The 72,089-nt window shown below is 44.0% G+C and overlaps 1 protein-coding gene across 4 annotated transcripts; it reads right to left on the bottom strand.

The window, feature by feature from the left end:
• Positions 1-298: 298 nt before the first annotated feature.
• Positions 299-19,823, bottom strand: NDP (norrin cystine knot growth factor NDP). 4 transcript variants are annotated; one of them, XM_059840006.1, is made up of 4 exons: positions 19,623-19,823; positions 9,505-9,561; positions 8,553-8,907; positions 299-1,096 (listed from the first exon to the last, which is right to left on the bottom strand). In XM_059840006.1, the coding sequence occupies exons 3-4, from the start codon at positions 8,769-8,771 to the stop codon at positions 869-871; spliced, it is 447 nt and encodes a 148-aa protein (XP_059695989.1). In that variant the 5' UTR covers positions 8,772-8,907; positions 9,505-9,561; positions 19,623-19,823; the 3' UTR covers positions 299-868. The 4 variants fall into 4 exon arrangements, with proteins under 4 accessions (XP_059695989.1, XP_059695990.1, XP_059695991.1 ...); XM_059840007.1 differs by lacking the exon at positions 19,623-19,823 and adding an exon at positions 18,612-19,600; XM_059840008.1 differs by lacking the exon at positions 9,505-9,561.
• Between the last annotated feature and the right edge of the window lie 52,266 nt (positions 19,824-72,089).

The following is a 72,089-nucleotide window of genomic DNA, read 5'->3' on the forward strand; positions in this document are numbered from 1 at the left end:
TCCTAGGTTTAATCATCATTTTGGTAGCTCCAGTTCTGTACATCAACAGGTCTATTTAAATTAAGAAATTACTCCATCTAGTATGTGGCATTTTAATATTTGGTTAGTTTTTAGCTTTTGAATAATGGCTTTTTCCACACATGTGATGTGTCACATTTCCTGGCTTTTAGAAGGGAATAGTGAGTCTCATGACCTTTCCCTTCCCAAGAGTTGCTCAGCCACTGAACTCTGATGACACTTGGTGCAAATAATTGTTTCAGCTAGGCTGGGTATTCCAAGCATGGCATTTCATATCCAGTTCATTTTTCAATGGTTTATTTGTAATTTCTGCTAAACCACAGTTAAAGTTATCCAGCATTTGGCCACTAGGTCAGTAAAAGATGACCCTTGCCAACAGCACAGACTGCTTTGAAGGCCAGTATAACTAGGAAACTGAGAATAAATTGCTAGGTTAAGAGGTTGTCTGTGGGAACTGATGCCCATCCTCTGTCAAAATGTCACTTTCCAGACTGCAGTGCTGTCATCTGGCTGACCTTCTTCTCTGTTCCTCCGCTGCCCATGGCCTAAAGTAAAAGCACCTCTCTGTAGTCAGAGCCGAGTCTGAAAAAGAAGAAACTCTCAAAAATATCCTTTCAGAAAAAAAGGAAGGCTTCTTAAAAACAAGTCCTCGTGCTTTTGCCTTTGTCACAGCCCACAGTGCGGCACCAGCACCATCCAGCAGCCCAGGATATTTTGTACTTCTGCTCTCAGATTCAATCCGGCCTGGTTAGTCCTGCCCTCGCTGCAATCCTGTGCCTTGGGTTGTTTCTTGGGGCTCTTTCCCCACAGCAGCACCCCCTCGTCCCCCGTCTGCCGTGCCCCCTGGTCCCTAGGAGTTGCACTCCTCGCAGTGGCAGGAGAGGATGTAGCGGTAGGTGGCCGTGAGCCGCATGCCCCCCGAGCAGCGCAGCCTCATGGCCTTCAGCTTGGAGGTCTGGGGCCGGCAGCAGTGGCAGCTGGAGCGGAAGGGCTGCTTCAGGACCGTGCTGAAGGACACCATGGGCTCCGAGCGCGACGTCTGGCTGCAGCGGCCTTCGCAGCGAGCCAGCAGCACCATCTGCCAAGGAAAGCACAGGGGTTAGGAAAGGTGTCCCCAGCACACAGCTGGCACCAGCAGTGGGAGCCTCCTTCCAGCCTGGCTGGGGTTTTGTCACCGCATCCCAGCCCCATGGAGCGCTTTGCCCCTGGGCTGCGTCTGGGAGGGTGGAGGAGATAAGGGGGTAGGAGGAAAAGCAAGGCTCCTCCTGCCTTGCTCCTCCATCCCTGGCACTGAAACCAACAAGGACTGCAGGACCTGGACTGACCTTAGGGCTCCAAACGATCACAGCCAGCCCTGCCTTCCAGACACCACGACTGCACCTGTGACTTGCTGACTCCAGATCCGTGGCAGTCAAGACCTTTAATCATCAACCAGGCTGATTGTTTAGTTGGGTATTTAGCAGTGCTCTGAGTATACGCCAACTGGTTCTCATGTCTTGAGTTTAAATATATGAACATGTAAAGTAGAAATCTAAAGGTGCTCCATTTATTTCTGTAAATAAGCATGTTTCCAGCTCTTTCCTTTGATAAAGATCACCTTGAACATGTATTTGCAATTATATGTGTATCTATTTATCATTGCATCCATTTTTCTATATATCATTGCATCAGTTATATCTGTATAAAATGCACAGCACAGCATTTTATATAGATGCAATGATGTATAGATATTTCACTGCATAAAGCAGGGAAAATGTAAAAGAAGTTGAACTGGTTGCCATGAAGATTCCCTAGTGAGATTTTCAAAAAACAGTGCAGCTCTAGGTTTCTTCTTCTCAGCTCAAATGTGAGCTGTGACCAGAGCAAGGTAACTTGTACAGCAGGAGGGACTAAGGAAGAGAGTCCCTGAGCAGTCACCAACTCCCCAACAACCCCTAGAGCAGAGGAGATACAGCATTAAGCACTACATAAATCTTGGAAAGAACTCTCTAAAGCTCAGCAAATGGTGTGTTAGAAACAGCTGTTACCACCTTGATAAGGGGTGTTGTACAAGTTTGAACAGACTCCTGTACTTTCATGGGGAAGGAAATATTAAATCCATTTCAGCTAATTTTGCTTAACCAACATAAACTTCAATATCAGCTTATTATGTCATCTAAAGTAGGCAATAAAAATGTTGAAAGTCTTGTAACCAAGGGAGAACGTTACATTTTAATCATCCTACACGTATCTCATGGTTTTTTTCCATAAAATATGAAAGAACAACTACAAATGTGACAGTGTTAAACCTTTATGGGCTTCTTGCACTACACAAGTTCAACTGGCTGCAAATCTCTAAGTTATGCAAGCAGGTACATCAAATGTTTAATTTTCTATTTAGTCAGAGTTGTAAGGAAAGATGAGATAAGAGAGAGAGAATATTCTTGAAATCAAGTAGGAAATGCCAGCACTGTCTCTGTCCATGGGAAAGGTTCTTATCATCCATTGTAAAGAGCTTAAAAATTACTCTTGCAAGAGTACTTGCATGCTAAATGTTTTGCTTGAAAATGTATTAATGTATTAATATACTAACAACTACATTTCCAGTCAACACAGGTCACAAAGAAGACGTCTTCATGAGATGGTGATCTGTGCTTGGTACCATTTTGCTTCTTAGTTAGAGATGGGCTTTTGCTGCTTTCTGAGAAATCTGTCATCCTTTAAGATTTGTAGCATAAATTTATGGTCTCCTTCCTGTGGTAATGCATATTCATACATAAATTAACTTCAGCTGTTTGTACTAATATGGTGGGAGGGAAATTTCAGTTGAGTGACACCTGAGGTTTAGACCCATTAGCTACATCAAGCTCCTTAATAGCAGAGTCCTTAGTGAACAGAGAACATGAAAGGGACAATCACTGCAGTGTTGTCACCCCATTCCTCATGGATAAAGATCCACTTTTTTCCCTTGCTGAACAAACCTCACTTCCCAGGCAGGCAGCTGGGGCAGGTATCCAATTAGACACCAGCTATGCAGGTATCTAATCCTGCCTGTATTGCAAAGGAAAGGAGCAGACTGGGACATTTGACCCAGTAATTTCCTTCCCAGCATCTTGACAGCTCTTGTTGGGTGCCCTGCTTTGACCAGTTGACCAGGCTGTGCACTCTCTGTCACAGGCTGTTCCCAGATGTTTGGCTGAACCACAGAATCACAGAATTAACCAGGTTGGAACAGACCTTGGAGATCATCAATAAATTTTGGGGTTGAAAAGCAATCCAACAGCAGCTGACAACTATTTGAAGGCTTCAGAGACAGCAGAGTTGAAATCTCCTCCGGAGTGGTGCAGGGGGACGTACAACAGCCAGAAATTGCTTTTGGGAAGTTCAGAGTGTCCCTAGAGTCCCTCCCAAGCAATCATTTCTATGGTTTCAGCCCAAATGTGACAGCACACACTGCTGTGTGCTGGGGCTGACTTCTGGTGGTTGATGCTTTGGGAGCTGGAAAAATCAGTCAGGTCCTGGTACTGTTACCCTAAGAATTTTTATCATGCACGTCTGTTCCTGTATCTGCAGGTACTTTCAAAAATGCCAATAAAAATAAAACATGCCATCAAGAAACTGGCAGGACCAGAGAAGAGTTGTCCAGGGTAATTATAGAGTAGAATTATCTGATGTGCCAATATCTCTGTCTCAATATAAACAGCTGGCTTCCTAATGCAAACCCAGCCAATATTTAGTCAATGTGCTACCGTGTTTATAATTTATAATTTACAATTTATAACTTCTAAGCCTTGTCTTTAAAAACTTGTTTTAATCTGTGGAGGCTCTAATTTTAATCTGCAATTTTGCTGGCTACTTAGTTTTCCATAAGATTAAGGTCAGTATTTATATAATGTAGAATCACACAGTGTTGGTTTTATTCCTTGTTTTTGAAAGGTAAACTCTTACCAATGGCACAAACCCAAGGTTATCAAGTTGAACTTTCAGGCTAAAAAAATATCAAATTTCCCATTTTCATATCTTTCTAACCTTCTGGGCTACCTAAAGTCCTAACCAAAATTTACCTTCCTCTTCATAAATCCAGAACAGCACCAGTGAATTTTGGCAGGTGTGCAAATGAGCTGGAAGTAGCATGTACTTTGAAATCTTTGCCTTTTAATCAATTGCACTGCCTGCTTATTGCTTCATGTACTATAGTGCAATAGAGATTATCACCTAAATAATTAGTAATGCTGTGATGCATTGCACAATGATAGAGTGGGTGTGTAAATATAGTAAAAACATGTGGGTATTTTATAACCTGACACCTCTTGGCTCCCCCTGGCCCCTGCACATGTGAATTTGTGCATGTCACCATGCAAGGCTGGATCCAGAAGGCTGCGTCCTACAACAAGGGAACCACGTGGGTCTATGAGCAGCTAGGGAGGAATATTATTATCATTATCATCATCATTATCATCATCATCATTATCATTATTGCTATCATTATCATTATTATTTAAAGTCAATGGTGTCATAGGTACAAAAGAGAGCCACCTGAATCTGAGGCAGTATTTGACTCTGATCATTTGAGCTGTATTCTGGAAATCCAGAAGCTGTGAACTGGTGTGTTATTAATGGTGCTTGTAGTCCTCTTTTCTGCACCTTCAGCAACAAGCTGAAGCCCAAAAGCTGATGGGCTGAGATGCCTGAGAACAGATTTTCACACAGTTCCCGTGGCCTGGCTGCAAGCAGGCATTACTGAAAATCTCCTGAGCTACTTCAGGAGTAAATGTCTTCAAACATCTGCTAAATCTTTCTTCATCTGCTCTGTGTCTCCCTGGGCTGGATTCTTTAGTCTGAAACTGTCAGTGGTAGCACACTTCTGGCACATCTGGACAAAGCGCTTGTGACAGCCAAAACTGGGATTTGGGAGGCTCTGGGAGCAGTGAGGGAATCCAGCACATTGGTGGAGACCACTGGGTCCCCATGACAGAGGTCAGGGTAAATCCAGTGTAGTCAGGAAAGGGAATACCTCATGAGCTGATACAAACATTTCTTTGAAGACAAAGGAAAACAGCTTTTCTGAAACAAATGGCCTTCTTCCATCTCCTTTTTGTGTCTCTTTTGTACTTTTTGTTACTAAAATAGACAATGTTTCCAAAGGATTTGGACAACTGTTTTCATCGCCTGCCTGAGGCCACGGGCAAAAGGGATTTTAATGATTAAATTATATTGGCTGGATGTTTAACAAATCTACTTCCCATGTGGGTGCAATTGGCAGCCTCCACAGAGAACCACAGAGGACATAATACTTTTTCAACCAGGACAGACAGCAAACATAATATGTCTTACAATTTCAGAAGCCACTTTTGACTTCTGTAACTATGCTGCACCAAAAGGGAAAACATACGGAGTGAGAAAGGATATCCCAGTGAAACCATCACCCCAAAAAAGGGCAAAGTCTCTGCTTGACACTGCCATTCCAAGCTTCCACAATGGAAACTTGGTGGAAACGAGAGGAACCACAATTCCCACAGCTACTCCCACAGAACTTTCCTTTTTTTGTCATGGTTGCATTTTATCACTATATATATATTTATATATATATATATATACAGACATTGGATCTAGTTTTAATTAACATGTCTAATATTCCTCTGTGTTTATGTGCTACTAAATCCAGAACAGAAGCCATATGTCTACCAGAATGATTCAGATACATAAGACCTTAAACCAAACCAAACCAAACCAACAACAATAAAAAAACAAACAAAAAACCCCAAACAACGTTTAAAAAAGCTTGAATTTCCTGGGAAATCATTTCACTTTGTATGCAAACTGTTTTCATTTTCCAGTTCATGAGAAAGTCCATACAATTCACAGTATTGTTATAGAAGTGTTCTTGAAATTGTTGTGGACTTTGAGAAGACAGATAATGTGATAATATCTTCAGTCATGATTTCCATTAAAGGCTTGATTTGAAAAGAATCACTGAGTTTTGCAGCCAGAATTGCTAATGTTTATGTCAACAACATTTTTCCTCAAAGCTTTTGAAATTTTATGGTTCTCATTACAATGCTATCTGTGTTCTCACTTCCATCAGCCCCAGTCCTAAAGGCCTGATTACTTTTCTGCTTTTCTCTGTCATTGGGAAAGGCAAAAAAAGTGCATTGTCAATGGGTTCTTTTATTTACTTCCTTCCTTCCTTCCTTCCTTCCTTCCTTCCTTCCTTCCTTCCTTCCTTCCTTCCTTCCTTCCTTCCTTCCGCCACTTCTTTCCGCCACTTCCTTCCGCCCCTTCCTTCCTTCCTTCCTTCCTTCCTTCCTTCCTTCCTTCCTTCCTTCCTTCCTTCCTTCCTTCCTTCCTTCCTTCCTTCCTTCTTCCTTCCTTCCTTCCTTCCTTCCTTCCTTCCTTCCTCCACTTCCTTCCTCCCTCCTCCTTCTTAGGTCTGACAGGTGATCTGACAGAAAGGTCCAGAGAGGGGAAGACTGGTGGCACACAGATCCCTGTACATGGAAGCCACCCACACACCTACACTTTGTCACTTTTGTCTCTTGCTGAAGGGAACTGCAATAAAATCAATATTGCACAAGGGGATGCACATCTGCAGTTCTCTGTGTTAAGGCCATGTGTCTCCCAGATGGTAGGGAGTTCTAGTGTAGCCTAAAAGCAAATCAAAAGACCTCTCCTGAATCTCAAGTAATGGATGATTTTGCTGTTTGGATCCAGAAGAAGTAGGGCAAAAGTCTCTGGGCTCCCACTGCTGTGAATCAGATGTGGTTATGCAAAACCAGCAGACAGCACTGCTGAGAGAACAATGTAAGGCAGCCCAGAGCAGAGCAGGCTCCCTGTGCCCAATTTTGAGGCTGTCAGCCACTCTCTGCTGAGCAGGCACAGGATGAGCCTGGCTGCAGGGTTCTGGCCAGAGCAGCAGCTGTGCTGGTGCACAGAGCACCCAGCAGGTCTTATTTTCTGTGGGCACTTCTCTTTATGCTTTATTTCATACTTCCATGATCTGCAGCTACCTGTGGCATTCCCTCACCCCTGCACTGATTGTGAGAAGCGAAGGAACTCCTGCACACAAAGGCATCTGCAGCCAGCACTGCATCCATCCCAGCTCTGGATCCTCTCTCCTTGTAAATTCTCCCAGGATCCCTGCTGCTGGGGTTTGCCACCAGGCAGGCACCCCTCTTGTGGTGAGCCCTGTCACACAGCACCCTCCCATCCCTCTCTTACCCTTCACAGGGCTGGCAAAAGCATTGGAGCTGGCAGTCATTTCCCTTCCTTAATCCTGGGATGTGAGTGCCTGAGGCAAAGCCCCTTCCCATGGGACAGAGGAACGGCCCAGTCATCTGAATGTACAGACTGTGTTAACTCAAACAGAACAAATTAGGACAAGACAAAAGGGACTAGCAAGGATTTTCCCATTGTTTCTCCCAATTCTTTTTCTCCACATAATGAAATAAATGGCTGTAGGCTACATGCACAGGCTGCTAAGCCACTTTGATGCAAAACTTTTCAGGCTTGAAATCCCAAATGAAAGTCAATCTTGTATTTCTGTCTGCTCCTAAGCCCTACAGTTACCATCCAAGTGTCATTCTGCATGTAAACAAAGGCTTTTAAAAGGGGGAGGGCAGGGAGAAAATAAGCAATATTCTTCATAACCTTTTTTTAAATTACCATTTTAATTACCAGTCTGGTTTTTTATCTCAGTACTTTTCCTATAGTAGCTATGAGCTTGCTCCAGATTAAACATTCATTTGAAGGATGGGGTGACTGGGGTGATCTAAATTTCCGAACTAGCTCATCTCCTTGGGGCCATCAGCTGTGATCCCAAATGTGCTCCTTTCCATCTTGCCATTTACTGCATGCAAGCTTTACCATCATCGTGAATTTCTCCTTTTGAAAAGGTGAAATGTGAGTCAAGAGCCTTTGCTTCCAGTCCCAGTTCTTCTGTACACTCAGGATATTTTCACATCTGCCTGTCTCTGCTGCTAGATTCTGGTAGATAGGAATTCACCCAGAGAAAATCACCCAGAATGGCTCATTTTAACAACTCTTCCCTCGAAGCTATGAGGGGGTGAGGGGAGCCTTGTTAAAAACGAGAGCAGGCTCCCGGTACTGAAGTGATTCCAGCATTTGTTATAAGAAAAAGACAGGCCTAAAGCGTGGGGCCCGCGGGCCGAGCAGGAGCGTTCCTGCCGAGGATGCTGCAGCGCCGGCGCTGGGTTTTCTTCTCAGCTGCAATGTCCCAGATGGAGCAGCACAGCTTCCCTGGGTCGGATGCCCCTTTTTATCCTGTTTTTTGTCCCTTTGGATTGGTTTCTTTTTGGATCCTTCATTTACATGAAGGTTTAAGGTGCCTGATTGGCCATTACAGTTCTGTCCAGGCAGGCTGGTTTCGCTTGGGGGGTGCTGCACTTCACTGAGGTGTGCTGTGGTACGTGGAGTACCACATTTCTTATAACTACCCTTTTAACCCCTTTTACAATGTAATAACCAAACTAACAGTACATGCTTGACAACTATCCAGCATTTTACAACAGTTTCTCACCTATTTTTAGCAGCCTTACCTTGGAGCTGCACTTGTAGAGAGGGTGACTGATGGAGTCGACGTAGTGGTGCCTCATGCAGCGGCTGGGGTCGGAGTCGATGAGGAAGGAGCTCTCTGTTTTACTGTCCGTGTCTCCCATCATCACCAGCAGCGAGAGCATGGAAATCGAAGCTGCGAGTACATGATTTCCCATTGTCGAGGAACTTCTCGCTGGCAACAGCAGAGGGAGGTAGAGCATCAAAAACCCTCCGAATTCTGGAAGCCAGTTCCTTTCCAGGATGGTGGAAAGTCTGGTTTAAGTGTCTGAGCTGTCATTCTTCTTCTCAAGTTGGAGTCTGACGAGATTGTAATCCATCAAAGAATCTCCTGCACAGCTGGAATAGAAGCAAAATAAATTACAATCTTGAGCAAAAAGACCTCTAGAGGAAATAGACATAAATAATATTAAGGTACTCAGGACCTTTGCTAGCCAAAATACCTGCTCAGAGTGAGCATCATCCCCACAGTAGGTAGGGAATATGGCCTTAAGGAAGGAGATGTCAAGGCCTTGTTGTTTTTAGCATTGTTCTATCATTTCAGGGAGATGAAATTACTTTTGACTTTCAACATCACAAGTGGTGCAATGCCACTCTTTTCCACTTGGTGATGAAATTCATCAGAAACTCCTGCAAGTCGAAAGGACCGTGTACCCACTCAGGCTGCCTTCCACACAGCAGATGGGAATGTCAGGCCCAGGCAGCACATGGAGAGGCTGGAGGCAGGTTGAGCTGTGGCTGCCTGGCTGTGCCCTGCAACTGCAGGGACAAGGGACATGCCCAGGGTGGAGGGATGCTGAAGGTCTCAGCCAAGCATGAGCAAAGTGGTCTCCCAGTGACCTGCTCTGCATGAGGAACCACCCAGGCCTCTGGCTGAACTGTCCTGCCCTCTGAGTACCAAATTCCCATGCACACACATCCAGGCTGTTTTCTTACTTGTCAGGCAGCACTTTCTGGGTGTCAGTCTCTTCCCAGCTAATTAAAGAGCAGCATCTGAAAAATATGTTTATTATTCCATAATTTACAAGTACTATCCCAGCTATCAATTGGGAATAAATGTGTTCAGGTGGAGACATATGGCTATCTACCCAGGCATCTGGATTTCTGTTTCATGTTGGAGATCAGGAGATTCTCCAGGAAACAGGTACAGGACAGCCCCTGAAATGCTGCCCAGAGCTTTGTGCCTGCAGGGGAAGGAGAGTATCTCCATTAGCTGCTTCTTCACAGCCCCTTGATCCTTCTCATAAAGCCCTAGTCCCAACTGGGTGATTAATTTCACTTTTACTACAAACAGATATAACTTGAAAGAGCTGTGAATTATCCATCTAAACACAGCCCGATGAAGGATAGTCAAAGGATACTCATCAGTACAGTTAAAAGTGCAAAGACTTTCTGAAGAAACTTAAGATAAAACAGTTCCCTACTCACAAGGAAATGCTCTGGCAGAGCCTGTTGAGTATTTAAAAAGCTGATATTTTGCTGCCTTATACAAGCCTCTTTCAAAATTGTTTTCTGGTTTGCTGGCAGCCCTCTAAACTGACTGATACTCATCTCCCAAACAGCCTCCCCACCAGAGTGCTTGATGATTTGTATATTGCTTTATAGCCTCCTCCAGCACTTCTGTGAGAGGAGTGCCTAGCAGTGACAAATATTCCCAGAGTTCATCCAAGTTGGGATGGGGCTGATGTGACAGCCAAAGTCTCATGCTGAGAAGAAATGTTATTAGGGATGCTGTGTGTGTTAGAGAGACAAAGATGCTCTGTGTATTAGACATTTTTGTTGTTGTTGTTTCGGGCTATTATCCATGTGCTTAAGTAGGAAAGGAAAAATTATGTGACTGTGGATTTAAATGACAATACATTTTTTTTCCCCAGAGTCTGATACATGAGCTGTTATATTTTCCTCAGCAAATGGGACATTAAAAACATAACATGGCTTTGCAGTGTAAAAAACTTAAATAAACAACAGTAAACACTTAGGATCACAGATAGCATTATGCACAGGCTCATTCATGTCAATAAATATCCCTCCAAACTTTTTAGCAGCATAGGAGAGAAATCTCTGGGTCATGGGAGCTGGGACAGACTCCCTCCTCAAAGTGAACTGTGTTACTCCAGTTCATGCAGATGATGCCCAAGGATTAGCTAACAGGAGGAGGGATGCACTATTTTTTTTCTCCATGTTTAACCTTTTACCTACATTCCTATTCTTTTTTATAAAGAGGCTGACCAAAACATGCTGCTTGGCAAGGTCTCCCTCCAACATAGTTAATCATTATTACACACCCAGTAATTCCCTCTCTGTCCAAATAAATTTACTTGATATTAGACGGTCTCATTTCATGTGATACTGCACCCAGGGATCCCCATTTCCCATTCTCTCTGTCCCACTGTTAATTCTGGGCTTCTATATCTTTCCATGGTTTTGATCAGTATGATTTAATACAGTGAGAGAAATCTGAAGTCCTGGCTCAGTTTTCAAAGGCTTATCTCCCTAGTTTTCTTCAGGAAATAATTGGATGACACAGAGTCTGCCTCATGAAAACTCTCTGGGAAAGCTGGAAAGGCACAGGGAAAAGTGTGAGAAAAGGAACATGGCTGTACCTTCCTCAGGATAAGCACAGAACAAAAAGTATTAACACTTCCACAACCTTTTAAAATTGCCCTGACACTTCACTAAGAAAGAAATGTAGCAGGTTTTGGTAATAATACTTTGAAATAAGTAAAAAATATCACATTTTTGTAAGAAAAAAGTGAGAAAACAATTGTAAATATGATCCATCTCTTGTGAAATAAGTGGTTAAATTGTCTATAGACATACTGGTAAAATGTGTAGGTATATCTCCTGACATACCTATGGGAAGCTGGCACATACATTTTTCAAGCACATAGGCTATGTGTAACATATAGAACATATGTGGAAGAAAAGGTCTTAGAGGGACATTAAAACACATGGAAGATAGATGTAGATTTTTGATTCTGTAAAAAAAAAAATCAAAATATTTTCACTTAGGTACATCACCACAATGAGGTATGTTGGCTTGATATTTTCCATTTCCAGCTGATATTGTGCAATGGCGTTTTCACTTAACTTAGCATTATTGTTATTGTTATTTTCAAGTTAAAAATTGCCTTCCTTTTGAAATGCTGTCTGAAATTATAAAATCCTAGATAGCACATGCTATCAGGATTGGCATAAGCAATTTCCAGTCTATACTTCTGTCCAAAGAACAGAAGCAAGTACACTTGTGCTCATAAATCATCATTACAATGACATTTTGTTTAATTTGGAAATACACTTTTTTATTAAAATCAACAAATTCACAGAGCAAATTTTCCTTTTAGTTCAGCTGTTTTTTCCTCACTTTCTTTCCATGCAAAACCTGTGGTAGATAGCCCATCTGCCAAGCTAACCAAAAGGAAACCTAAACCCTCTCACTTTACACCATCCTGTAAAGAAAAAGATGAAAAAGATGAAAATGTAACTTTATATCCTCAGGCTGAAAATGTGCTACAAAAATGTATGGCCTAACAGTGGATGAAAATCACTACTTCACATTTTCCTCAGAATTCACTGAGATGTGGGAAGTACATTTTGTTAGCAATGGCTTTGTTGCCTTTCCATATACCTAATTGTCAGTATTTCACAGAGAAATAACATACTAAAGCTCGTTACAGCTGTTACCTAAAACTGCTACAGCTGTTAGCCTAAAAACTTCATGGAAAAATAGATTACATCCCAAAGAAAAACTATATTAACACACAGTCTAAGACTGTATTGCATGTGGACATAGGTGCAAAGTCAGGGTTATTTTTCCAAATCCACGCTCATATTAGCTGCTTTCTGAATAATAAAGATGTCTTATCTTAGTTTTAATATCATTTGGAGAGTGGTGAAGGCTAAGGTTTTGTTTTGCTTTAAGGACAGAAGAACATTCCATCATCTGGAATTATTTAGCCAGTCACTTTGTGAGAACGTAAACAGAAATTCCCTTTTTTCTATGTATCTTGGAAAAAATAAAGAGCTGAGCAATTCTCCCAAGGTCTATTGGATCTGCACAGCTTTTACTCTGGGAGGTGGGAAGGGAGCAGAGGAAAAGCTCATTTATGGTGTACTTCTAGTTAATGAGTCCCCCATATTAGGCATGCATATATGTTCAGCTTGGCCTTCATTTGCTGGGCATTTTCTGTGTTTGAGAATCCTGCTTGAGGATGAGGGGGCCTTTTAAGTCACTCAATGCTTTTTGGGTTTTGGAGGCTGCCAAAATCCCATTGTAGCAGCAGTGTGTGTGTATATAACTTAAGCTTGGCCTTGCATGCTGTGCATATTTAGTAAACACAATTACTTGGATCCTACCATGTGGTTCCCTCAATCTGAATTTATTATATAAACAGAAGAGTTGCAAGACTACTCAGTTTCTCCAAACTCCAGACCTAAAAAAGTGTCACTTACCACATATGTGTATGTATGTGTGTGTGTGAATTCACTGCTGCTGTTCTGACAAAAAAAGCTCCACAAAGTTCTTCATAAGACACAAATGGATTTCTCAAGAACTTTATCAAATTTAGAGAAGTTTTGATTTTCCAGGAAGATAAGGGTTTGGAAGCTTCACTCTCCAAGGTCTTGAATGAAGTGGAAACAACTGTGATGGGGAAATTTCTCATTCAGGCTCCACAAGGGTTTGTTCTGCAGGGTTAGATTCTCCCCTGCCATGACAAAGGCAGCATGGTCTGTTCCCAAAGATCCTTCAGCGCCCACAGCACTCAGGTGGCTCCCAGCCCTCACAGCCATCCACACCACGCCTGGGAACAGCTTGGGAAGTACTGTGGGACTGGATCTCACCAGTGACAATCTGAGCCATTCCAGAGGACAATCTGAGCCATTCCAGGGAGTAGGAGAAGCAACCCCACGTGAGAGGCTGACCCTGCTTCCTGCAGAACCACCTCAGAGCCTTTGTCACTTCCAGCATATCTTTTAGCTCTGTAAGTAAATGCAATCATCTTCTTATCTAGGTATTTAACTGTGGTCATTTCTGTGCCAGCAGTGAAGGAGCTGGTCTCCTCTGCATGCTATCAAAAATCCTCACTTCACCCTGCAGCTGCCTGTCAAAACACCTGGCAGAGCCACTGAGTGGCCACGTGGCACCAAGGCAGCAGCAGGTATGTTGTGTGGAGGCATTTCTCAGACAACAGGCATCCCCAGTTGTCTGAGAAATGCCTCCACACAACATTTGAACAGGTTTCTTCCCATCCTGAGGCAAAGCAAATACCAAACCAAATATTTTAAGTGAGGTCCTTACAGCTCTAAATAAGTGAATGCTCCCCAAGGTCTTGTTGTGCTTAAGAGGTTTTGCTCTCCTGGCATCCAGCTGTGCTGGAGCTTGTCCCCTTCCATGCCAAGGGGAATGTCTTCATCCATGGTCCAGGAGCTCCATCCATCCATCACACAGCAGGGCAGGGTGTGCCTGCACGGAGGGCACACAAACAGCACACACTCCTGGCCAGAGCTGGCACCAGCTGGTGGGCCAGAGGAGAGGGGAAGGAAAAAGGCAGCAAGAAGGAAAATAGGCTCAAAAGAGAGAGATTTAAGCCCCTTTATCTGGTTGCCCCGGGTAGAGAAGTCCATCTTCTGGTCCTACTGAAGCTGTGATGAAAGAAACTCCTGGAAACCATTTTTTACTATGAGACTTCCTTAAGTCTTTTAATGTTTCAGGAGATGAATGCCTGTGACTGAAAGCAGACTGAAAAAAGAAAAAAAACAGGAAGACCATGGCATGTGAAGCATAAGAAGCAACATGGCAATTGCAGCAAACATCATGGAAGCACCCTGGGAGCCTCAGCACACGTGGGATCGGCATACATGGGACTGGTTCCCTGGGCTCATTTAAGGCACCAAAAGTGTTCCTGCCATGGGACCCGGTGCATGAGGTGGAACAAATCCAGCTGAATGGCACTTGAGCTGTCTGAACTTCCCCCTGCTATTGAAGTTCCCAAGAATATTTCCAGCCCTTCAGGTACTGGGAGAGGGGGAGCAGGAGGTGCCTTCCTGCTCAGCACTTGAAATAACAAACTCCAGTGGGTACTGCGGGCTGGCGCCCAGCCAGCAGACAGGCACAGGCCAACACGGAGAAAAGGGTTTAATGCACTCCCAAAGAATAACTACTGGGGGACAAAAGAGTGCTTGTATTTTTATTCTTTCCTTTTCCTGCTTCCAGGAAGCTTTAAATAGATTGATTAGGGGCATGCATGGGATATCTCTCTAATGAGGGAGTAGAGCCTTTTAATGGTGAGGTGATGCCAGCCTCAGATTCTTTCTTTATTCTTGTGTCTCGCTGAATAGCAGAGCAGTCATGGTCTTGAGTCTCAGACAGCAGAGGAATACAATTTTCCACTTGGTCATCCATCCAGAGGGTGCTGGATGGGATTACTCCTTGGTGAAGCACCAGGTGCAGAGCTGAGCAGTCTGGGGCTGCCCATCCCTCTCAGGAGGCAAACCAGCAAGGGTGGCTGCTGGCTACAGTGTGAGTGTTCCCAGCCAAGCATTAGCTATAGGATTTGCTTCAGTAATTACCTCTGCTTCAGTCTTATGACCCAACAGGAGGCAAAATTACTCTTGGCCAACTTACAAGTTGCTGAGAGGTCTAGGGCATTCAGGCATGTGTCCTCTACCTGTTGGAGTGTGTTACAAGCAGGTGGGCAGTTTTTGTTCTCTGTCTTTGCATATTTTCCAGCGAACTCAAAGACCTGTAGTTATCAATAGATGCAGGAGTAGGAATGGGCCTCTTTATTCTTTAACATTAAGCAAACACATCCCTGCCACTGGGACCAGCAGAGAGTGTTATGCATGCCGGAGACAGCACATGATTGAAGGGGATGTTCCCTCTCTTCTGACCCCAGGGGCAAAATCCTTTCCTCTTTTATACACAGGCAACATTCAGACCACCATCCATATACCTCATCCTCTGATAATTAGGGAACCTAAATATTTGGCTCATGGTAACAATTCTGTGTCTTCTAACAAGGGGAGCAGCGTTCCCCTAGGTCCCACTCCCTCTGAGCCGTGCTGCTATGACAGCAATGTGATTGTCACTGCCATGGTATGCTTAACCTTTGCCAAACCAGAGCTGAGGCATTAACTCAGATCCTCAACCCACATGTCTTAAAGGGCAACGTAACCTGTGCTGCCTGGGCCCGACACAGTCTGCAGCTCAGTAATAACAAGCACGAAAATGTGACAAGCGTGAGCCGTAAAAATGATTGATGCAGCTAGAAAAATAACAAAGAGAAGCTGAAAAATAGCAATGAGGAGGAGGAATTCCTGGGACCAGTGTCTCCATGGCACCAGCAGCCCCCTACTCTCACACCAGAAGAGAGACTACGCTCTGCTAGAAAGGATCTCCAGACCACACAATGAAATTCCAGCAAACAGGACAAGGACTGATGGTGTCTGGAAGTGGTAGTGCCACTGCTACCAGGATAACAGTTTGAATTAGATTATGTGAGAAAAGGAGGAATATATAGACGACCAGCTGCTCAAAGGCTTACTACAACCTTGCTTTTATTGTTCTGCTAAGTTAGAGGTGGGGCATCAGAGGGATTCCTAACATACCACTACTGAGAAATTTTAATATGCTCCACACTGACACATATAAAAAGGAAATAACAGCTGATCAGAGCCAGCAGAGACTGCACCATCTCTTTATATGCATGCACAGAAGGGTGGTCAAAGTGGGGTGCTCTTGGCTCAGGCACCTGAGCTAACCTGACCCAACTAATCCATTCTCCTGCCACTGAGTCGAGTTTCAGCAAATGGACTGTCAAGTGTGAAGTCAGGCAGCAGAAAAAAGGTGATCTGGACATGGCTATTCACCCCATCCTGAGATACCAGGACATGGAGAAGGGCAGGGGAGCTGAGAGGCAGAACACTTAACACTGATGAAAAGAAACACGTGTTTACACAAGCGACAATGATCCGGGGGAACAAGATATCACAGAGGGCAAAAGTTTAGCTGGGCTCAGCCAAAGGACCTGTTGTGTATGGGGGGGTTACAGTCACAGGGGTTTCATTTCTAAAGAGTTTTTGGAAGGGTTATAAACTTTCAGGACTCTGAGAGCTCACTGGATGGGGTTAGGGAAAAATCCTTTGCTCCAGGAAGTTATCCCATAGCTGCTGCCACAGAGACTTTGTGTCTTTCTTTGATGTGGCCACTTCCAGAGGTGGATTGCTCAAATAACAGGGGGCTACAGTCTCATGTAGCAAAACCTTCCTAAAACCCATAGGGACAAGTCTCTCCAGGAGTATGAGACAGAGAAATTTGTAATACTTAAAATACAACTATCAAATATTTATAATTGTGATTAAAATAGCGATTGGGAAGTGGGGAGGGGGAAAGAGAGGATTTTGTTTTCTTTCAGTTAAACAAACAATCCACAAGACAAGTTGCAAAAATTAATGTCTCAGTGGTTTCATGCAAGCTTTCACCATAGATAGTCAATTCTCTCCAAGTTCCAAGGACAACCCTGAGCACTTCCCAGTGCATCTGAGAGCTGACAAGCCAGGCAGGGAGCAGAGTCAGCCCCAGCAGAACTGGGAAATGAAGCCAACTACGGGAGAATTCCCTGTCAAATGAGTCACAGCAGGCATCAGTGTGAGCTCCCAAGGAGGTGGCTTATTTCCCTCCCACCTGCCAGGAGAGACTGCAGTCCTGGCCAGGCAAGAGGGCAAAAATATGCAGATGCTGCCACAAGCCTCAAAGGTGAGTGAGGGATGGTTCCAGTGGGGAAGATGGCTTTTGTGGAAATCAGCCATCATGCCTAAGGAGCTACCTGGGGTACTGCTGCTGCAAACTGTACCCAAGACTGTCCATAACAAATATCCCACTCTGCAAAGGCCAGTCATCAGCACACATTAATCTGATCCAAACCAGGCACTGCACAAACCCAGGAAATGTACATGGGACACCTTCAGGTAGAGAAATGAGCCTGTAACTAATCATCAGCAGCCCCTAATTATACCCTGTCCCTAAACCAAATTGCATTTTACTTTGTAAGCTTGAAATACCTATTCCTTCCACATTTGTTTTTAACTGGGGAATCTTAAAGCATTGTTTTATAATACAAAACAATATTTCATTAGCAGCAAGAGCATATCAGTGTATATACAAGTCACATTGGGAATCCCCAATCCAAGCTGATAAGTAGTTACTCTCCAAATAGTTCTATTTAGGTCCAGGAAATTATTCATGTGTATAACTACTCACAAATACGAGTTAGGACCCACAGCAAGAGCAAAAGTGAGCATTATTAGTAATTCAAAAGAAAGGGGGGAAAAATAATAGGTACAGGTCCTAAAATGTAGATATATTCTTTAGAGGATGGACAAATAACAGCACTGTGATTATTACAGCCACACTTATTGCCACACCAGGCAGCTGGATGGCTTCTATTAGAAAATAACTTTGCAATAAAGTACTGATTTCAAGTGAGTTTGTCCCCACTGTTGGTTTTAAATAATCATTTGCCTTCAAGTGAGTTTGTCCCATTACTAGTTTTAAAAAACTTTCTGGCAATCTTTTTTCAGCAGGCAGAGTTCCTTCCTCTCAGCCACAGTTACAAAGCTTTAGGAACTGTAAGTACCATGTTAGGAAATAGATGTATTTCCTATTCCATGCATATAGGAAATATAAATTTCATCTCTAAAGAGTTGCAGAAACCTTAAGGAGTTACTTGCCATGCTGTCTCTCCCCGGCAGAAACAAGTAAGATGCACTATAGGGAGGCTGTGAGAGAAATTTCAATGAACTTGCAGGGTAGGATAAGAAATCTGCCTGGCAGTCCCACAAGAGTCAGTGCACACACACAGGCACACACACACCCCCCATCTTGCAAATCCAGATTTGTCACAAGAAAATCTCCCCCCCCCTCCCCAGCACACTCGGAGTGTGACACTGCAGCAGCAGCTAACCCGGTCCTGAGACTGGGCTTCTTTGTCACTCTGTTCTTTGCTGCTGGACCCACTGAACTTTTATAGGATGAGTTCACTCACCTGAGTCCCAGCAGGAGCCGGGGCTCTTCCTGCGGGCAGTGTCGGCTCCCGAGCCCCGCAGTTCCCCTACACTGACACTTGCTCACCGGGCTCACGGCAGCGAAGTCCTTCCTTCGTCCCGGAGAAACGGAGAACAGTCATGCTGGTGCCTCTGGCGCTGACACACAGGGAAATGATCTGCCGGGAGCGGAGGAGAGCCTCCCTCTCTCCTTCAGCGGGCGGTCTGGGGTCGCGCAGCATCCTCCCGGGCCGGCTCCGGGCAGCACAGCCACCCGCGCTCCGTGTCACCGGCCACCTCCCAATATACCCCGGGCACCCCAGCAAAGCCAAGCACCGGGGCTTTCCTCGCAGCTCTCAGCCAATAAAGGGTGCTGGCTAAATCTGTCCTAATCCACAACCAGCGCTGTCCGGTCCATTGGAAAGCCTTGCGGAAGTTTGGATAAATAATAACGTGCGAATTATGAGCGCTCCCGCGAAGCGTGAGGCACAAAGCTAGAAATAAATATCGCCTGTTGTTTCAGATTATTCTGAGCGCTCCAGCAGATGACTGGCAAGAGAACAGCAGGCGTAAGTAGTGGTAGAAGTAAACAGTCCAACTTTAAAGCAGCAGGCTCTCCCGTGTTCGTAGAGTCCCATTGTAGCGGGACAAAGGGGGTGCCGGCCAAACCAGCGCTCTCCGGTGATTCCAGGGCACAGCCCAGCACGTCCACTCACTCCAGAGCCACAGGCTACGGCCAGCACTGAGCTGCAGACTGGAGCTCAGCGTGCTCACAAGAATAGGTGTTTAACCAAGTAGCTCAGAAGCACCCTGGGCCACCTATTTGACCACATACAGGCAACCTTCAGTCAGGAGATAAGGACACAAGAATAAGGAGACACAGGGACTAGAGCTGTGTTGATTCCATTTAAACACGGTTTAATTTTAAAAATGGTACAAGGAGAACATGTCTTTGTCAGATAAAGAGATTAAAACCCTCAAAATCTGTAGGAATCTCTTATTTGCATGCTTACCTTTGGAAAATGCACCACTCCTTCTTTCCCTCAAACCCTTTGGAGAGCTGAAAGAGGTCCTGTTACTTCCAAATGCTTTTGTTCTTCTGTCCCTCCGTCACATGGCTTGCCTTTTATATTTGCAACACACAAAAGTTAGGGCTGTTGTTTAAGAGAGAGAGGGAGAGAGAGGGAGAGAGGGGGAATGTCAAATGGAAAAGTGCCATTGCAGTCATATATCAATCAGGGCAGCAGCAGCAGCAGTTCACTGGCAAATGGGAATTCCACAGAAATGTGAAGCTCTTGTTATCTGAGAAATCACAAAACACCACCAGCCAAGCTCCCCTCTGCAGGGACTTCTTATAATAGGCAAGCCAGGAAATAGAAGGAAATGTAGGTGCTTTTTTAATTGCTGTTATTGTTTCAGATCTGGAGATAAGGACGCTGTGGCATGTGTAAACCAGTGGAATATAAATCCTGAATCAAATTCCTTCCTAAACAAATGGACCATGTGCAAGATAAAGCAAACCACTGAGAAACAAGGTAATGTAGCTTAGTGTAGAATCTGATAGTAATGATTTAAAGAATTTGATAGCTATTTGCACTTGGAAAATATCCATAGAAAAACTACCTGCTCACTGGATTACTCATTAATCTCCTTTTTTGTTTTTCTGACCAGTTTTTCTTAGGCTTTTTTTAACTATGATTGATCTCAGATATCCTTGATTCAAGATATGCTGCTTCACTGCAATTGGTCAACTGAATCATCTGACATTCCCTGGCTCTCCAGTTGGGCAAGCAGGCAAGCATTTTCTGTATAAATACTTCTCTGCAAACCTGCAATTCCCTTGCTTCCAACAACCTGCCCTGAAATTCTGAAGTTTCTGTCAAATAATCGCAGAATTTTGCTCAGAGAAGAAAACATTATATTTATACTTTACACGCCTTTCTCTGAAAAAGGCCAAGTTTGAAAGAAATTATCCTTAAAGTATTTTATGAAATATTATGGGTGTATGCAAAAAAAAAAAAAAAAAAAAAAAAAAAGCCCTGAGAGGATGAAGGCAGGCTCCATCCACTGGAAAACCCCTCTTACAACAAACACATCACTGCTCTGGATATACCAGAGCCTCTTCTCTGCAGAGGAGGGTGTTTCACTTCCCTGTGGAGTGCCCCCTAGTCGTCCTGCAGGATTGTGTGAAACACAGATCTAAGCTGGTTAATTAAAAAATAGGCAACATAGCTGGCCATTCACAAGCTGGATCTGTTCTGGCCAGCAGATGGACAGGGCTCTGTGTCGATTGTGTTTGAACTCTAAAGGCAAGTTGGTATTTGATGGATGATGTTATTAGCTAAATGTCTTCTGTGGTATAAGATCAAAGAACAGATGGGAATTATGCCTTAAAATAGAATAATCTAAAAGGGGATGGCTTTTAGATGAGTAAGCATCATGGAAACAATAAAGGAGACTTTCTTTGGCTTGCTTTGCTGCACAGCCAGGTTTGACTGGGGGGATAAACAAACAACCCACTTAGGACCAAAATCCTTAAGATGTCAGTTCTGCTGCACATTCCTCCCTTCATATTCAGTGTTTACATTGTTTTGCCTCTTGAGTCAACCTCGTGTTTCTCTCCCTGACCAAATGTGTCCCAGCTCTGTTTCCTTGCAGATGCCACTGAGGTCACCCAGCGTGGGTGGTGGCAAAGCTGAGCAGCACCTTCACCTCACTGTACCCACAGACTGAGGCTGCTGCTCTGGCACAGCTCTTACCTTAATCAGAGAAACTACACACAGCAACCTCTTTTAGTTTAGCCAATATCCTCCTTTAAACTGAAGGCTATTGGTCATTGTGCTGCTGTGTTGTCTGTCTTTTTCCACTGGCAAGAAAGTGATTTAAATACTCTGGTTACTTTCACTAAGAACCTCCCACGTGCAAGACAAAGTAGCTTCTGGATGAAATCCTCCAGGAGACAGTAAATATCCTACTCATGGTCTTCACTGAAAATGGTACTTAAGGGTTTATTTCTGGCACCACTTAGGCTTCTTATCTTTGGGTCATCTGCAGGTGAAAATATCTGCATTTTTTTTTTTTTTTGGTTGGGTGCTAAGCATACTAAACAATTATCAATAATTCCTCAAAGAGTGGTATTTTTGAGATGTAGTGCTCAGAATTTTGCTACCACAACACAAATCCTTAGCACAGGAAAATCAGCAAAAGTGACTTCCAATTTTTTTATCTTCAGCTTCCAGACTCTGTTTGGCAGCCAGTGGAAGTTAATCAGCAATTAATTGACTGCACAGCCTGGTGACTTATAAACTGACACTCTCATTTGTGGCCTTCTGAATGAACTTGCACATGATCACAAGCTCAAAAGTAGAAACATTTAATGTAGCCTCCCCCCAACTCAAGAACACTGTGGTCCATAACTTTTTCATAGCTGCTCATAAATCTTTAGCCTCTCTCAAAAGCTGTGCCTTAATCCCACCCATAAACCCAGACATTTTGAAGAAACAAATAAAAGTAGAAAGAACAGGAGCTCAGAGCTCAGTTTTCAAAGACCACGAGACATCTGAGATGACCCCAGATACAAGATAATATTTCCAGAAGATTTAAGGTATTCTGCACCATCAGTTCTGATCTGAGTTCCCTTCAAAAGAGGCTTATCTCACTTAGAAGTATTGGCCTGAAAACTAAATTTAGGCTCTTCCAGAAGCAAATGTAGAGTTTCCATTCCAAATTACTTCCAGTACAGGCCCAGTTCAGATTGACATCAATAGCAGTTTTTCTTTCTGTGAAAAACTATAGATATTTTGCTGGTTCAGTTGAACTAAATATATGTTTTTGTTGTTTTTTTTTTTTTTTTAATAGAGAATCAAGTGAGATAAATCCCTTCCTTGTAGTCTCAGGATGTAATTTGGAAGAGAAGGAGATCCACTACTTCACAGAGTTCTTCCAAACTCCCTAGTTCAATCCCCATAAAGTGCATTGGAGACCTGCAACCCTATTCTTTATTCCACCACCACTATACGACCTACAAGACTCATGTTCATCCTCAGAAAAGAATTGGACTGCCACTGGCTGCAGTTCAATGGGACCCAAATGCTTGTCCTGTTGGCATCATCAGCCCCATGTTCCTCCTTCAAAGGAGCAGGATTTCACCTCTCCATCATGCATGTGTTGTGAAATGCATTCAGACTTGTGCAGAAAACTCAATGTTTCATTTTCGTCTTAAGGATTTCCCAGTGCTGCCATTTTGTAGTCTCCTCCAGGCAATTTTGACATTCTGAGACAGCAGGTAACAGAGCTCAAAATCATCAAACATTCTGTCAGAACAGGCATTGCTTGGTATCTGTGCTGGTTGTGTCTGCAAAGACCAGGAAAGGAGTACAAACTCAAGGACAGCCTTTACATGTGGATACACACTCACACACAGTGACATAAGCATTGCACCCTTTGCTGGAAGCAGTTGGAGGGAGTGGGATGCTCAGGAATGCAGTTCAGGGAAAGGCCATGCTTTGTTCCATCATTGAATTGATGAAGCAGGGTTTATATCTGGGGATTGGCCATCAGTATTCCTCTCATAGTTGTGAATGTAGGAGGAACTGAAAGCATTGTAATGGCAATCTGCAGCAACAAAAAATGTAATACTTGTATAATGAATTTATACTTTGTAAGAGGTACTCAGAATTCTTAGAGGAAGTTTTTTTCTATCATTTTAATAATAAAAATAAATATTTGGCAAATAATATTCCCAATAAATAAAACTACATAACCATATACAGCAATGAAGGAGCAGGTGGCAGAGAAATCTGTTTAGACACTCAAAGTTTTTCATCTTTCTCCCCATGGTGCTTTATCTCAGATTTGTTATGCAAGGATATTTAAATACCTAAACACACATAATCTTCTGTAAACTAAATGGGTCTCTTCTTTCAATGTTTGTATGCATTAATGAATGTGTGCTGTTAAGAAACAGTAAATGGAAATGTTTATTCAGTAATTTACACAAATACTGTTATTACAGCAAGGCTCCTGTCATCTGGGGATAAGGCTGCTATGGAGAAGTCTGTGAAAGTAGGTCTAAATTATATGCTTATTAATTTTAGGACAGAAAGACAAGTATTGCCTGTGAACAATACTTAGCCTTTAGGTTGACTTGAAAATGCAGCTGCAGGGGGACCAGAAGTTGGTGTCCCCCTGGCCCCTCCAGCAGGAAGAAGCAGTTGGCCAGGAAGGGTCACCTCCTCAGAATTGTGCTGCCCTCAAGGTACAGATTACTGGGGACTGTCAGTGCTTTAAAAAAACCAGCTGAGGAGCCTGGCAGTGCAAACAGGGTGCAAGGGAGATCCTGGATGAACAATGTCTGGGGAGAGGCAGGCAATGCTGGGGCATGGGAAGGTTTTCATGAGTGGTCCAGGCACACAAAATCACAGCCAGGCTGCCCTGCACTCACCAGGAGCCCTGATGGACAGTTTGTACAGGACAAGTGAAGAAACCTGGATTCCTACATATTTTTTCCCTATGTCCCTCATGGTTACCCACTCAGGTTTTCCCCTACATAACCATCAGCTCCTTGATCCCCACATCTCTTGATAATGTGGATTGAAACTCTTTGCCCTTTGCTCACTTCCACAATTTTTTCAACAGCTTTTAAAGCCCCCACAAGACTGCTGGCTGAGCAAGGGGCAGCACACCCTCACTGAATAGCAAACACATCCTGGGGCTTCTTGCCTCCTCAGGCTGCAAGTTGTGGCAGCTTTGGTTTCCCTCTGCAGGACAGCAACAGGGTACAACATTCCTGCCCAAGCACCACACATCCTCACATGTCCAAGAAATTGTCCAGAAACTTAGTTTCTCTGTGAGATCTCAGCCTTGCTGTTAAAATTGATTTAATTTGAGCAGCTGGATGAAAAGCAGCAGGGAGACACTAACATCAGGGCCGAGAGACAAAAAGCAACTCAATTCCACAAGAAACTTGTAAATAAGAGAGTAAAAATGTCTGTTTACCTTCAGGCTGCTGAAAGGTGGAGTGCCTTTTCCCTAGAGGAGATTGTTGTCACCCTGATCCTAATGGAGAAAGAGGAAAGCTGCTGTGTTTCCCTGAATTTCAACAACATGGATCAACAGTTCTGCAGACACTGGTGAGGTTTATCCACCCTTCCTGGAGGCAGCTGCCTCAGTCTCAGCTGGGATCCTCTCTCTGTCAGTGGAAACCACAAACAGGCACTGCCTGAAGGGCTGCTCATTCTGCTCCTGATGGGAGGGGGAGCTCCCTTTTGGCAGTATCTGTTTATTAATAACAAAAGGAGCCAAGAGTCAGCTGGATTTAGTCACCCAGCTGTTGAACACCTTGGTTAAGGCAGATGAATTCCACCTTCAAGGTTGTTTCAAATTACCTTATAAGCATGTGCAGGAGATGCTTCACCTACCAGCTGACAATCCACAGTTTCACATAGGCCAGTGTTAAATATCACACTTTTTTCCAAGGCTGCAGGGAAAGTTTTGCATCAAACACTGTGGGATAATGACAGATGATGTGCAGGGAGCAATTTGCAGCATGTCTTCAACCTGACAGAGAGAGAAAGGATCTCTCTGTGAAAACTTGTGAGATGTCAGATGTTTGTCAGAGTACCAAAGAGGGTGGAAGCTTGCATGTGGAAATTTCTCCATAGTTTGTATCTCCATGTCCCCACGTGGGTGATGTGTGGTGCACCTTGGGCATCAACACTGGTCTCTCTACCCCACTATCCCAAACCACAAACAATAACATTTCTGCTGATTCGTGCCCTCAGTGTTTCTGAGTTTGTCAGAAAGTCCTAAACAGCCCCCAGTGGCACAGCTGGAAGTTTTGCATGGATACAAACTGGGGGTTAAGGATTCCAAATGAGGTTTGAAGTAGCTTCCCTCAGCAAGGGTCAGATCCTGAGGGCTCCCTTCAGTCCTGCATGTCACTGAGCATCAAACTGCAGCTTCACTTCTAGGATGCTTTGCACAAGATGGAGAAAACTCTGAGGTAGCAGGAATATCTCCACTCAGTTGAGAAAACCATCGTTGCCTTCCTCGGGATAACATCAAATTATGATTGTGGTTTGAACAACATTTCCATAATGACAAAAAAACGACCCATAAATTTGCTTGGAGCTGTAAAACTGACCTGGCAAGACACAGCTAGCTACTAACAATAGCAACCCTATTTTATTGCAGCCTCCTGCCAATACCCACACAATATTCTTTTCTTGCAGTAAAAATGCAATAGGCAAAGTGGAGAAGATGTTTTTCTATGCTATGTACTATGAAATATTAAAGTGAATTCATTTGTCTATGACTCAGGTTTGTGTGGCCACTCCCTGTGCAACACCTCACATTTTAAAAGCAAGCAGTAAATGAAATTCGGTCTCAGCTAGCCAGTTTGGGTTAAATTTGCAAGGCAACTCATCATATGGGAAATTTCTGAGAAGAAATGCTATTTAGAGCAGGAAATTGGTGATTCATAATTGACATTAACTCCAGTTACCCTCAACGTTCATGCTGTACTTCATGCGAAATTATTATAAGGAAAGAAAGGCCATTCCCTTGAGCAAGTTCAAGTTAATGTTTAGGAAACCATTTAAGTTATTATTAGGACAAAAGTCATTACAGTGGAATGGTCAGATGCTCAGACTGCGCCCCCAGCTGCAAACCTGTGCATTTTAATGCCTCTTTGCAGGTAGCTCTTCAGATATTTGGTCATTTTGGCCAATTCAGAGCCTGAAATGAATCCTTTTTTAGCACTAAATGCACTGAAATCCATGCTGGTGTCCAGTTTTGCACACACCAGCCCCTGTGATCCTGGAGGACCTCCTGGAGGAGGTGGGAGCTGAGCCACAAGGACATGCCCACACACGGGCATGAGGACCTGGCCTCAAGGCAATATTGGGCCCGTGCTGGCAGATACCAAAACTGCAGAATGATGCAATTCAGCCAATGGAATGAGACAGCCCAGGGGCTGGATCCTCAGCTAAGGAGAGCCAGCCATGCTCTGTGGCTTTTGCTGGAAGCTGTGACCTTGCACCAGAGGCAAATCTGGTGCCTCTTGGTGTCCACAGCAGAGGTGAAGCTCTCTGAAGTTCCTCAGAGTACTGCTCTTTATTTGGTCTAAAAGGACATATGAACTCAATTATTCCACCATAACATTAGCCTAGAATAAGGAATTAAATAGACCTTGTTATGGATTTTGGTGTGAGTAAAGCTTTGGCATCCTATGCAATTTTTTATGATTTTGTTTTTTTCTGAATAGAAGCTGAAATATCTTTCTAATATAGAATATGCCTTAAACTGCAAGTGTAAATCAGAGGCAGGCTTCAAGTAAAGAAAGAGATTAAAGGCTCCTACAGTTATAAATTTGAGTACCTTTGAGCTTGAGAAAAGCACTTTAAACCACTGGCTCATTATTACCTTTAGAAAAGAGGGATTTGGATTTCTCTCTACAAGGAGAGCTGCTCTGCAGCCCCAGTGCTGTGTGTGACCAAGGACCCCAGAAGAAAAGCCAGTCACTCTCCCCAGCTGGTCAAGTTCCTGGGGCACACAGAGGTGGCAGGTGATGGAAAGCCAAAGCATCCACCATCCTCCTTGAGCTGCTAGTTGGGCAGGGATAAGTGAGACAACAGAAGCAGTTTTTAAGGGGGTAGCAAGAGCATCAGCACCCAGTCTCAGGAACAAAACAAACTGAGAAAACATTTTTCATATGAGACCAGAGGTGCAAAAAGTCCTGGCAGGGCTGAAGCATGTTGGAGTTGAAAAGGATACCAGAAAAGGGTATAAACTGTGGTGTATAAACTGTGGTGTGCTGAGAGTGATCATGGTAGAGGCTGAGAAAGTTTGCATGACAAAGGCAGAAGAGGCTGGAGAAAGAGCCATTCATTGGTGGCTCCAAATAACCTTCAGTTCTGCAGGGCAAAGGAATCGTTGGAGAAGTGTGAGTCCTGTCCTTCATCTGAAAGCTAAAAAGGTGAATAAGAGGTTATCAAACAGAGGCTAGAAACAGGAAAGTTTGCCCTCACTTAGCAGAGCCAAAGCTACAGCACAGCTCCAGGAGCTTCAGGAACACACCCCTGGCAAGAGCCTCTCTTGGAGTTACTGCCTGGGTTAGAACTTGGAGGCTTCTGCAAGAAGCAGAATTAACCCTGGAGCAAGGAACCAGGATTTCCCAAGCAAAGGAAGTCAATCAGAACAGGCTGAGGCTGATGCAAGGCTGCACAGAGACTGAAAAGAGCCCTGAAATGGGAGGCAAAGCCCAATCTGCTGCAGTGGGAGACACTGAAAACTATCTATTGTGGACATACCTTGGCAAGCCACAGCTGAGCCCAGCATTTGGGAAAAAATTACCAACAGATTACCTTTTCTGGGAAAGAATCCACATGAACCTGTGGTGCACAGCATGGGAGAGGAGGATGGGGACAGCACCATTAGAGGCAAGGGTCTTATTTACAGGAGCCATGAAAAATGCTGTGGGACCAGATAAAAGGACAACCAGCCCATAGGCAAATGGCAATAATCAATTTTCAGCTGGACAGAGCTGCACAAGCTGATAAGGGTCTGACAGGGTTACGAGCACTGAGAGAAAAGCTGCAGGCAGCAAAAGGAAAGAGAAGAAAGGGCTCAGGACTGTTCCTCACTGAAGGAGATAAAGGCAAATGAAAGAGAGAGTTCATAATAATGTCAGAGATTTTTAAAATGTCACATCTTTGATCTCACCCCCAAGGTGATCAGACTGGGTCAGAACAGCAGAAATGGCTGGGGAAATCCTTAAACTGCAGAAGAGAGCACAAAAACATCTCAATGAACCCATCTCCACAGGAGTGGCTGGAGCCTGGCACCCCCAGCCCAGGGTGAGGTTTGAAGCACACTGCTGTGAGAATCAGTGGTCCAGGGAGAAATTCAGCCCTGGAGACACTCCACATCCATCCACAGGAAGAAGTGTTGCTTCCTCACAAATAGGGAAAATTAAGTCATAATGTGAAGTTATGAGGGCAAGTTTTCCTCTCTGCCCAGAGGGAATGGCTTCTGGGAGACAACTGAGAGCACATACAACACCTGACACACCCAGGAGGGCTCTGGTATTGAGAGTCCAGAGGAGGGACATGAAGATGGTGAGAGGCATGGAACACCTCTCACAGGAGAAAAGGCTGAGAGATTTGGGGTTGTTCAGCCTGGGAAGAGAAGGCTCCAAGGTGACCTCATTGCAGCTTTTCAGTGCCTGAAAAGAGATTTAAACTGGAAAGGATCTTTCAAAAGGGCATACAGGGTTAGGACAAGGGGTGATGGCTTTAAACTGAAAGAGGGTAGGCTTAGATTTTATATTAGGAGGAAATTCTTTGCTGTGAGGATGGTAAGGCATTAGAATATATTGCCCAAAGAAGTTGTGGGTGCTTTATCCCCTCCTCAATTGTACCTTCCTTTGGCTGAACTGAAACTCTGGGTAGCTGCAGCTTCTGTAAGCCTTGGTTTTGGTCACAATCTTCCATCAGCCTGGAACATCTCTTTGGGATGACTGCAGTGATCCTTTGGAACTGGATAGACTCCTCCAGTTAAGTTCACATTTTCCATTTCAAAAGGCCACTCTGCAAGTTTAAGCAGCCAGGCTTAACTTGTTTGCAAAACTTGAGGCCTAACATGAATTTCATCAGTGAGTCTCCTAAATTCACACCAGCATTAATTTCCCCTTCCAGCCATACAGTGATAGGACCTATTTTGGTATTTTCAATACTTATTGATCTAATAAATCAAATTAATGGGATGGTGCAATTGCATTGTTTCAATGCTTAAAGCACAGGATACTGATTTCTCATGGTAATTTTGGAAAGGAATCATGGCTGTCCTCTGAGCTTCCTAAAACCCTCTGGAGAGTGGGAATATGGTACCTGCATGCACCATATGGTCCCTGCATGTACCTCCAGCTCACTGTTCTGTTGTTGAACATAGAAAATGGATGTGAAGTTTGCAGGAATTGGATTTTCTTTTGTTTTTGATGTTCTCACTTAAAAAATGAAAGGTCTTTAAAATCAGTTGTCAAAAGAGAGATGCACTCATAACCAACAAGACCAATCATTTTCATGCCACAGAGCAGACCATGGTACGAGGAAGGCTCTGGGAGTTGTGCACACAGTCAGTGCACCTTGGTCCCTGCCAGCACAGCTGCAGTCCCCGTGTGCCTGAGCTGCCTGTCCTGTGAACAGCCATGCACACTCACCTTCCAGGTGCTTCTGAAGGGGGAGTTCAGGCTGTAGGGCCACACTGGAAGTAGATCAAGCCCATTTAACCATGTGGAGCCCAAGGAGCTGTAGTGTAGACAAGACACCAGCATCTCTGGAGCTGTCTTCTGCTTACAGGCAAGAAAATGTCCTCCTTTCTTCATCCAAATCTCTCTCCTGTCATTACTGGGGGTGAGTTGCACCTTCCAGATCCAGACTGCAGCTTCCACAGCAGTGAAAAGTCATGGTGTCAAGCCCCTCAGAAAGTGCTGAGGGCAGGAGGACTTTGCCACCACGGCAGGGCAGCACAAACACCAACCCTGGTGCTGCATCCTGCAAAGGCTCCAAACCATGAGGCTGCTCCCAGGAACTGCCCTCTCCCTGAGCTTGGCTGCTCCTCACCACCAGCACCCACTGCTGGTCAGTGTGGAGCAGGATTCTGGCTGGGTGCACATCTGCCTGGTGCAGCACAGCCACCCTTGGGGCTCTGTGATTGATGCAGTAGGATGTGTTGTAACATGGCACAATTGTTTTCTGAATTAAGAGAATTAAATAGTGAAGCCCAAACAAAATGGTTTTGCTTCTTCAGAACAGAAATTCTCAAAACAATCAAAATCAAGCCTTCTGATATAGAAATGCAATATCATGGTTTGATGACTTTGTTTTTCTAAGGATTTGGGTTGTGTTTTTTTCTGAGATTATTACATTTTCACAGAACATTTCATTTGCATTTATGCTGTACTTTCCTGCAGAAAATTATGTCATTTGAAAACATAATTTATCTCTTCTGGAGTTTTGCAATAGTAAAATTGCAATTCAGATTGTCTGCAGCTGTAAATCAAACACACTTACTTTAATGGCCTGGTCTGCAGAGCTGGAGGCCAGCTCTACCCATCCAGTCTGTAACAAATTGATGAACATCCCTGTTCCCTGCAGCAGTCTCAGACTGCTCATAACACTCAAGCATTGATGTCTCTATGTGAGCAGTTTCTTTAATTACCATTGCCAATTCTGATTTTCCAGGTAAAGGCAGCCACCTTGCTCAAATGTTGGAATCATTTATCACCTGTCATGAGGGAGAGAGTCTTTTGGCATCCTCCTGTGCAGTAAGATATGCTTTGATCTCAAAGCATTCTATCTACGGTGTAGTAAGACAAAGCACCACCTGCTATGGAGCTTGACAGACTATATAAAATATAATTTATGTACATTACCATCTTGTCTGACATAAAAGAATCACATAAGAGGACAAGAAGCAAAAAAAAAATGTTGTAACTGTAGTCGCAGGCACAAATATCTTTAATTTATGACAGACTTAATAAAATAGGTTTTCTCCCAAATACATGACTCTTTCCAGGAGCTGTGCAGTGACATCATTTATATGGTCTTAAATGAAAAGAATGCCTGTTGTCAATACAGTGCTACCAAATGAAAAATAAAAAGATTCAGAAGATCTAGAAGAAACCTGTCTGGTGTCACATGTGTTCAAAGGACCAGAAATCTAAAGATAAGAGCTAAACCCACCAGTCATGATGTAATTAATTTTCAGCTCTTCAGTTGGTAGAACTCCATTAGCAGCAGTAGCCCAGCACCCTCCCAGATGCACAGGGATGAGCAGGAACATTGTCAGGAAAGATGAGTTCCAGTTCCCACTAATGGACATCACCACACCCAGGTCCCTCAGATGATCCTGAGGTGCCATCCAATTCCAATGGGAAACCAAAATCCTTCTGTTCATTAGCAGATTCCAGGAGGGTAGGGGCCACCTTATGAAATGGGCAGAGGGAAAGGAAGTGTTTGCTGCCAGAGGAATCTGGTGGAATGGCCTTGGGGGCTGCAGTGTCAGGATGGGGCAGTCCCAGCAGCACTTTGCAGTCACTGCACTGGGAGGGTCCAGGCACATCCCCTCATGACATGCAAGGCATCAGGATCCTGCACTTCCATTCCTTTATAGACATGGCATGTTTGTGGGGAACTGTCTTTCAGCCAGACCAAAGAGGTACTGCTGCAATTAATGCAATATTCACTCCTCATTTAGATTCAAGTACAGTGCCAGAAACTGGTAGCAAGGGTTACTCAACCCTGCAAAGTCGAGTTTTTTCTTGTTTGCTTTCCAAATGAAAACTATTTTTCAGTCGTGTTTTTGATAGGGAAAACCAACACATCTGTCTCCCCTTCCACATTTTTTAATTCCCTCAGTAGTAAACATCTGTCTTAATGCAAGAACTTCAAAGAAAGCCAAAGTGATTCTTTCATGCTATGAATTTGCCCAGACACTAAACACGTTTAAATGTCATCTTCCGTTTTCTGTTATGTCCTTATAAATAAGATTATCCTGCTACTGTTCTGCAAATTTGTTTACAGGAAAAAAAAATCCAAGCCCCATTTCTTGCTTTCTACTTAAGTCTGAAGTTTGTTCTTAAAACTTCCTGGAACCCGAACAAAAATTGTTCAAATTGCCACTTGGTTGGAAAGAGAGTGCTTGGAAAAGAGCAGGGAGATACTAAGAGCAAACAAGGCTATATAAGTCTTGTGCTTACTGAATCTCTAATTTTTGAGTGTCCAACCTACAACTGCTAATGCCAGCCAAGCCTGATGTTTCTACATTTTCTTTTGACATTTGAAGATTAAGTAAATCATGTTTATGTGTGATAGTACCAGCACACACTTGACTCCAGTCTCTCCCCACCTCTGCAGAACCTGTCACCAAAGGGATGCTATGGAAACAGCATCAGGTGGAGATGGCCAGGAACACACACCCATGCAGGAGACCACCACAGCTAATTAATCTCCTGATTAAAGGGAGCATTGAGAAAATCTCCAGCTCTTCCCTCCTGTGCTGAGCAGTTGCTATAGGTCTATGTTCATGTGCAAATCTACCTGACAGGCATGTGCTTGTTATCTCTAGATTTGTGTTTATTTACCTCTTCAGCTTTTAGCGACGGTACAATTAAGGATACCAGTTCTTGGCTGCTGTTTGTTTTATAAAGTAAACATGAAGCAATTGACTGTATTGAGTCTGCAGTGCTATACTGAGCTCTGATTAGAAAACCACTAAAATCCCCTTAAAGACACTCCACTTTCTAAAGGTTTCTCAAAGGCATCTGAGGCTGCCTTGAAGAAGCAGAGTATTGAGCTTGCCTTTACTGTCATTTACTGCTGAACCTGCCTCACATGGCTACAAAATTCCTGATTTACCTCTCACCATCAGCAACTTTTGCTGATGGTGAGAAGAGACTCGAGTTCTTTTTCCTGAGGATTCCCATTCTGTATGGAGAATGAAAACAGTTGTCAGACATGGATGAAGAGAGGAGTGGGAGGGAGGAAGGAGGGGAGGAAGGGAGGAAGGGAGGGAGGGAGGGAGGGAGGAAGGAAGGAAGGAAGGAAGGAAGGAAGGAAGGAAGGAAGGAAGGAAGGAAGGAAGGAAGGAAGGAAGGAAGGAAGGAAGGAAGGAAGGAAGGAAGGAAGGAAGGAAGGAAGGAAGGAAGGAAGGAAGGAAGGAAGGAAAGAAAAGAAAGAAAGAAAGAAAGAAAGAAAGAAAGAAAGAAAGAAAGAAAGAAAGAAAGAAAGAAAGAAAGAAAGAAAGAAAGAAAGAAAGAAAGAAAGAGAAAGAAAGAAAGAAAGAAAGAAAGAAAGAAAGAAAGAAAGAAAGAAAGAAAGAAAGAAAGAAAGAAAGAAAGAAAAAGAAAAGGGAGGAATGCAAAGAATTGAAATGCAGAAAAGAAAGTGCAAACTGTTTTATAACCTTGATTTAACACCCAGTCTGAGCCAGACCTGTTATACAGAATATGTTTCCTTAGGGGTTTATAATGCAACAACTACAGAGAAACCAGCATGATCTGACACAGCATGAGCTATTCAGCAGCCTAGTAAAAATATGAATAGCTCATAATGACAGGAGAATCAAACTGTTGCTGTCTGGAATGTGAGATAGTAAAACGTGAGATGATAAAATATCATGATCCAGATTGAAAATCAATATATTTGTTAAAGCTGCTAGCAAAGGAACACAGATTATTGGAAAACAGTCAGTGCATTCCCTACAGTTGCTACCAGCATTCTTTGGATAAGGGGAGAAGTTGCAAGTTTAAAGTAGAAAATAAATTAAAGGGTTCTTAAATCAATCCAAGACATTCAAAAATAGAAAATTTAATGGGAAGCAAGTAGTGAAAATCCAGAGAGGAGTGCTGAGCAAGGGCAACTGCAACACTGATATCTCAAAAACAACAGGTCCATTACCCTTACCTGGAGGGGTTTTCAGAAGGTGCTTTGCTGTAAGGCAATGCCCTTGCAATATTTAAAGGGATTTCCTGTTAGAAACTCTTGAATTAGGAAATTTTACATACACCAAGTGAAATATCAAAGACAGAACCAGCCAGCCTGCCTGGTTATTCACTGGGGTTGGTGCAGGTAAGTAATAGCAGTGAAGTATCCCTGCTCAGGTAAGAACTTAAACAAATGTTTAGACTGTGCATATTGCTCAAGTGTTTATTCAAGCAATTTAATACACCCAGGCCACACTAATGAAATTCAGCTGCTATTCATCCCACCAGACAAGTGTCCTCCACAGCAGAGATATGAAAGCAAATAAGATAAAAGGAAAGGTGAAATAAGAGGTGCTACTTACCTGTGCTATGCATTTTGTCTTTTTTTTTTTTTTTTTTTTTTTTTTAAATGGAGCCATTTGTAACCAATCCTTAGCATGGTTTGTATTAAGTCTGGATCACAAATGACACCTACCATGCAGCTGTTTACATCTGGCTCACAGGTGTGTGGCTGGTGTTTGCCAGGGGCAGATGGATGCCTTAGAGGGACCTTTCAGTGCAGAGACAGAGAGGAGGGAAGGGTGAGGGTCTTTACTGTTCTCTATCTGTGCTCCCTCCCTATTACTCCTCCCATTATGAAATAGAAGTCAGTTTGCATGGAAATACTGATTGGAAAAATTCCAGATTTTCCTCTGTAGTGAAAAGTGTAGTAATGAATGCATGATGGAGCACAGGGCAAGTTGACTGGAAAAAACAATATTGTTTGGCAATCCAGGTAAAGCTTCCAGCAGCAGGAACTCAGGGTACAGCTGTGCTGGGGTTGCAGCTGTGCTGTACCCTGGCTGTGCTGGGATTGCAGAGTCCATTGTCCTGTGTCTTGCCCCAGGGGACAGAAATGGGTGCAGTAGATTAAAAATCTGTCAAGTGCTCCCAGATATCTGGCATTGTGGTTTATACATACACCAAGGATCTCTCCACATGGGCATTAAAAACCCCTGTATGATGCAGAGCTCAGTGCTCCTGTTCCCCACAGGCTGAGGGGCCACCCCTGCTTCTCAAAACCCATTCACCATCATCTGCTCAGAAACCAAGTGCTGGGTCTGACAGAGGGCAAACTTAGAGGCTGAGGGGAGACCTTAATGTGCTCTACAACTACCTGAAAGGAGGCACCGAGTTGCACTGGGGGAGTTTTTTGTTAGACATTATGAAAAATTTCTCCACAGAAAGTGTTGTCAGGCATTGGAACAGGCTGCCCAAGGAAAGTGGTAGAACCACTGGAAGTATTCCAAACATGTGTAAATGTGGCACTTGAGGACATGGTTTAGTGGTGAGCATGGTGGTGGTTCCAGGTTGACAGCTGGGCTTTTGATCCCAGAGGTCTTTTTTCAACCTTAATGACTCCATGGCTCTGTGCAAACCTGAGAGCAGGACATTTGCACACCTGATAATGTGGGGTCTGTGTAACACACAGGCTGCAGGGAGGATAAACCTCCATGTCTTGCCTGCATTCAGACACAGCCTGCATTCACACACCCATCATGGCCTGAGAAAGTAGAAAGCTGCAGGGCAGAAGGATGCAGGAGGCAGGATGGGGTGAATGAGCAGGAATTCACCCCTTGCATTACCAGCCTGGCACTTTCAGAGCCAAGTGCATCAGGGCTTTGGCAGGGGAGTTTTGTTGGAGAGGAACAATGCCACAGACACGGGTGGAACAAAGAGATCTTTGTGAACACCACTGGCCTGCAGAACAGGATCAGGACTTCTTTTCAGGCTGGCTGCCTGGAATACTGAAGGAGGACAAACAGCTCCCCAAGTCAGAATAACATGACCGAAAATCCCAGAACATCCCCCGAGCTCCCTGCCAGTGCAACTCCTCAGCCGTGCAGCAACTTCTTCCTGGGTGGGAGGATTTGAATGGAAAAGAGGGGGAGATGTGGGGGCTCAGGCAGTGGGCAGAGCAGGAGCTCTTTGAATGCATGCACACGTAGCTCTGGAGCCTGGCTGCCAGCAGAGGCTGCCTGGCTGCAGAGTTTGGGAAGCCCTGCAGCACACAAAGGTTGCACTGAGACAACAATCCTAAATTCAGTGCTTTTGCTCTCCTGAGCCAAAGAAAAAAATCCACCCCCCATCCCCAACTTTGGCAGATCAGCTGATTCCAGATTTCCTGATGAATTATCACAAGGAAAAGAAATCATCCTCAGCCCTTCCTCACTCAGAAAGCTGAGGATTTTTGGATTTTTCCCGTGGTCTGTGTAAAATGAAGCACCCCAAATTAGCACACCATTCATGCTGCCACAGCCAAGAACTGACTGTGCAACTACATCCCCAGTAAGAGTGTTGCAGCCTCTCTTAAGAACCTACAAAATGAAATGTACCCACAGATTCCCAACTCAAACACACCACCAAACTCACCCACTGCATCTCTGACTTCACCATTTTTTTTCCTAATAAATTTAGGCCACAGGAACCCAGTTTACCTCTAAAGATTCCAACTTCTTTATAAACCAACTTCACAGAAGATTTTTCTTTTTAAATAACTATGTCACCAAGCCTATGTTTTAGCCACCATTCAGAAATCACGTGCTCACCAGCTGGATTGGAAGCATGTATTTTATTTTCAGTTCCCATCACAAATTCAGTCATCAACAATGCCATCAAGCTGTCTCTGAAATATTCTTACACCTCTATCAACTTCAGGGACACTGAAGTCCTTCCTTCCTTCCTTCCTTCCTTCCTTCCTTCCTTCCTTCCTTCCTTCCTTCCTTCCTTCCTTCCTTCCTTCCTTCCTTCCTTCCTTCCTTCCTTCCTTCCTTCCTTCCTTCCTTCCTTCCTTCCTTCCTTCCTTCCTTCCTTCCTTCCGCCACTTCCTTCCGCCACTTCCTTCCGCCACTTCCTTCCGCCACTTCCTTCCGCCACTTCCTTCCGCCACTTCCGCCACTTCTGCCCCTTCCTTCCTTCCTTCCTTCCTTCCTTCCTTCCTTCCTTCCTTCCTTCCTTCCTTCCTTCCTTCCTTCCTTCCTTCCTTCCTTCCTTCCTTCCTTCCTTCCTTCTTCCTTCCTTCCTTCCTTCCTTCCTTCCTTCCTTCCTTCCTTCCGCCCCTTCCGCCCCTTCCGCCCCTTCCTCCCCTTCCGCCCCTTCCGCCACTTCCTTCCTTCTTTCCTTCCTTCCTTCCTTCTTTCCTTCCTTCTGCCACTTCCTTCCTTCCTTCCTTCCTTCCTTCCTTCCTTCCTTCCTTCCTTCCTTCCTTCCTTCCTTCCTTCCTTCCTTCCTTCCTTCCTTCCTTCCTTCCTTCCTTCCACCCCTTCCTTCCTTCCTTCCGCCCCTTCTGCCCCTTCCGCCCCTTCCGCCACTTCCGCCACTTCCTTCCTTCCTTCCTTCCTTCCTTCCTTCCTTCCTTCCTTCCTTCCTTCCTTCCTTCCTTCCTTCCTTCCTTCCTTCCTTCCTTCCTTCCTTCCTTCCTTCCTTCCGCCCCTTCTGCCCCTTCCTTCCTTCCTTCCTTCCTTCCTTCCTTCCTTCCTTCCTTCCTTCCTTCCTTCCTTCCTTCCTTCCTTCCTTCCTTCCTTCCTTCCTTCCTTCCACCCCTTCCTTCCTTCCTTCCGCCCCTTCTGCCCCTTCCGCCCCTTCCGCCACTTCCGCCACTTCCTTCCTTCCTTCCTTCCTTCCTTCCTTCCTTCCTTCCTTCCTTCCTTCCTTCCTTCCTTCCTTCCTTCTTTCCTTCCTTCCGCCACTTCCTTCCACCCTCCCTCCCTCCCTCCCACTCCTCACTTCATCCATGTCTGACTTCACCATATCATTGGTGAAGTGAGACCCTGAATCTTCCATGCACAAGCATGCCTGCAGATCAACACAGATATTGGCACTGAACTTGCAACCAAATATATTCAAAAGATATCACACTGCTGTGCCTTAAAGGAGGCTCTCAGGGGCCACTGGCCACTGGGGGAGAGCAATGATGGCACTTGCTTTGCTGGTGTAAGACTGGGCTTTGCCTTATCAGGAGAACTGCCCTTATCTCACAGTGATTTCATTGTGTCTTCAGCATCCTCAGGAGGGGAAGCAGAGGGGCAGGCACTGATCTCTTCTCTCTGGTCACAGGACTCGAGGAAATGGCATGGATCTGAGTCAGGGGAGGTTAAGGTTGGATATCAGGAAAAAGTTTTTCACCCTGAGGGGGGGTTGAGCACTGGAACAGGTTCCCCAGGGCAGTGGTCACAGCACCAGACTGACAGAGCTCAAGAAGTGTTTGGACAATGCTCTCAGGCACATGGTGTGACTCCTGGGGTGTCTTGTGCTGGGCCAGGAGCTGGACTCAATGATTCTAAGGGTCTCTTCCAACTCAGCTTATCCTATATGGAACCAGAAGCTTGGTTCACTGTAGAAATCCAAGCCAACCCACTGCCTCCATCCCTCAGGTTTCACATACTAAACCCTAATGGGATCCAAATGGAAAATCATCAAGAAACTAAAACCAGCAATAGAATGCCATGTGTTTTGAAAGAAATTTCCCCCAGCATCTAAGTTTCTAACTTTTAAATAACTGCCACCCTCAACAAACTCATAACCAGAAGTGAAACAAAATGCCCTCGGAAAAACGAACAGCAACAAGCAGAAAATAAATAGTCTGTAAACCCATTTCTGCAGCCACACTGCTCTCCAAGCAGCCCCACTGCAATCCAGGGAGCTTCACAAGCTCCCCATGAAACCTGGCACACACCACACCTGTACAGCACAGGACTGAGGGAAGCCATCCAGTGGAACTCTGGAGCTGTCAGCACAGCAGCAGTGACTCCCCAGAGCTGTGAGAACCTTGCTGCCAGGCAGGGCAGTGCCAGGCTGGGCTCACTCATCACTCCTGGGCCATGCCCTCAGCAAAGAAAGGAACCCCTTTTCTGACAAACAAGCTGTGGGCAGGGTGCCAGCTGCCTGTTTCTGAAGGGGGGAAAGGCTGCTCCTTGGAGAAAGGCTGGACCCAGGCACTGGAAAGATTTAACTCTTCCAGGGCTGGTTGGTTTTGCAGAATGTTGTGCCCAGGGTACCAAAACTCACCAGTGACAAATCCTATCGAGCACAAGCTGATAATGATCACTTTCTGGGCATCAAAAGCACTGATCAGCACCTCCAGACAGACACCTATTTAATAATTTTCAGCATGGTGCCAATTCAAAGGCACGACAGCAACTGTACTATCCCCAGACATTTAGACACTTACCATATTTCACATGGTGGTGTTGCAGTCTCCATAACTCTATGCAGCTGTGTGCCCCATACTGCTCACCAGGGCTGCTCAGCATTCCTCATTCCAAAAAATATGCATCCTCTTGCACAAAAGAAGTCAAGGACAGCTTGTGTAGTGCTGCCAGCTTGCTTTTCCTCTGCAGCCAAATGCAGCTGATCTTCAGTGATGTCTGCCCTGCACCCCCACCCCCAGTTTGTTTGTTTGTCAGATGTGTAAGGGCATGCTTTGATTTTCTTACTTTTTTATCTATCCACAGACCACCCATCTGCTGCCTCACAGACCAGCTCAACGTGTTGTGTTCCACAGGCTGAAAAGCACTTTCCTCTCCTGTCCAGAGCCTTGGCATTACAAAATGCTGAGCTGAACTACAGCTTTATGTTAAGAAAGAGGAACTATAAAATCCTTAGAAACAATCTAGCAGGACACCTCTAACCTGTTATTAAGGTAGCAGTTAAAATAAAGAAGGGCTAAAGAATATTGCCTGCTTCAGAGAAAATGCTAAAGAAGGTTCTTCTCAAATTGCACACACTTTGTAATAACTTGTATGAGCAAGAGGGGACTGAAGCAGTCTCAGAAGATTCCACTGTGATTTACTATGGGTTTGGAAGGAAATGCTTAAGTTAAAAATGTTACTGGTCAGTTTGTCAGGTCCTGCTAAGGGACATGAGCATCACACAGTTGCTACAGCTATGAAGGAGTAACTTGGATAAGAGTTGCTTGATCCCATGTCACATGCTACAATTGATCTGGTCCCTTCAGGCCTGCCCTGGTTCCTGACCTTTGTCTCTGCTGTTCCCTGATGCCCTCACAGCATCTTTTCACACCACAGGAAGCCTGCTGAGGGGCAGTCCATGCATTATGGATGATACATTCCTGCACTGTGCCTGAGTGCCTCGGCACTCGCTGCTCAGGGAAGCTCACAAAATGACCCCTTGCCCTTCTGTGACTTCCCAATAAAGCACTCATCCTTCACATGAAATTATAAACTCTTGTGGCTCCAAAAATAGGCAGTGTCATCTGGTTTGGAGTTGTGAACCTTAAATCATTGGCTTAAAGATCGGGGAAAAGCCTGCTCTTCTCCATTAATAGGAACAAATAATTTCCAGGATGAAAGCCTACACAGAGCAATTTGGCCTAGAAAGGCCCACATTCCCACTTTTCTTTGAAATGCAGGTGATTCTGGTTTGAGTGGTACCAGTGCAGCAAATTTGGGAATAGTTAAATACTAATGTGTTGTTTCATCCCCTTTTTTATATGGCTCATAGAACAAAATTTCAAATTACTATAGCAACGGGCTGAAACAATACTCTGGAACTTGTCGATATTTATCCCATGATCTAATAGGGGTTTGTTGACTGTGCTACTCTGCAAAGCAAGGGAGTTAAGTCAGAGCTTTATTCTTTTACCATCTGGTCCCCAGGAAAGAAATTTGCTCTTACACTTTGTACTCTGCACTACACTGAAGTGCACCAACAATAAGATTCATAAAGAAAGCCATTAGTTACCTGTGATTAAATCCCACAGCCCAGGTATGGATTTAAAATTTATGGAAATAAAACTGTAAATGTAAAACTGAAGTTGCATAGATCCAGATGAGTGTTAACAAGTGTGAAGGGCTGTGAGAGTAATGTGCTATTTTACTGTTATTGTAACATATGTTTATCTTTAAAGAAGGTGCCTGTGAAAGGTATTGCACAGGGATTTAAGGCATGTGGGTAGGTGCAAGTAGCACAGGATTAGGTGGCTGGGGGACCAGGCTAAGATTAAGGAAGTTACATCATTCCCAAAATCAGAAAACTCAGGAGTGAATCTTAAAGGAATGGGGAGAACTCCGACAGAAAATTATTTAAAACAGAGGTGAATGAGAGGATGCTGTACTTATTTGGTTAGAGGGGTTTTTGTTGTTGTTTTGTGGGGGTTTTTAGGGGTTTGGAGGTCTTTTTGAGCTGTCTTCCTATGAGACTTTCAAAAAATACAGCAAGACAGACAGTGATTCTATTGGTCAGCTCAGGGATCACTCCCAGACCTGTACACAGAGCCCCACCTCTTGTGGGACAAATTCAGTTCACAGAATTACACAGAAGTTTTTGACTTGACTAATTTGCAGTAGCATTTCTTCCTATGACATAATTTTTGCAGTGTTTTGGAAGGCAGCAAACTGCTTTTTAGGAACACACAGCTCATTCAAGGCTGGTTAGTGAGGGCATATTGATCTACCTAGGGACTGGCCATGCGCCCCTTGAGTATTGCCAGCACTCCTGGAAATCCCAGGAAGAGTGCTTCCAAAAAGTCAGGTATGAATGAGTTTTGAGATGTGGGATTCACTAACCAAGGGGAAAAGCACTGTGCCTGGCTTTAGAAAAGAATGGAAAGTCCACATGGACAATGGTAAAACAGTCAGTGGAAGCTCAACACCATGAAAAATACTCATCTGAATTATTGACAATCAGTCAGTGACTCTGAGAGCATAAAGGCAAGGAAAACAGCTGGTGTGGATTTGTGATGAGCAAATTGTGTCAAACCAACTGAATTTCCTTCTCTGGCAGGGTCACAGGGCTGGTGGGTAAGGGCATGCTGTGGAGGTGGTATATCTTGGCTTCAGAAAGATTTCCAACAGCATGAGGCTGGAGAGGTCTGAGCAGCACTTTCACAGATAAAACTGGAATTCAAAGCAGCCCTGATAAAATAAAATGGATCTAAAATCAGCAGGGTGAAACTCAGTGGGAGGGCAGCATTCAGGAAGGAAAACTCAGGTGCCCAGAAGAAAGCCAAGCTGGGCAGATGGACTGGGCTGCTGCACAAACCAGTCTGGGCACCAGAGAAAAGCAGGGATCGAGCATGAATTGACAATGTGATATTGTTGGGTAAAAGGCAAATGTCATTTTGGGACATGCCAGCAAGTGCTGTAAACAATTACTCCACTCTGCTCTGCTTTGAAGGACCCTGAGGAGCAGCCCTGGGCCCAGACCTTGGCATCAGGCTCTGCAGAGAATTTAGGCAGATGGGAACATATAGGGAAGAGGAGCAAGAGAAGCTGCGAGGGACTGAAATGCATTATTTATGGGGGAAGGATGAAGGAGTAATTTGTTTAGGCTGGGAAAAGGATTCTGCCATAAATAATACACAGAACAATATTAAATGAGGAAATTCATGGGGTTGCTGGCATGGGGCAGCTATGCTGGTGATCTGTGAGAGACACCAGGCACAGAAGTGGGGAACTGGTCCAAAATGCTTGGGAATAAATAGGCTGCCAGGGACAAGGCAGATACAGGGGGCTTGCTGACCTCCCAGGCCACTGCTTCATAGTCCCACCCTCTTCCTGCCCAAGATCCAAACCCACAGAGCTGCCAACTTCTGTGGAAGCCCAGTCTGAGCTGATACCTCTGGTGAAAGGAGCAAAGGGGACCGAGTCCCATGGTGTACACTTCAATGTATGGCTTCCTTGAAATGCTGAGCCCCTGAGGATGCCGTGATGGACTTTGGGCATGCAGGGTGGGAAGGACAGGACCTTGCTGTCAGTCTGTCTTCTGCCACATGGCACCCTGGGGTAGCTGGGCAGGAGTGCAGCAAGAACACTCTCCTGAAAAAAAAAACAAAATAGAAGCAAACAAAAAACCAAAACCAACCAACAAATCAGCAAACAAACCAAAAAAAAGCAAAATCAAAACCAAAATCAAAACCAAACCAAAACCAGCCAAACAAACAAAAAAAACCCCAAAAAATCCCCAAAACTCCCCAAACCCCCCAAAAGGTGAATCAAGCCAAACCACCACCACCAAAAACCAAGAAAGACAACAGCAAATAATTTCTGAATGTGAAGCAAAGGGCACCTATAGGTGGGTTAGCTCCCTGAAAAGGGTGAACCAGTCAGCTGAGAGGGGTTGAGCTGCAGGTTGTTGCTCTTGTCCAGGACTGTCTTCCTAAGAGCAGACGTCAATCTGGAGGGTGAGGGCAGGGCATGTCCCTCCCAGCAATACAGTCTGGGGTTATCTCTGCCAAATAACACTCATTTTGGGGTGGGAGGGTGAGGGGCAGATCACATGTGTCTCTGGCAGTTGCCAAAATTAGGCTTCCTTGCCTTTAGAAAACCAAAATCTCACTCACCTCTCCTATGCTTCACATGACAGCCCTCTCTGCCCGGGTCTTTTTTGAAAGATCACAAGGTGACCATGAACTCTGTTTGCTCTGCAGACCATGACAACAAGAGCATGCTGTCACTATTTGGCTGGTGCTGCACTGTACAGACTGACATGTCCAGGGATTTTCTTTCTCATGAACTGCACCTTGGCTGCTTTTACACTGCCCTTCAGTTTTCCCTCACCCATACACCTCTCCTGGTGAGAGAAGCTTTGTGAGAAATGATTCAAGACCGATTCTGGAACTGAAGAGGACTTTTTTTATTGATTTCTGGATTTTCCATCAACTTTTTGTTTTCAGACTAATTTTCTGAGTAGTTGTCCTCTGTAGTCCAGGATTGGATCACATTAGAGAGTTCCACTACCCTCTGACAGTGGTCCAGCCCTAGGCAGGTGTAAACCTTCCCCACCTCCACAGCCCAGCTCATTCCAGAATACTCAAGGCGTTCCATGAACCCGCCCCAACCGAGCAGTAAATCTGCAGCACTGTGATCTTACCCAGGGTAGAAATGCCTTTCCCATCAAAGGACATGATTTAATGCACGTCTGCTAAGTTGTGCAAAGCCTTGTGTTTTACTGCTAGCACATCTTCTGGGACTGTGCATCCCTTTGGATCCTCTTGGAGGGGTCCCATTCCAACTTGGAGAAGGGCAGGGGAAATTTTTTCCTCAGGGAACTGAAAGATACCCCCCTGCCCTCACCCCCATGACTTCTCCCTCAGGCAGTGTATACAACCAAGCTTTCTGAGAACGGGAGAGAAGCATGTGACAGTGCTTTTAATGTCTGCTCTTTCCCCCAGCCCTCCCCTGGGGTTGTACACAGTCAACAGCAAAGAAAAGATTTTTGAGCAACTCTTTGAAAATCCTTCTCCACTTTGTCCAAAGAAATACTCCTGTGACACAATACCAAGGAACAAAAAGCATTGTGGGCTTCCAAGTCTGAGGAATACTCTTCAGCTTGAGCAGACGTGTCCATGGAAGGTGGAGATCAAATGAAATAGCCAGAGAAGCATCTCAGTTATTCTAATTAATGCAAATGCTGACTCTCACAAAGTCCTCATTTCCATGGATGGAGGTACAGCCTTTAACTCACCAGGAACTGTGAGTCTGGACAGCTGCTTTGACAGGCCTGGCAACATCCCACTGTGCTCATGTTCTGGGTTGTGAAACTCTGCAGTTGCTCCAGGCTCAGTGGGTTTGCTTTGTTGTGTCACATTTTGGACTTCACAGTACGCTGTGAAGCGTAGAAGAAGAAACACAAACCAAAAAGTTGCTCAATATTAGGGCCCAATATTCAGAAACTGAGGCTCTGTCCCCCCTGATGTGCATTAATATGTCATAAAGAGTTATGAAGTTGGTAGACATCTTCACTCTCCATTATATGAGCCTCGTGTTCCCATACAGGCTCTCAAATGCAAGGCAGCTGTCAGGGATAGGGAAGCTCTGGCTCTCCAACATCCATGGACATTGATCTAAGTGCTACTGAAGTCAATGCAGTGTTACCACAGGTCTGCACAGAAAATGACTTGGAATATGTGCTGCACATAAAACATTAGTGTGAAAAACAACATGCATTTTCAAAAGCTTTCTATATAACCTCAGGACTGGATGGTAAAATCAGTCATATATAGAATTTTAGAAAAAACCCCATTGTGTTGGGAGGATTTCCCAGCATTAAAAAATGCTGGTTGATTACAACATTCAAGAACTCGTTCACTTGAGGTCTATAAACTAAATCATGCCAGGCAGCCCTAGCAAATCCCATAATTCACATAACTGCATGAGGGATGGAGTTCAGGGAAAAACCATCTCCCAGGGAGGTGGCAGAGACCAGTGTCATCTCTCTTGTCTTCAGCACAACATTACTGTAGGAGGATGAAAAACCAGGGGTCTGCTGTAAGGCTGAGAACTGATGATCATTTCCAAACAGTTGCATGTCATTGTTGAATCACACTTGTCATACAAATTAGAAGCAGGTAACATCATGGTTTCTGGCTGGACAGAGGAATGTTGTTTACAGCTATAGTTTATTTCCTGGAAAATGCTGGCACAGATTGACAAGAATAAGTTCTAATTTATGCCCAATGTTGCCTTGGACTGGTCAGATAAATAAGACTCTAAAAAAGCCTGACAAAGTGAAAAAAAATTTAAATATTCATATTTTAAGGATGAAATGCTATGCTTTTATGTCTGAAAACACAGTTCCAGTTTCAGTTAAGTACTTGTAATGTTTAATTTCAGGCACAAAAAGTAATTTGTTCCAGTCACATTTTTTTTTCCACTCTTTGATTCATCTAAAACACTTTGAATATTCTCATTTCAGGACAACCTGAAAGAAACGGTGGTTTAATTCCTTCAATGCTGTCAATGAATTGAAAAAATCCCTAATTATCCAATCTTTATTTGCAGGTCCCATGCTCTGTTTTAATCCTTCACAGTCTCTCTGTTTTCTAGCAGTTATGGGTGTTTCAGACAGACCATGTATGTACATTTACATATGAAATAAATTCTGGCACAAAACTTAAGTAAGATGGGAAAAGCTTTTGGATTTATGAGCTGCTTTGCTTTGTTTTGCTTCTTCAGTACCTGACTGAAAAGTAAGACTAACTTAAAGAGGACTTGAGAAGGCTATTTTATTTTATCCTAGGATTATAGTCACTTCAGCTAATAATGTACAAGATCAAAGTCTAAAGATGTGCTTTCTGTCTCTGTCTGGAAAAAAAATCAGACCTCATCTTTGTTCTAGAAGTTCTGATGGTATTATGGATGCTTTTATTTGTCATTTACCCAAGTCTGTGAAGTGTCAGATGGTTTGAGTCCTCAATGGTTAGTTCCATAAAGAAGAAGTCACTGACTTATGTGAGCACCAACAGAAGTCAAAATCAAAACAGTCTGTCACCAGAGCAGGAGACAGACTGCAGTGACACTGGGATATCTCTTCAGCAGGGGAGCATTTCTGGCCCAGTGAAGAGCAAGCCATCTGACTGAGCATCTCCTCCTTTAGACCTGCCCTGTGGTCACTCTGGTTTTTGTAATGCCACCACTTTTCCAGCTGTCCCACCAAGACAGCACCTACCAGGAATGCAAGATGAAGGCAATTTTTTTCTTTGTCAGCTCCAGAAACCACATGAGAACTGAGGCAGTGCCAAGGTTTTGGGTCCCAAGAAGATAAAAAGGCTCAGGCAGGGCTTTGCTCTCTCAAGGGTTACACACAGGTCAGCTAAAACTTGTCCTTGTAGCTATGGCTGAGTGATGCAGCAGCCCCTGTGTGCCCTGTCCTCCCCTGTCCACAGCAGTGTCACCCCAGCTTTGCTCTCTTGGCCACTCATGTCTGAGCTGATGCTCCCAGGAGCAGAGAAGGAATTTCCCAGCATCAGTGCAGGTGCTGTAAAACTTGGCCACACAGAAAAAATAAATTCTTTATAAACCAGGGCAAGGCTGATGTTAAAAGCTGAGGCTTGGAGGGTGGTATCTGTGAGAGGGGAAGGGTTCAAGAGTAGTCAGATATGGTTGTATCTCATCCAAGCCTTGATCTCTCCAGAATATGCACTTTTTGCAGGGTATTTTGTAGGCAAAAAAAAGAAGGTGAAAGATAAGCAGTTTTAAAGTGCTGGTGTGTGTACAGGATGTCCATCCCACCCAGGCAGCTCTGCTGGGAACATTGATTAATCCACTCATCTCTTTCACTAACAGATAAAAATGAATGCTCAACAGCATCATGATATCTCCTACTGGTGATTCTGACATGAAAAATACATGATGTGTGTGTCAGGTATTCCCAAACAACTCACATTCCTGGAAATAGCCAGTGGAAGTAGAGAAGCAGATTAAAATGTGATGGCTGAACAACAACAAAAAAATTCTTTATCTTACTTTTTTACAAAGCTGTTTTCATAGAAGTTATTTCCCCTAACACCCTGCAAACTCATGTTTGTATTAACACATATTGTGGACAAGCATTTTCCTTTCTCTCCATCATGGTTTCAATGACTGTATGGGACACAAGAGTGTATTTTCCTTAATCCAGTTCTTCCTCCAATTTAAATCCAAGGTTTACAGAGATAAAACTGCATTTGTCTTCCACATACTTCTGCCTTGGCAGTGTCAGCTGTGGTATGAGAGTGCTGGCTCCCCAGTGGAATATGATTGTGGCTCTGAGTTTATGATCTCTCAGACCAAATATCCCACTTGGGCTACTAGTCAATTCAGTGAGAAATGTGTCAGATGTGTTGGATGCAAAATTTTCTATATTAGTGTTAAATAGTGCTAATTAGAGTTTAATCCTGGTTTTATAAAAGTCTGCAGCAAAGCTCTTGGTGTCTTCTGGAGGGCCAAGGTTTCACTCACTGTGGTTTTTCTAATTAATGGACAGGCAGTGCCACACAAACAGGTTTCTTTCTGTCCTTACTCCTCTCCTAGGAAAAGTCCTACATCCCCAAAATGCCACACAGCTGGCCAGAGATAGGAGATTTATGTTCAATTTCTTTGGAAAAGGTGAAAAATAAGAAATAATTTATTTTATTGCCTCTGAATTGTGCCAGATGCCCTGGGGTGGCAGAAGAAAAAGGCATATTGTTACTCAACTCAGCAAACCCTGCTTTGAAATGATTCAGCAAGACGTAGTGGCTTCTTGGAGCAGAACTGCACATTATCATTTATCTGGATGAATGCATGACAGAGAAAAGTTGTTCTTGATTAAAAACAAATATCCAGCATGGCAAGAAAATGAGTAAGGATAAACAGTGATTAAGTGTGATATGTCTGAAGGCTTCCCACAGTATAAAAGCCATATGTGGGAGGCAAGAACCTAAAATTAAACTCCTAACAGTGTGAGTTAAGGTTTTTGAAAGAGGCACCTGACACAATCCAAGGGGGAAAGTTTGAGTAATTGGCTCATCGAGGGTGGTTCTCACCATTTTCCCATGATCTTCACCTTCTTTCTCCCCCTGTGCTCATCCAAGCAGGGGAACACCATCCAGGGGTCACCCCAGACAAGCTGACTTACTCATCCCTCCAGCCCTGCCCATCCAGAGGAGCTCCTGTGCAGAGCTGAAGCAGAGGAGCAGCTCTGGGCAGCCCAGGCTGAGCCATTCAGGGCTACCCCGAGCCCTGGGAGGCTGAAGGTGGTACAAATGCTAAAGTCAAGTCACCCTATGGCAGCCCAACCAGCTAAAGCCCTGCACCACAAGCTCCAGTAAGGGAGAAATAGACACAGTTTATTGTAAAAGCAATTGTCTGGGACAGCAAGTAATTAGCACAGGCCCTTCCCTGCAAACAATGAGCTGGTGGCTGTCTCTGTGGTGGTGGTGTTGCCTCAATGCCCTCGCAAGCAGGAAGGAAAAGAGGCCTCTTTTCACTTGAAGCTGCCATTTTTTCTTCCCCTGATGGTGCTTCAGTCTTGGATTCCACAAAGAGCCTGTGATCCTAACAGGAATCTCATCTGGCTTTTCTGGGACCTGGTGGTCTCAAGGACAGGCAGAATTCTCAGGGCTGGCCATCGCTCTCCACCCTCTGCCATGGGACTGAACGCCCTTCCAGAGGCTCCCTCCCTAACAGCAGAGGAGAGGGAGCCTCTGGTTTTTGGGAATGTGTCTCCCAAGTGTTCCCAAGGCTTCATGACAAACTGTTTGCACTGGTACTCACACCGTGCTTTGAGGTAGCTGCACAATCAAGGGCTCATTCACCCAGACCAAGCTCAATAACTGCAAGTTGCTTTAGCTTGTTAGACACTCAGTATTCAGATGCCTTTCCTATTAATCTTCAATGCAGACCCAATCAACAACATCTTCTCCTTTCTCCACTAAGGAAGAAAGAAAGCAGAGAGAGTCAGGGTGTATTTGTTAGCGACTGGGAAATCCTGAAGCTTTGGTTTCTCCCTGTAATGCTGAAAGCCTGATTCCTGCTGCCAGCACCTTGTCCCAAGGCCTTTGCAGAGGGAGGCCACTAAGCAGCCTGGAGACTTTTCCCCTCCCTCTGGACATGCTCAAGGAGTGAGACTGAAATCACTTCCGTGGCCACCCTTGCCCACACAAAGACCTGCTGTGACCATGGAAGGAGTTCCAGCTCAGGCAGAGCATAAGGAGCCTGCACATAATATGTGTTGCAAAATAAAGGTCTAAATTTACTCTACTGAGAGAAACAGTGGAGATACAAACTCTGAGGGGGCCACTATGACTCCCAAAATATGAGCAAAACTTGCCATATTTTGTTACTGACCCCTTTGCCAGTTAAATAGCTTTCCTCTCTTTGGGTGGAGAGACTGTGCCCAGTCAGGGTCACACACTCAGGGCACCCTTGGCTCTGTTTGGGCAGCCCCAGGGCCCGGGCTGGGGTGCCTGGAAGGATCCTGCACAGCCCTGGGAAAGGCAGGCAGCTCCCTGGTCCCCACCCTGCTGCAGGGTCAGCCTCTGCAGTCTGCTCCCATAAGGAACTGCAGTGACTGGATTTGTTATTTGAAGCTATCACCCATCCTGTGTCAGGCATGAAATTAATAAATTGTATAAGGAGAGCCTTCCCTCTTCTCTGCCTGTGGAGGAGCTGTCTTCTACACCGCTCCAAGATGAAGTAATTTTGGCTTCCTGAGTTTTAGCTATTTGAGATAACAAACTCAAATTCCTTAGTCATCCTAAGGCCAAACTGTCTTTATGTTATGGCTTCATTTTCACTCTGACCTGTGCTCTTGGATTAGCAGGACACAGAAGCTGCTCCCACATGAGGCAAGTTTCCTGAATGAGATGCTGAGGAAGGGCAAGAGGTGAAATTCAAGCATTATCAGTAAAATTTCCATGCAGTACCCACACAACTGTTAACAGGAGAACTTAATTACTGCAAAGTACAACCAAACAATCAGATAGAAAAGCGTGCTGGGGTTTGCATTGCTGCTCACAGGCTGCCCTCTCTTAGTTGTATCTGTTTATTGAGGCTGGACACAGCAAAGGGATTTAAGGGAGGAGCTCCCAAAGATTTAACTGTTACTAGAAACCCAGAGCCCCAGCATGCTCCACAATCCAAAAGAAGCATGGGTTTTTTCCCATCTATGTTGCACATAAAATTTTTTCAGACAGGTGAGTGCTCATTTCTCTGTGTTACATCACAGATATAACTGGGTAAGAGATATGGTCACTAGAAACCTGATTTTTTGAGGTGCACTTCCTTAAGCAGAGAGCAGAAGTGTGAAGCACAATGAAACACACAACCAAGGCATTGTAAGTATCTACTACCCAATGTGGCCTGCTCTATGCCAAGACAGTAAGAAACATTTTTGAAAAGTTATCCAGAAAATATTGTTGATTAATGAATGTTTTCAAAATAATGAGCTCTCGTGGACATGCATTAAAAAGAAAAAAAATAAAAAAAAGATAAGAGATTTTTCAGCTTAATATTTGCTGACAAATTATTAAGATAGCTTTTTCAAGTAGCAACAAAGGACTGCATGAGCTCCTTTCCTTTAATTGTCCTGTAATTGCCTCTTGGATTCCCAGTTGTATAGAGAACTTTTTCTCTTCATTTGAGCTTAAAAGAATCTTCCATCAAAAAGAAAAAAATTGGATTTGACTTGGTTAGCCTGAGGATGATTAATTTCCATCATCACTCATCTTAGTCACAGTGGTCAGCCAAAATTTGAGATCCAGAAGACTGTCAAATTACATAGATAATAATAGTTGTCTTATTGAAGGCATCTGTTTACCTAACAAATTAGGCATGAAGAGAAAAACCACCAAAACTATAAAGACTTGTTCTCCTCAAGGTAGGGATAATCAACACCAGGAGTGGAGCTCTTTGCTGGTACCCCTCACGTCTCTGGACAGCAGCTGTTCACAAAGTGCTTGGTCAGAGCTGTTTTACCTTTCCATCATCGTCATCATCATCATCATCATCATCATCATCATCACTGTCTCCTTCCATAGTGGTCGCTCTTTCAAACATCTGTTCTCCCCAAAAAGCCCATCTGTCCATCAGGTTTAGATTCTTGAGCTAGTTGTGACTCTCTGAGGGTCATAATTCATACATCTGCTGTCTCCTAAAAAGTTACATCACCCAAAATGCGTTCTCTGTTCCTCAAAAAAAGTTGCCAGGATTAGCTTTATGGAGATAAAGGTTTAACTCAGACAAACAGAATCTGCTCCTATTTGTGTTGGCCATACAAATATGTGCCAAACTCTTCATGTGTGTGTGTACATGTGTGTATATATATATATATATATATATATATATATATATATATGTACATATGTATATATACACACAAATCCAATACACATACATACTTTTATGATCACACAGAACATATTTCCCTACAGTTACACCCATAAAACCCAAACAGTTGAGTCTGTCACTGTTTTATCTACTATTTTGCCACCAGACAGAAGCTTGCAGATGTTAAAAATCTTCCATCCCTAGAAGAGAGGAAACTGATGAGTTCTGGGCAGATTAAGACACCCACAGCTGGTGAGAAAGCTGAAGGTTTGTGGAGTTGCTGCTGCCAACTCAGTGTGTTTGCAAGACAAGGGGGAGAGATCATACACAGAGGTGCTCCAAAACAGGAACATTAACAAAACCTGAAAGAGAAAATTCTGCTTCTTCTTCGGGGTGAGACCATCTCATATCATGAGGTTTTAATTAAAACTATCCTCCGGGGATGATCCTTCTATTTCCCAGTCTCCTGCTATGAACTAGCTAAGATTTTATGACCAGCTAATGTAGTCTAGGATGGCAAATGCCCATATTCCTCACTTTCCCACCATTTCTTTTCCCTGTCCTAAGGAATCAGTGCATGGACAAATCCCACTGATGCAAATCCTGTGGTGTAGGAAGAATGTTTGCCACCAGGCCATGCTTTGGAATGACAAATATGCAAGAATTAGCATCTCTAACTCTCTATAAACATTGGGGTTAATCTCCAGGGTTTACAAGACTCTTTAAATGTGTTTTAATAGGACAATATGTTTCAGAAAAGACCCATGCAACACTTCACGTATCAGCAAAGTTTACAAGAAGGTAAACTGAGCCGGGGTAACAGTTCAGATGAACAGCCAGGGCCCTAATGAGAATGCCAAAGTCAAAGTAATAAATTGATTTGCAAGTCTAATACCTTCCCAAATTGCTGAAGAGCATTCCAAGTCTGGCAGGACATTTGCAAGGGAAGAGCTGTGGGAATTCCATTGTTGTCTCTCAAACTCCGAAATGTAAGAGGATCAAGTCACATTTTCAGCCCACAAGGATGAGCTGGCTTAGACCTGCTCTCTGCCCCCTTCACCCAGCTTGGGCAGGACTCTGCTCCTGGGACAGTCCTGTTGAGGGGACAGCAGTGCCCCACAGAGACTGGGGCTGTTGAGAATAAACAATAATGGGTAATTAAAACTGAAGGCTCTGTGGACACCTTTGGGGGCGCCTGTTACAGGAAAGGAAAACTGAGACCCTGGAAAACTTGCCATTCTCCACTGATGACATAAAATTTTCCTTTCAGCTTCCTAAAACCAAGTGAGATAAATCTTGCCCTGGGTTTATTTGAGCCTTGAGTGCCTACTTGCTTCAGGTAGATTCCACCTGAATCTATCTGAGCAAGACATGAACCCCAAGTGGATTTATTCTGGAAAATTATTCTTAAGATGACCAGGCCTAGCCTTACCACTACCATCCAACTTTTGTATGTACAAAATGCAGAATAAGCATTTTGACCAGTTTGTTTCAAGTTGTATTATTCTTTCTGTGTCTTTCACCCAGCACAGAATATCAACAAGAAATTAATGTTGAGAATTTTAAGTGATACAATCCCATGAAAACCAGCCAGATAATCCTAATAAATTGGATAAATGAGACACTCAGAGAAGGATGACTTCATGTTTCCTTTCTTTTTCCTAATTATTGCAGAATATTGGCCTAACCTTGACTATTTTTCCACATCTTTGTAAAGACCTGAGGGGACTTTCTGGAGGAAGTCAGCCAATATTTTAGCTGTGTTTGCTATTGTTTCTGTTTATCACTTGGGTAGACTTGCAGTAAAAGGAGGATTGCTTCATTATAATAATTCAATCTGCTCTGAGACAGGCTGTCTCCTGTGTTACGTGAGAAACAGCTAGAAAATTTATTTCATAAGCAAAACCACCACTGGCCATTTTAAAATACCAAGAGCAGCTGTCATGACATTGTGGTTTGGCTGGTTCTGTTCTCTGGTGCAGGGGCTGTGGTGGGATGGGGAGCCTGTCTCAGGAAGGGACTGACCTCCCTGACTCACAGAGCAGAGGGGTGATGAGCAAAACAAGATCCAACCATTCATTTAGCATCAAATCAAAAAGTCCAGAAAAAAAAAAAAAATCTGTAATTGCTCATAGAGTGAATTGGGAGAGATTTTTACTCCTTTAGAAACACAAGTTTGACCTGGTCACCAAGACTGAAATCTGGCAGGAAGATTCCCATGGCTGGAATGTTTCAATCAATCTTTATTGGGTATTTCAGGAGGATCAGCTGAGCACCATCTGAGGAGGAATTGCACTGTTGGTGAGAAAGGTTTTGGCCCATTTCCAGATTTCTAGCAACTTGGGAACAAACATTCCTTGGAGTGTGTCCTCTGATGTATAGTCAGTTGAGAACCTGTACTAAAGACCTAAGTCCAGAGAAGCCACTAATCAAAAATATTGAGTAAATTGGTGGTAATGACTATGAATTACAGGCTGTAAATTATAGCATCATATTAGGAGAAGGACAAATGTAGACATCTATGGTCAGCAGGAGTTTTAAAAGTATGTTGGCTACAAATGGGATCACTAGAAAGGCATCAGATCGCTTCTAAATGGACAAAATGTATTGGCTAAAGCTGTCAATAATAAACCCAAAGCAGTAAAAAATATGAGTAAATATTTCCCACTTCTGTTTGGGGAAAAGCCAGATAATGCACGGCATCTTATGTAAGAAAAACAAGCCTTTCTTTTATAACAATGCTTTCTATACTTGGAAATTTTTAATTGGCAGTTCCTGAATAATTTGCATCCAAAAGGGAAAGATATTCACTGAACCCCTGCTGCTGATTTTGAATAAGTCTTGGAACACTAGAGAAGTTACAGATGTGAAGCAAAGATAAAGTTGTGCCAGCATTTAAACACAGTAACTAGGATGATGTGAATAAATATAGACTTGTCAGCCTGACACCAATCTGAACAAAATAATAGAATGGTTATTTGGGAACTCTCTTAAGAATTACAGGGGGAAAATAGAATTATATTGAAATTATCATGAGCTTATCAAAAACAGACCCTATCAACATAACTTCATAATGCTGGAACATCAACATGTTTAATCAGTAAAGGTGATAGATCTGATACTGTTGGACTATTTTACCAACTGGACTGTTTTACCTCAGATAAAACTGTCTTTGGGGAATTGTCCAGTTTCATGAGCAAGGTTCTTGGCTCATCACTGCTTAACTGCTCCCTGCTGATGGCAAGTAAGAGAGAGAATGAGGGGCTGGTGAATGGCAGAGCCCATTTGCCCCTGGACTGTGGCAGAGCACAATCAGGGGGAGTAAAGCAGGCCAGACTTGCCAAGGCAGCAGTTTGGTGATTCTGCAGAGATCTCCAGATCCTGGTTGAAAGTCAGACAAACTTCAGCTCAGGGTCTGAAGGGGCCAATACATCTTTTGGCTGTGCAAAGCAGGGTCCATCATGGAGCAGGTATCTGCTGTGTTTCACAATGGTGTGATGGCTCCTACAGTTGTTTTGGTGCTCAGGAAAAGAAAAAAAAAAAAAGGAGGGGATTTAGACAAAAACACACTAACTTGGTTAAGGATAGGAAAACATGCCTTATTCTGAGAGATTCAAGAGCTAAATTTGTGTGACATGTCCAAAGGAAGGCTCAGGCATGACATGATGCTAATGAGTTACGGCTGCACAGACAGCAGAACTTGCCCAAAGACAAAGTCCTTCACTTCTTGGACAAAGGTTTAACAAATCTCATGGTCTGATGATGGATAGATTCATTCTGATGCAAACAAGAGATTGTTCTTCAGAGGGGAAAATAATTAACTGCCAGGAGTACTTACCAGTACTTGTTAACTTGTTAATAATCAGTTTCTAATAAAGCCTATAAAGCCTGGAATATTCCCTAAATTTAAAAAGAAAAATAAAACAAAAAGGTACTCTAAGACATTGATATTGTGAATTTTAAGCTGAATTTGGAGAAACTGATGTAGGTTCCGTGGGCTGTATTACAATGAAGATCATTCAAGAAGGCCCTAAGGTCTATTCTAACCCCCCCAAAATCTGAGAAAATAGAGTGGTAGAGTGGCAATAGTGGCACATTCTTTCAACCATCACACTGTCTCACCACTGAGAGAATTGAGAAGATCCTGTTCTACACCTTAGAGTGCTCAAACATTCCCAAAGCTACTCTTTGCTTTTAGCAGAGAGATCCTCTTGCAGACAAACAAAATAAGATGTCTTAGCTAGTGCAACCACCACGTTTACTCAATGTTAAGCTTTTCAGCTGTTGTTCTTTTAATTTTGTCTTGACCACACATAAATTTCCTCAAGGCAGAGGATTTAGCAGGCCTTGCAAATCAGTGAACATTTAGTAGCGAGGAAGGTAGAGTTCAAAGCCATTCATCCCATTTCTTCATACTCCTCAGCTCCTTTTGTGGCCTTGTAGGACTTCTTGCCCACTGATTTTAGGAAGAAGCTGGACATGTTTTTGTGCTTAAAACTCATGAACTGATCTGAGAGGAAGCACCTCTGTGAGTAGATCTGCTGCACTTGGGGAAGTTGCCATTTACAAGACTTGCTCTTTTATTTTGCGTGGCCTTGCAGCCCATCAATTTGACCAAGTCTAAAGTTCTAAATCACAACTCCAGCAAAATCACTGTGGTTTTTCCCTTATTCCCATTAAAAATCTGCGTAACTACCAAGTTTTCCATGGCTTTTGCTCAAAACCACAACCTGCTGCAAATTCATTGAAAAATAATTCCAAACTTAACCCAGATTAATAACGCGGCCAATTAGGATAGCCAAGTTTTGCAGTTTAGCAGATTAAAATTTGTCAGGTTTCATGTCTCTTTGGGAACATTGTGTTCCACTCAAACCACAATCTGACAAGAAATTATTACTGTCAAACTAAAGCTATTTTAAAAAACCCACCTTTGCATTTTGTAAGCTCCACACTTTGGAGTTCAGTTGCGCAGTTTAATTTTATCCTGTTGCATAAATATGGGAGGATCCTACTTCTAGATCCAGAAGGGCTTCCAAGACATAGCCCTACCCAGACTGGGGTATTTGGACCCATATGCTCTTATTTGGATCCTTTGCTAATCTTTTCCTTAAGATGGAGGGTGTGATCAGATCATCTGCAAATGTTTCAAGCTGACATGTTTTCAGCCATTAGCCTCCCTTCAGCTGAAAATCATTTCTCCTTGATGAGAAGGGTGAACACCAACAGATAGGCTAATTCAAGTATTTGTGATCATGTTGAATAACCCATACATTTTTCCAATGTTTTTTTCCCCCGGCCTCTGCATTCTTCTCCCTAGGTATGATATTTGGAGGCAGAAGAATAGGCTGATGATGGCTGAAACTACACTCCCCTGAACAGGATGGCCCTTGCATTTTCTAGACCAAAGCACTCTCTGGCACTCTGCTGAAAAAAAAGATTTATGGTTTTTAATCTCCTCATAAGGTATGACTGAAGGATGTTATAATACATAGGACAGGAATTAAACCTGATTTTTTTTTCTTATTTCATCTGTCAGAAGAATGCCATTTCAATTATTTATTAAGAAAATTATGTTTTTCAAGGTAAATGCATTATTTCATTATCTGCTTTCAATTAGCTGGGAATTCACTATGTTCAGCCAAATGTCCATTCATCAACAAATTCCAGATTCCTGGCAGTCTGAGCAAATTCCCAATTTTCTTCTTTTATGGGTACAATAAGTGAAGATATTCATGCCTCACGCTAAATTATGGCTGGGGTTAGACTACCCTGGAGGGAGGAGAAAACAACTGTGGAAGGTCTTGAAATGTATTAATAGATGTTTTTATTGAAGTAGAGCTACAATATCTCATAATATTTTTTCTTCAGGTGTTTTGTTATTGTTAACTAGATGCCCTCTTGACCTTCTTTGTGGGCAACAATGATCTGAGCTGGTCATCCTCCAACATGTGTACAATGGGCTCATGAGGATCCCTCTGGCAGCAGGGACAGGGACAAAATCCATGGAAAATACATCTTGCACCACTGCAACTCATGCCCAGTTAGTGAATTCCCATTTTTGGTGCAAGGCTGTGCAAAGTCTCTCCAGCAGTGTCACAGGCTGCTCCAGGGCCACGCGGACACCCTGGAGCATCGAGGGAGGAGTGAGCAGGGAGAAGGACAGCATCCAACCATGTGCCTGGACAGAAGAGGGTCTGCCTTGGAAATATTGCAGTGCTGCTCTTCTTTTGTCCTCCTGCAAAACAGAGCCACTGAGCTGGGTGCCAGCTGACAGCTGACACAGCCCCATGGCCTGTGGGACCCAGTTCCTCAGCCAGCACATGCCATGTTGTGTGGCTGCTTCCATTCCAGCCAGCTCCCTCCCCAGGCAGCTGCTCACAGGGAGGAGAGAGCCCCACGAGGGAGTTGGGGTTCTGGCAGAGGGGCTCTTCCTCTCACAGAGGGAGCATGAGGACTTTTTAAAATGCAAACCTGCTCCGGTTCATACAAAGGCACTTTGGTTTTCTGCTGCCTTTCTGTTTCCCAGCTTAGCCTCAACTGACCCAATAATTATATGTGCTGGTCACCACCTCTTTCCTCCTTTTCACTCACAGTGGATATTTTCTGCTCCTTTTGTTCTGTCTTTACATTGATTTGGGGTCAGCAATGCTTTGCTTACACTGTGGAGCAGGAGTTTTCAGCCTTTCTCATCATTTTCAGGTTTTTGTAGGCCTCTCCCTCTCCATGCATGCTCTGAGACAGGGTTCTCTTGTGCACTGTATTTTTCATCATGTGAATGAAGAAACAGAGCCACTGCTCTGCCTCATTCCCCAGCTTGTGCAGAACCATCCTGTCGTGGGCTGATGCCTTTCCCACTAGATGTAGGAGAGGCAGGAAGACAGGAGTTTTTCCCTTGAGTGATTTGTGCACATCTCAGGCATTGCTCTCAAGCAGGATTAGGCTGAGTTTTGGGGTTAAAGCTGTGCCGTCCTCACTTCTCAGGGATGCAGGGTCCTGAGAGCCACCACACCACACAGCAGCTCTGCCAGTGGTGAGGGCTCTCCCAACAGGCAAAACCATCACCATCCCACCAACATCTGTCTAATGTCCTATAGCCCAGGCAACTGAACCCATGTGTTTGTTTTACTGGTGGAATACACCTGCAACTTAAATATTGTATGATAAGCAGATGTTCACTTCTATAAAATGAACAGCACACAAAGATTTATGGACCCCAGAGGTTCAGATTTAGTGAGTGGGAGCCAAGGTCACAACTGGACCTTCAGATTCAATAAATCTTGACATTACTGGAGCACTGGGGGAGGGGAGAAGAGCATAGTTATAGACTTATAACAATTTTTAAAGTATGCCAGTGATGATCTGCAAAGCAGATGTAAGCCAGGCTGATTTTGATACTTTAAACTGACCCTGCCAGGTAAGAGATGAAATACCTCAGGGTCTGTTGTGGAGTCACATATGGAATACAGGAGTGGGAACGATGATAATAAACCCCTGTTCACTCGGGAAGCAGAGGGGAAAAAATGCTCCATTAAAAAGAACAAATGTTTTGTTTTCATGCTATAAGAACATTATTGGCAATATTAGAGGCAAATTTATTCTAATTAATACATTAAATGATATGTCTGTTCTGTGTTTTTCTTTCATGCAGTGCACGAATGCAAACCACTAGTTTAACTCTAATAAAATGAAGTCCTGAATGAGCACAGTAAGTACCTCCTGGAGGACACCCTGATGGTGTCTCCCACCCCAGGAGGCAGAGTCAGTGCATTCAGAGGGCTGGCAAAGGGAACAGACTGCCAGAAGTTATTCAGACTTTATTGTCCCTTCAGACCCTGGGAATTGTGAAAGTTAGGGAGAGTGAGAGGCAACAAGGAAGGTTTTAAATGGGCACCAAAATGTCCTGACATTGGTGTGTTATAGACACCTTTCCAGGGGCAGCTCAGAAGCCACTCCCTTGTGATAGCTGCAGAAAAATAGTGCTAAGGGTGTAAATAGAAATGGATAAAGACTGAAACACTGGAGGCAGCCTGAACTGACTCCTGCCAGCCCAGGACCCAGCCTGGGCTGTGAAGCCCTCCAGAGGAGTTGTACAGGTTTGTCTACTCCAGACTCCACAGCAGATCCAGTGACTCTTAGGTTAGGGCACTCAAAGCTAAATTCCATCAGCCAACATGGAATGTGTCACATGTGACACATGTGATCAGTTGCAGATGCAAACAAGAAAAAAACAAACACCAGAATGTTTTACTCTTTTTTTTTTTCTCAGTGTGGTATCTGTGCATGTAAAAGACTCCCCCACATTCAAGGACGTGAAAGCAGAGCTGTCTGAAGCAGAAGCAGCCAGGAAGATGTAGCATTTGATGGCTTCTGTGACAACTAAAATGAAAATTTTCAAGCCTAAGTGAAGTTATCACTAAGGGCCAGGTGAGTGTGGGATATAACCTGTCTGCCAGCTCTAACACAGATAACTCAGAAAGTATGACAGGCTGAAGCAGCTTAAGATTTCCAAAGTGCTTGCACAAGGATGCTCCAGATGTCCATGAACAGATTCCTCCATGCTCTCCTGAAGGGAAATCCAGTGTGAAAAGTTGGAGTCGGGCAGGGGAGGGCAATGTCCAGTGCACTGCCCTTTTCAGCTCTTGTTCTGCATCAATCCTCTCACTTCTGGGCACAAGGCTCATTTCAGCTCTCACACCCCTGCATGCCAGATATGGGTGTATTTTGCTTCAGAGGGCGTAGTGAAGCTCATAATATGTACAGGCCTGGAAAAGGCTGCTCTCACCACCTGATGTACAACAAACCTTCTGCCAACTGGCCTTGCATGATCAGTGATGTTTTTTCTGCACCCAGCCCCCGAGGGGTGGGATGGAGGCACAGGGAGTGATTTCCTGCTCCAGTGCCACCCAGCAGTCCCCTGCAGTGATTCCAGTCACCACCTCCCCACGCCTGGGGAATTTTTCCCTATGACCACAATATCCAGGGTCATTAAGGAAAGGCATTTCTCAGTGGTTTTCCCACTGCTCCTTGTGAAAGTGTAGCACAAGCAGGGCAATCAGGTAGTCTTTACATTATCTGGCCCTTGTTCTTGTGTCTTTAAACACTGACTCCAAAATAATTGTGTTTTCCATACCTAACAAGCTCATTGTGGCCTCTTTGCTGGTGAGACACAGACTGAGGATTCCTCTGCCTTGGAAGTGGCAAAAGACAGCTCTGGTAACTGCAACATCTTTTAAATGAGCCCCTGATGTCCTTAATGAAAAATTCACTTAGGTAGGTCAATACTCAGCTTCATTGTTGTCCTATATCAGACCAGGCTGCAGGTATGGGTTTAGTGGTTACTGTTTATCCCCAGAGGATTCCTAACCCCATTTCCCACTGCTGAAAAAGGCGTTAAAAATAAAAGCAATGTCTCTCTGAAAGGAAGACTTTCCCAACAGCTGTATCCTTCAAAGGCTTTGGCCTTTTCTTTCCCCTTACCCTCTCCCTAGGTAGCCCTCTGGGACCCACAGTTATGTGGGATGCCAACTGCTCACTATTCATCACAGCCCTGCTCTCCAAGGGCCCATTGACTCTCAATAATTTATCACTCGATGCTTTGTGTGCTCCTGCAGAAATAAATCAGGACTGGGAGCACCAGATGCTCCCTCATCCCATCACACCGTGTTAATTTATTAAAAAGGGGTTTTCTCAGCCCAGCCAAGGGGTGCAGGGATCTCCTCCACGAGGAGCAGTGAGGATGGGGGTTAAGGTCTGCTGAGCCAAGTGCAAAGAGTGGTGAGAGAGAGAGGCTGCAGCGTGGAAGCTGAACTTGGAAACCCTGGCAGGGTGAGCAGGCGGTCGGCTTTCCAAGCAGAGCTCGCTGGGACTGTGCTCCAAGAAAAATACATTTAGTCCTTAAATGTGTATTTTTCCTTCTGGGCTCACGGTCTCTTTTTGTTTCTTGGACTAGGTCTCGCACCCGGATACAGAGAGTAAATATCAAGCCATAAATCACAAATTCGAGGCTTGCTTTTCTTTCTTCAAGGTTGTATAATATAATGGAAAAGATCAAGCAAATGCAAAGCTGTTTTATGCTGCACATGCAGAGTGCAAAAGGCCCTGGGTCTCTTCCAGTGACCCCGCAAGAATGATAGGCCTCCTGCTAACACAGAGATCTGGTTTTCTGAGGCATCACACAAATCCTCTCATGGCTTGAAGAGTTTCTCCTGCTCTTGTTTTCTTTAATGTTCTTGCAATACAGTTAATTTAACATATAATGACCCTTCATTCAAACCTTCTGCACATATATATTATGGCTGTTTCATCAAATGTGTCTCTGGCAGAACAGGAAACACAAATTTCCTACGTTCTCTCCCAGAGTCCTGAACACATGTCAACAGCTTTTTGGTACTTATCACCTTTGGTCATTTCTCATCTCCCCTTCAGAGGGGGAGGACTATGCCTGCTAACACACAGTCTTGCCTCTGACACTGGAGAACAATGCTGACTCCACCTGGAAGATGGAAGAGTGCTGGGAATTCTTGAAGTTCTGGGAGTTTGTCCTTGAAATCCAGCCTTGCCAAGGTTGCACATTCTGTTCGAGCACTCCCTCATGCAGCAGGGCCTGAAATCACACCACTGCTGCTCTTACAAAATCACTTTCCTGTTGCCTGGAAGAGCCAAACCAAGAACTGAGGTTCATCCTACCCCCCCAAAACACTGATCAGGATAATTCCTCTTCTCTAGCACAGTGCCCATCACCCAGGAATGGTATAGTGGGATAGGAGCACTGCCAGCTCTGCTGATGCATTGACAGCCTCTCTGCTCATCTCTGAGCATGTAAAAATGGGATTTTAGAGGATCATGTTTCTAAATGACAACTGGTTTTTGTGGTGACACCAAGAAAACTCTTCCCAGGTTTCAAGTCACTGCCACACCCCCACAGGGACTTCATAACTCTCACAGGAACAAGCTGGCAGGTGGGTTGTAAACCCCATTTCTGCTTCCTTTCTCTCCCGCTCCTCAGAAGTTTCCATTTGCACTGACATTTTCCCAAACTTTTCAGCTAGGCAAAGATATCCAGTGTACATAATGCTAGTCTAAAGAGCTAAAGCTTGCCAATGTTATGAGAAAGCATAAGCAAGAGATTATAATGGGAAATGTTGGGCAATCTTGTCTTTACTTAAGGCAAAATCCCCCACTGGGCCTGCCACCAAGATTAGTTCCAGATTTCCTTAGGTTCTTGTGACATGCACAGGGCCTGTCCCAGCCCTGCTTAAGTGCTATCAGGTCTAATGCTTTCTTTCAAATCTCTCCTCCCTAGCATCAAGACATTATTCTGAGGAGATTTTTCCTGAAATCTTCATGAGACAACATTGGGAAATGCTGGTTAGTCAGTAAGACAATTGTTTATCCTCCTGGTAAAACACAGCTTCCTCTAAACCAGAACCCTCCTCTTCTTGAAGATAAGCAAATGTAAGAGAAATGACTGTAAATCATGAGATTTCTGGTTAAGGTTGCAGCAAAACTCCATTTGCATCTTAACTCTGTTTTCTCTCATTTACGGTCTTCTTCAAATGTCTTCTTTGGCACTGGAAACATTTGTCTCAACCTAGAGGTGAACTTTGGAGAGGGGGAGTCTGAATAAAACCCCTACAGCTGTTTTTGAATTATCCAGGAAGACAAAAATGCACATTTCCCAGTATAAACATTGTCTTGGTTTTATTTTGGGGCTTTTTGTTGTTTTGTTTTTTAAGTTCAAGGAGAACATTCCGTTTATTTAGAGTTAGACTGTTTTATTTTATTTTATTCAGAAATCAGCACAGCACATCTGTACTTCTTGGTGAGACAGAGGGACACCAGAGCTGCTCTGTGAGGTCACAACAAGGGTTGGTCCAACCCTGGGTCCTGTTCCTGGCCATGGCTGGTAGCAGATGCTCAGTGCACAGCAAAGAAGAAACAGGACCAGTGCCATGGGGCCTTTCCTGGTGTCCCTGCTGTGCTCCCAACATTCCACGATCACCAGGATTCCTGAGCTGGAGCTGCAATGCTGTGTTTCACAGCCACCAACAGCCTGGTTCTCTCTGAACCTGTCTAATTTGGAGCCTCTCTGCCCTCTTGGCCTTTGCAGAATCTTTTGGTGAGGGCACCGACATGAGGCAGCTCTGCTGTGGAATCAGCAAACCCTCACCCTCTTTTTACAGCTGGTCATGTCCTTGGGAGACTCTTTTTCATAAGCTGTTCCATCACCCCTCTCATGCAAGCTTGGTCACAGCCTCCTTGTTCTTGTTTTAATTCTCTCTCTCCCTCTGGCTCCCCCATATCCATTTTAGGGTGGTTGAAGCATGGCATGGCTTGGGCTTATGATTCACATGACAACTTCCTCCCCTGGTAGCATCCAGTACTTAATTTGACTATTTTTTCCTTCCATTGCTGAGTATCAGAACTCTGCTTTCAGAGAACTTTCCATCAATATTCCAAATTCTTTTCTAAAAGGCAGCAGCATGCTGACTGCCAGCTGCTGGCTGAGCTGTGGTCATCTTGTCACTTCTCCTCTGTTTCATTACTTTGCTCTTCCCAGCACTGGTTTTCTACTGGTATTTGATCTCCCAGTCACTCAGCTGTGAGTGAGTGAGATCCTCCTGTAATTCTTTGCTGTTGGCAGTTCTGAAGAGTTCTGCACCTTCCACAAATGTCATTAATTCACTGCTTTTAATTAACCCATGGGAGTATACCACACACATCTACACTGTTTTCTAGCCTGGAGCAGCTCCATGACAGAACTTCAGCCCTTTTTCATCCACAGTTTGGCTCCCCAATGTTCCTGGAGCAAAGTGCCAGTTTTGGAAAGCTGGATGTGCTTTATCAGTGATGCCTTGCTGAGGCACATCCTCACTGACCTCCGCAAAGCCTGTCAACAGATTTGAAAAGCCTGGATCTCCCCAATAAAAGCAACAATTCTTTCTTGTCACAATCTCTCTTGTGCACACAGGATCCATCTATGTCTGCCAGTTCTAATGTGTGACAGAATTTTCAATTCCCTGACTGGTACAGAAGGTCAGCACATTAGTTTGCAGTTCTTAGGTTCATTCTTGAATTATTTCTAGTTCTTATATAGGGAATAAAATGTTCAAATGTGAAGTTTTATTAATAATTAAAAAGAAAACAAATATTCTCTGTAGGCAAGTTCAGTTATCTGTGCTAATTTTTCTGTTAAAATTGCAGCTTCTTCCACAAACTGGGCCAAAGTAAATACACAATTAAAATACTTAGAAAGTTTTCCTTCTTCCTTGAATAAAACATAGATTTCTGCAAAACAGGTGGAAAAATTTTCCCCTGTAAATTCCAATTTTGTATTGACAGTTTTCACTCTTATAATCTCTCATGGGTCTAACACAACATAAGACACCAACTGAACATCCAGACATTGTCACATTGTTTGGCATCTGCAGTTAATGCTATAATCTGAGTTCATAATTAAGCCCTCCTACACTGGGAAATGCACTAGTGTTTTCTTGCCTCTACAATTTCAGATATATGGGTGGAGTGGTTGATGCCCCAAGCTTGTCAGTGTCCAAGGGACATTTGGACAATGTCCTTAACAACATGATTTTACTTTTGGTCAGCCCTGAGGTGGCCAGGCAGTTGGACTAGAGGATCTCTGTAGGTCCCTTCCAACTGAAATTATTTCTGTCTAGTCTAGTCTAAATCAGACCTTTCCCTGTGCACAGTCAATTCCAGGAATAATTGTGCATATTTAGTGATGTTTTAGCATATTTTCCTTCAGCCTGATTATTCCCAGTTTTGCAAACCAGAAATTTGCATACTTTTAAAATGTAGTCAGATGTAAAATATTGGGTAAAAATATGAAAGGCTATATTTGATGTATCTGTGTGTCCTGTACACCCCAGCACATGTGTGAGTGTGCAAAATACTCCATGAGCATTCATGCAGACATTGGAGAGGATAAGTGTACAAACAAATGCACATGTACAGGAGTTGTGGTTTGGGTATTTTTTTCCTGAAAACTACTAAATACAACCCAAAATGTAGAAGTTACCTATAGCAGCAAAGGCATCAAGTATTTAATCATGAACACAGCCATGAATATGAGAGCACTGCCTATGAAATTAATGCAACCTATCACCTGCCTTAAAAATGGGCTCCCACTTAAATATCTTGCCCACCCAGGGCTTCAGTGAGTATCACCATAGCACCACCCAGGCAAGTAAAAGCAGAATAATGGAGGAAGTGTGGGTGCTTTCCCCTTGCTGCCTCCAAACTGGCAGCACCACTGCACTGTGCAATCCCAGGAGACAACACATCAGGGCTGAGCAGCTCTGCCTCCAGCCCTGAGTCAGTTCAGGGCTCTGTTTGTCTCTGGGTAATGTTAAATTTAGGGCCTGAGTTTGAGGACTACTCGTCTTCACTGCTCAGCTCTCCCAGCTGCAATATATCACTGGCAGGCCAATACCCCAGCCCATGGGAGGGTGTCCCATGTGACACACACTAATTCATAAATGAGAATGATATCTGAATGCATCACATTGCAGTGAAGAAAAACAAACCTTATGGACTCTTTGGGGCTGTGATAAATTAGAATGTGCATGATACAAATATTTATCTTGCACCCTTATTACAAGTATTTCCTTTTTGCTGGTTAATTTAATTAAGAGGTGTCCCCTTGGATTAAAACTTTGTAAGATGGATATATTTTTCTCCAAACCATAATTCATTTTGAATGAAGAGAGGAAAACTCATAGCTCCTGAACTTATTAATAATGATCTGAATTAAAATACATTCCTGGCTTCCTTGAACACTTACGTATGTTACAGGATAGCTGGGAGGAGAAACAAGAGGGATTATTTTTGTTTTCATGAGGAGGACCTGATCCCAGAAACACTGCTGAACACGTATGATGAGGAGTTAGTCACAATGATTTCTTTGGCAAGGGAGAAAGAAGCAGAAACAAAAACAACACTGACCCAACTTTCCATCAAAGCGGGGGTGGGGGATGAGAGAGCTGGTGTGGCATCATTATTCCTCTCTACCAAAGCCCAGGATCCCACCTCACTCCCAAAAAGCCTCCCTGGGCTTGGCAGCCTGTAACTGTGCAGGATACCAAGGACAGGAACAGGAGAAATGGTCAAGCCTGCCAGGAGCAGCTCATGGCCCAGAGCTTGTCACCCTCCTGCATGGCCCTGGGAGATGTGGGGACCTTCCTTGTGTCCCCTCTCTGCACATCACCACCCAGGTCAGGAGACTGGGTTCCCAGGGAAGACAAAACCCACAGAAGAGCCCAGCTGGTTCAGCTGGCAAGTCCTGGGGCCTCTGAAGACATTACCTGAGCTGTAGACCCAAAACAAAAGAGGTAAAGATGAAGACACTGCAGAAGGAGCCATTCGGGGCTTCAGAGGGTCAGGATTTTGCCTTGGGTTGCTGTGCTGATCTCAGATGTGCCACTTCAGCTCACAGCTGGGGAACCCTTCCTGGCTTTTGTTGGGTGTACCTCCAGGGCAGCTCCTGTGGATCACAACCAAGCTCCTGCTGTGTCTTGTGCAGAGACAAGAAGGCTCAGGGAGCAGCTTTGCTGACAAACAGGCATTACAGAGGGGTCATACCAAAAGTGCATCTGTTTTTCCAAAATCTCTGCTTTCCCTCTGCTCACAAAGCAATTCCTAGAACTGTCCATCAGAAAATTAGTCCCCAGCTCAGTCCCCACAGAGGGATGAGTGATTTTGTGTCTGACTGTCCCTTTGAGGTAGAGTTTAGACATACAAATGTTTGGGAGATGCAGTTATTTTGAGAGGCCTCTTCTTCCACAAAGGTTTGTGTTTAGGACACCCATCACCACCTCTGTGGCATCAGATGAGGGATGATTTTAATAACACTCAAAGTAGAATAATTGAAAAAGCCTTGTCATTTCCTTTCCTCTTTAGAGGAGAATTTTCTGATCAGTTTTGGGCATTGTGTCAATAAATCCTGTCACATTTCCTTTCCTTACAGAGCCCACCATTACACTGTTAGCAGACTCATTAACAAGACAAGGGGCATCACTGTCAGAAGAAAAGGCTACTGAAATGTAAATACAAAGTCTAGCCAGACATCTCACTTATATAAGCTTGAACTTGACTCATTGCTGCAGGCATAATTGGAGGGGTTTCTGTACACATTATTCAAATTCACGTTGAAGCTGTTTTGCTTCCCACACCCCTCCAGCACCTGCAGAAACCTCTCTGCTGACCCTGAGACCCTTGGTGAGAATCAAGCCAGAGTGTTTGGTCAATGCCAGCTCTTACATCAGTGACTGGCACCCCTTCATGGCTCCCACGTCCCACTTTTAAAAGAATAATTACAGCAATGCTGTGAGTTGAATGACAAAACTCAAAGAAAAATGAACTTGAAGATGTTTCCCTAGCAACTGTGTGCAGCAGTGTTTCTACCAGGCCAACATTACAGCATCACTCTCACAAACTGAAAAAAATCTCAGACTGAAATCTTTACCACTTGAATGGCAAGTGCAGCCTGGCAGAGACCAAGCCCTCCTTGGTCACACCAGCCAGTGCCCAACTCATAATGTGGCTTTCACCTTGTGTTTAAAACTAGTCTGGATAAGGAACAGCAACAGCTGTGAACAGAGATTCAGAGAGCATGGCAACCTCGTGAAAATAATAATAATAAAAAAACAGCCTTAATTTCAGTTTTGTTAAAATAACTGTTGATTGTCCCTTTCACTTTCCATTCCTGATCCTTCTCACCACTACATCAGTGCAATTCCAGCACATGCTGTCTAATGAGTCACATTTGGCCATCTGATTTTCTTGAAGCAGTGGCTGTGAGTTCCCAGAGGGTGAGCCAAGGCTTACTCACCCAACAGTAATCATCTTTGTGCAGCCAGTCCTTCCCAGTCCTTCTTGCTCATCATTCCTAAAACCAACTCATAGAAACAACACATCCTGCTGCAACCCACCCTTGCTTTCCTGGCAGACAGAGAGGTTCCCATTTTCCCTGCATCACCCATAGCAGATACAGTGAGTGATGCAAGCAGGAGGAGGGAAGAGGCAACAATCCCATTACTATCCTAACAAATCCACCTCTCTTCTGTTTACCACCATCATTTTAACTGATGTAGTCCAGAACAAGGCAAACCTTTTATGCTGACTCCTGCATTATTACCCTCCAGAAAGACAGTGACCATTTCACTCATGGATGGTTTGAATATTTAGGCACACAGATGACATCATACTTTTTAAATCTATTGGCAATGGTACATTATTTATTACCTATACTCCTGAGATAAATGCAACTTTATACTGTATCATCCTGAAAATGATTTTTGCTCACCTGTGTTGAAAACCTTCTGTTCCACAAATGTTGGGATCCAGCTTTTGGACTCTAAACATTCTGAAAATGTTCCCCAGAGGTGGAAAACTGATTCCTTTCTTTAGTTGATGCATGGTCAGCATCACTAACGTGCATTAAATTAGCAGTATTAAATCCAAAAACATGTCTCTGCACTATGATTTATAGCTTACCTCCTGCAAGAGGAGAGGCCTTTGGCACACTGAGCCAGAGATGCCTCAAATGTCACCAGTGGTACAATTTTATAAAAAGGTTATGAGGGGAGGGAAGTGTTCATCAGCATCCTCACATCAGTGCTGCAGCTCTGCCCCTGCTTGCTGGGTGTTAATGCTCATGCCACTCGTGCTTTCCATAGCTCTCCATGTGCCACCAGTGCCAGGTGCCAGGAAAAGTTCAGCCTGGAGCTTTGCAGGGCAGGGCTCAACAGGCCCAGAGTATCTGAAAGCTTCAGCTGATGGAGCAGGAGGAAGACTGTGCACTCACCTAATGTAGCAACAGTCCCCTGAATGGGGAATAATGTGCATTGACTCCACGATTGCAGAAAGCTGATCAATTCTGATCAATTGCTTTATTGCTACTACACTGTTTTACACTATTAAGGAAAACCCATTGCCCTTGCCAGACAGTCACAACATACACGTGGGTCCAACTGGTCAATAAATGCAAAATACCAGCACCAGAGTGCACTTAAGAAACCACACTTTGGTAAACAATCTCCATAACACATTCCACATGTGCACAACAACAGGTGCAGCAAGTGAAGATAAGAATTGTTTCTCATTTTCTCTGAGCTTTCTCACAGCTTCCCAGGATTTTCCTGGGAGAGAGCTGTGTCTCTCTCTTTTATGTGATTACCACACTTACCCCCAAGAAAGGCAGTGCTGCCTCCTCTCCAGGGAAAGGGGGAGGTTTTTGCCACTGGGAGGAGCATCCCAGGAGGGATGATCCAAAAGCTGAAGCCTCTCCTTGGTGTGGAGACAATCCTACAATTGATGGGCTTGCTTTGAGAAAACAGTCCCATGTTGGCTCCTGAGCTGCACAGAGGGACCTGAGAGCCAGCAAGAACCACAGTCAGCTGCAGACTTCAGAGGACAAGCTTCTAACCCTGCTCCTTGGTGGGTTTTCAGAGGACAGGTTGGAACTGGATACTCCTCCACTCCTAAGCCCAGTCATGGCTTAGGCCTTCACCTCCTTTGGAGCCAACCACTAGTTTGGTTAAAGGGACGAATGAATCTGTCACAAAGCCCCACACCTAAAAATCTGCAATACTGAATTTGAGGTGTGATCTGCCAGGATCTGAGCCAGTCCTGGAGCCTGGCTGTTGCAGCTCAAGCATGTGGGTTATCCCAAGACAAGTCAGGGATTTTGAGTGCAAGGGTAGGAATGCAGAAAAGCAATCCCCTTTCCCAGAAAGCAAAGCCAAACCTGTTCCCACAGGAAATCCTGCTCCTCTGTTTCACAGAAATCAATGGTGAAACTGTTGGGGCCTCCGGAGTGACAGCTCAGGTCCTTCATGATTGTTTGCCTTCAAAAAGGAATTTTGCTTCATTAGGACGCTGAGTCTTTCTAATTCACATACTTGATTTGCTTCGGGTCTTGTGCTGTCTTCATTCCGTGCCTGACAACAGGGAGTCAAAGGGGCATCTCTGAACCTGCTGGGATGCTGTGAAACTTTACTGGGGAGAGTTTAAATGGATTCTCAAGAATTGGCTGGGGGACAGAGTTCATGGGATATTACAAGTGTTGTGTGTGGGGTGAGAGGAGGCAGGCACATTCCCGATGGAGTGCCCTCTCTGTTTGATACCATTGTTATGGAAATTTGAAACTTCAGGAAGGCCAGTGAAATGGAAATGCCAGGAAGCCTGAGAGAGACCATTTGCTCACTCCTCACCAGGCCTTGCAGGACAAAATGTCTGAGTTTCTGCCTTTTGGAGCTTTCCCGGGGTCCTGAAAGCCAAACTCCCTCGTAGGTGCAAAGGTCAGGAATCCAGCAGCAGCGAGGTGATAGACACGAATCCCAGCAGTCACTTGAGACGCTTACTCTGGAAACAAACTCTCACAACAAAAGTGGCTGGAACAGGAGACCTGATGCAATGGCAAAACAGATGAAAACCGTGTGCTCCATCCCAGGGTGAGTTACCTACTGGCAGAGGGAGTGCAGGAGCAGTGACTCTGTGTGTTTGTCCAGCTTTTCACAACCACTTCAACCCAGATGGTGAGTGAGAAAAATAAAAACTTCCTGCATTTTGATGAGCTTGAGCAATATGATTTTAACAACACAGGAAGGAATGTCCTTCAGCAGCAAAGCAAGACATCAGATAGAGGTGGTGGCTCCTTGCACAAGAGTTTGCTAAGCAGAACAGTGCCTTACGCACTGCAAAATGAAGTTCTTTTGGACAAAGAAAAGTGCTAATTTTTTATTGAAATAGTTAAGTTAGTCACTACCCCAGTCCCAAATGGAAAGAGGCTTGAGCTACAAAAGCTCTGCTTGTATAAATGTCCAGATGAATTTTCTAAAATCCATTTATCTGTCAAAAAACAAAAATGCCAAGAGCAGAGAGGTTTGAAAACTATGGACTCTAGGCACTGTAGTGAGGATTTTCCTTCAAAACAATAAAAAATTTAATAACAATAATAATAGAAAAGTACACTGAAACCCAACTCTAGAGAAGATTTTGTTCCTATTTCTCCCGAGGGAGAGGCAGGGTGAGGACACCACCAGGCTTTCAAATGCAATCCCTTCATGCAAATGATTTCCAACGGGAGCTCCTGCCCTTGCCTGCAGACAAAAGCAGAATGCATCACTGTTGCCAGACCACCTGGGACATGGGGAGGAAACTTCCAGATGGGTTTTAAGACAATTCATTTATATTTATATAGCCAAAATAAATGTTGGGGTTTTTTTTTCTGCAATAGCATTTCCCTTTGCTCTATCCAGACCACCAAGAGAAGAGGGAGGCGCAGAATTTCTATTGCATTAATAGTCCTGCTGTTTACAGTTTTGTCTTTTATGAACTTGTGGGAGCTGTTTATTGAGTCATAAACTCTACTAATGGGAATATTATCTCTAAATTATAAAAGTACTATA

Source organism: Haemorhous mexicanus, chromosome 2 (assembly GCF_027477595.1).
Source record: "Haemorhous mexicanus isolate bHaeMex1 chromosome 2, bHaeMex1.pri, whole genome shotgun sequence".
Classification (NCBI taxonomy): Eukaryota; Metazoa; Chordata; class Aves; order Passeriformes; family Fringillidae; genus Haemorhous; species Haemorhous mexicanus.

Bases quoted from the DNA above. Each gene is read 5' to 3' on its own strand.
- NDP (XM_059840008.1), bottom strand. From the start codon at position 8,771: ATGCTCTACCTCCCTCTGCTGTTGCCAGCGAGAAGTTCCTCGACAATG. The intron at 1,097-8,552 runs GTAAGGCTGCTA...TTTCCTTGGCAG, and splicing joins TCTACAAGTGCAGCTCCAAG to ATGGTGCTGCTGGCTCGCTG.